A 72,089-nucleotide genomic window follows, 5' to 3' on the forward strand; every position below is an offset into this window, starting at 1 on the left:
TTGAACTAAGGAGCTGACCTCAAAGGACAGAAATGAGGTGAGCTGGACTTCTGATACAATCTGGTTCTCTTTCCCAGGCCGTGAGTTTGCGGGGGGGGGGGGGGAAATGGCCCAGAGTTTCAAAAACACCTAGTGATTTTGGATGCTCAGTCTGAGACTATAAAAGGGGCTGATTGTCAGAAAGTGCCAAGCATCTGCCCTTGAAAACCAGGCCGCCTTAAGGTGCTGCAAGCTGGGCTCCCAGAATCACTCGCCCATTCTGAAAATCTTGGGCAACGGCCCTACTTACCCTCATCTCCACCTACCTTGCTTCACTCTCAGACTATTCCTGTGTCCTACTGGCTGGGCAGGGAGAGCGTGTAGTGAGTTCACTCTACTGAAAATATACGAATGTAGGACATAAAACTGAAAGGGGCCATCAAATCCAGATCCCTATTATCTCAGGCAACCCCACCATAGAATCCCATTCATTAATTTATCAAGTTCCATCTTCAGATCAGTTTGGTTGTTTGCCCCAAATGCTTCTATTAGGATGCTGTTCCAGAACCTCACTCCTCCGATGGTTAGAAATCTTCTTCTAATTTCTGGCCTAAATTTGCTCATGGCAAGTTTATACCCATTTCGCCTTCCCTGATGTCTACCTCCTGATGGGTTTATAGAGAACAATCAGATCCCCTCTGAGCCTTCGTTGTGCTAGGCTGAACAAACCATGCTCTTTTAGGCTCCATCTACGCAACAAGTTAGGGGTGTGATTATTTTTTCTCCTCTGCTTGTGCACACATTACTACACCAGCTCTGGGGTGCAAGCTCTGGGAGGGAGTTTGGGTGCAGGAGGGGGCTCTGGGCTGGGGGAGGGGGTTGGGGTGCAGGAGGGAGTACAGGGTGCTGGCTCTGGGAGGGAGATTGGGGCTGGGGAAGGGGGTTGGGGTGTAGGAGGGGATTTGGGGTGTGGGAGGGGGCTCAGGGATGGGGCAGGGGGTTGGGGTGCAGGAGGGGGTATGGAGTGCTGGCTTTGGGAGGGGGCTCAGGGCTGGGGTGGGGTATGGGGTGTGGCTTCTGCTAGGTTGTGCTTACCTCAGGCAGCAGGACAGTGGGGCTAAGGCAGGCTCCTTGCCTGCCTTGGCCCTGCGCTGCTCCTCAAAGCTGCCAGCACATCCCTGCGCCATGGCCCCTGCGGGGTGTGGAGGGGAGGCACTTGGCTCCATGCGCTGCCTCTGCCTACAAGCACCGCTCCTGCAGCTCCCATTGGCTGCAGTTCCCCCATTCCCGGCCATGGGAGCTGCGGGGGAAGTGCTTGCAGGCAGGAGCAGCGCATGGAGACCCTGTCCACGCCCCCCAATGCAGGGATGTGCCGGCCGCTTCCGGGAGTGGTGCAGGACCAAGGCAGGCAGGGAGCCTGCCTTAGCCCTGCTGCACCGCTGGACTTTTAGTTGCAGGAGATCGCGATCGACTGGCAGAGGCTCTGCAATTGACCCATGATAAACCCGTGATAAAAGGCCAGTAGATGACACTCAGAAATATGCAGCACCGCTCTTGGGTTTTGTAGGACCAGGACAACTATTTCTTGTTGGGCGCTGCAAATGATTTCTGGCGCGCAGCTCCTAACACCGTTCACCAGTTAGACCCCAGTTTTCCATTCTGTCCTGGAAGGATGGGGGACGCGTGATGTGGTGGATGTGCAGCAGGAGAGAGAGACGATGAGGGAATGACCAAACCAAAGCTCTCCCTGTGCAAAGTGACTTTAGCAAATGTAAGCACACATGTATAATTTCCGTACTGAAGTTGATAGCAATACAGAGAAGGTGTCAGCCCATGTAGCTTTCACTAGTATCTCATATTTTCCCTGATATAACTGTCTACTTACATGGCCCCCATCAGAGTTATCTGAGCACTCCTTAAATGCCTGTTGACAGTAATAACTGTAGAATAAGAATCCCATTTTCGTAGAGTCATAGATTCCAAGATCAGAAGGGACCATTGTGATCATCTTGTCTGATCTCTTCTGTAACCCAAGCCATAGAATGTCCCAAAAATAATTCCTAGAGCGCATTTTAAAAAAACAAACCAAAAACTCGTGACACCAGATCAGTGAAGTTTGTACTGAGAATACAGTACCTTTTCACTGTGTGTGAAAAGTGCAGCATACCAAGGGTGAGCTAAAACAAAATGATCAAATCAATGACTTACATATCCAGTGTGTGGTGCATTAAGGGTGAGTTTATTGGTTAGTCACACCTAAAGTAATATGATGAACCCACAAACTATTCATACAGCCCGTGTGTGTACGAAATGCTGAAATTTTGTTCCAAAATTCTATTCTGCATTTTTGTCAAACGTATTAACAAATGTTTAACAGATCAGAAAAATGAAAACACCAGGAAATGAGATTTTTCCCCCCCCATTAGTTTAAGATTTAAATTATAATTAACAATCAATATGAAGAAAGCCAGAAGAAAAACATAAACAGTAAAGATGAAAATCCTACATATTTGAAGGTGACTTGCTGCACAGCGTCCCTGTTTAGAGAGCTCAATGATTGGTGTATAAGCATTATGTTTAAATAAGTATCTCATGTTAATTATATTGCAAGCGGTTCAGTTGGAGACACACAGGTAATCGAGCATGTGTTGGACAGATTGCTTGAAATCTACTGTTATTGCTCAAATGAGATTTTTATATTTGTGCAGTTATTGATACTTCTCTCCAGTGCTGATAAATACCCCAGAATTTGTATTTAGAAGATCATGAAATGTGCTTTGATAATCACAGCAATTGAAAAAATCATTTTAACATATTAAATATAAAATAAGTTTATTGCCAAATGTATTTTTAAACATCACAGATTTCTCAGATCTAACATTATAATGGACCAAGTTAGGGCATTAGAAGCATAAAAGCAATATTCTAAAATGAAGTGTGATTATTTGTTTGCATTATATTGCCAGTTCCTGTCCATTGCTGTTATTCTGAGTGTATTTTCCTCCGTGGCTGAATTTTACGAATGGTTGAAATCCTTGCAGATCGTCACAAAACTGACTTAAATACAAGTAACACGGTATGCCTGGCATGCATGCTGAAAATTAAACGGATCTATTTTTATAATAAACAAAGGACGGGATCCAAAGTCCAAGATCAGAACCTAATGCTGTAAAATTCTGACTCAGGAAATTGCTAGCACAGTGATTGCTTGAGAGAATTTTACAGACTCGTATTTTCTTCATGATACCATGAGTAAGCACAGAGAGAGAGATTGATCCCAAAAGTACTCTACAAACTGTTTTAATTAATACAGTACGATCAACATACAACTTTTAAACAGAAAGCCTTCATAAATTCTTTGGGGAAATATGTACCAATTTAATCTCAGCTCCACTAAGAGAGAAAAAAAAAATACACGGGATGAAATCACCTTGTTTTTATCGAGTTAAAGATTACAGACTTTGGAAGCCGATGGATGGAAAGGAAGGAAATCTATTCTGCTTTTTGACAGAGAGGATATAGAGGGATGCGCTGAACCTCTATAGGTAAAATAGACTTTGTCTTGTCAAAATAATGCTGATCTGCTCTTATACATCGAAACCTACACAAAAAGAAAAGAAAAACACCAGCGGAGACTTCCTACTGCATGATAAATGGGGAAACGGACATTCAAATGCTCTGGCATACATTTTTAATGGCCCAATTGCTCGATTAATTCCTTTCCCTTTCCCTTTTTAATGTGAAAATTGTCATAATTCCTCCCAGATTAGTATAGATACAGGCCGACAGTCTCTCCTGCTCAAGGTATTTGCAGGACATAATTCATTCATAAAGCAGTAATGCACTCATCTATCATCCAAATTTTTTTTTCCCCCTCGCCCTCTCTGTTTCTGCTCCGGGCTGTCTTGGAGTCTCTAGGCGCTGATGTATTAGCCAGCATATGCAAGCTATGAATTATCAACTGAAAGGAGTCAATTATCCACTCTAAAAATGAGTGTCTGGGCACCAATAGCCCGGGGGGCCTTTTTTGTATTTACGAAATGATTTCATGGCATGTAGAGGTGGGGGGAGGAGAACTTATTCTTGCCCCCCCACTCCTCCTGCCCCATACTGCCTTAACCAGAGCCAAGGAAAAAAATGGAACATTTTGAACTTTTAATGCAATAATCCATTTTTATATACACCTACTTTTATGACTGATTTCAGCAAGCTATAAACTAGACTTGTCTGGTGGCCATATTGCCCTGCCTGCCTCCTCCTCTATCTGGTCTCAGCTCAGCTTTCAATCAAAACCCAGAACCTAGGCTGACTTCAGTAGCTAATAGACTGGATAGGAAATGGAATATTGGATAGTTTTCTAGGTCCCCAGCTACTGGCCTCACGCCTTGTCATCTCTATAGACATTGATTTTTCTCTCGCTGCCTTTTTTTCCCCCCCTTTTCCGCTAAGAGGCTGAGGCCTACCGAGAGAGAACACCAAATCGGCAAAACTTTCATTGAGTGGCATGGGTTGCGCTTAGGGAAATGAGGTCATTAGATGGATTTACAGCAGGTTTTGATAGCTCGGTAATAGGTTTTAATGATGGAATTTAACACCGGGCCCCCACCAGGGACAAGTTTGATATACATTCGGACAGGCCACTTAATAAACCTCCGCTCAGCACTTGAGCTGAGGAATTTAGGTGGCTCTCAAAGCACAATCCTCCTTAACCAATCCAGCGTGTCACAGACATGTGGTTTGTTTGGGGTGGGAGGAGAGGGGGTGGCTCTTTATTATTGTTTTCAGAGCAGTTGATTGACCTCAAATTTGTTGTTCCTTGAAATATGGCTAGGATGCATTTTTGGAACATGGTTTCCCTCGATTGCAGACCTTTGTGTTAGACTTTAGTGGCTGCTGTTGTCTTGGAGCACAAAGAGCTCATTGTGCTGGTATGGTAAATTGTTTGGAAGGTCTAAGCGAGGAGCTGTTCTTTAATGTGTTTGTTACTGACAGGTAAATTGCAGGTTAAGTGCAAAAAGCAGCATTACCGGAGGAACCCTTGCTTCCGCAAAGCCACATTGGCCTCTAATCTGAATACAAAAGCAGGGAAGGAATTAAATTTGACCCCCGAATACACTGCTTGTTCAATCCCAGACTTATTTAGTAAGCTCCTTTCAGATGCCTTCTGTTTGTTCTGGGCTCACCTCAAGCAGGTAGAAGAATGCCCACAAAAGAGAGCTCTTGACGCGTAATTGACTGGCTCAAAGCTGGTGCCATTACTTTTTATGGCCCAACAATACTAGGGGCCGGTCTCAGGATTTCTCGGAGGATTGTTAATTTAATTTGTTTTTTTGAAAGGCTCTTATACCATGATAGCAACTATGTGCTCACATTGCTAACGTGAGAAATCATCTTCTGCTACTTAGGCGTGGAATTATGATGACTGCACTGGGGGAGGGGGAGGGAATGGTTCAAAATTGTAGGCAAGTATGGGTGAAATGGACGTTTGTACAGAGGGCCAATCCAAGGCTTATGTGCCACTTAAATAGGCCTTAATTGGCAAATAGGCCTCATAAGGGCTGCCTGCACCGGGGTGAATTTCATTCTCAGTGAATTTTATTATTTCCCCTTGAAAGTGTAGAATTTCTAAGTCTAAGTGGCAGGGGATCCACCTCTCCCCCAAGTCCCTTTCTTTGCAGAATCCAAGATCAACTAGAAAATTCTTGTTTGGCATCCCCCAGAGTTGAACACGAACAGAAGGAAATGGGGTGTTCTCAGTGAGGGGAACTTTTCAATTTTGCCCCTCTAGAAACCCTCTAATGCCCAGCTTTGGTGCCCTCTGGGATGCAGAGTCCAGTCAGGCATGCTGCGTTGTAAAGGAGTTTGGTGGTGGGTCTGAGCAACAGTGGTTAATGGCCATGTTGACAGGCCTTTGCTACTGTTCATTTTAACAGTTGTTACCTTTCCACGTGCTGCGTGAGGCGTACATAACAAACCCATATGTAAATAATAATAATAAAATATAATCATAGAAAGGTAGGGCTGGAAGAGACCATCTAAACCATCCCTGAAAGGAGTCTGTCTAACCTGCTCTTAAAAATCTCCAATGATGGAGATTCCACAACCTCCCTAGGCAGTTTATTCCAGTGCTTAGCTACCCTGAAAATTAGGAAGTTTTTCCTAATGTCCAACATAAATCGCCCTTGCTGCAATTTAAGCCCATTGCATCTTGTCCTATCCTCACCGATTAGTGAGACCAGTTTACCTCCCTCCTCTTCATAATAATTTTTATGCACTTGAAAACTGTTATCATGTCCCTTCTCAGTCTTCTCTTTTCTAGACTAAACAACCCCGTTTTTTTCAATCTTCCCTCATGTTTTCTAGACCTTTAATCATTTTTGTTGCTCTTCTCTGGACTTCCTCCAGTTTGTCCACATCTTTCCTGAAATGTGGCCCCCAGAACTGGACACAATACTCCAGCTGAGGCCTAATCAGCGTGGAGTAGAGCGGAAGAATTACTTCTTGTGTCTTGCTTACAACCCTCCTGCTAATACATCCCAGATTGATGTTTGCTTTTTTTGCAATAGTGTTACACTGTTGACTCATATTTAGTTTGTGATCCACTATGACCCCCAGATCCCTTTCCGCAGTACTCCTTCCTAGGCAGTCAGTTCCCATTTTGTACGTGTGCAACTGATTGTTCCTTCCTAAGTGGAGTACTTTGCATTTGTTCCTATTGAACGTCATCCTTTTTACTTCAGGCCATTTGTCCAGTTTGTCCAGATCATTTTGAATTTTAATCCTATCCTCCAAAGCACTTGCAATGCCTCCCCGCTTGGTATCATCTGCAAACTTGATAAGTGTACTCTCTATGCCATTATCTAAATCACTGATGAAGATATTGAACAGAACCGGACCCAGAACTGATCCCTGAAGGACTCCACTCGATATTTCAGCAGCATTCACCCAGCAGTAAAATGTAACAATAGCCACCATTGCCATTTGCACAGGCTTTGCAGGTGACCATGTTGGAGAGATAGAGCTGAACCACCAAACCTTGACTCAGATTGAGATCCAAAGTCCCCCAAAGATGTTTGGATTCAATGAGCTTGGTTTGATGAAGAAGCACAGGATTGGGGCCTGTGTTCTGTTCTGGGGCATGTCCTGGGGAGGGAGCTGCACTTCCAGCAGGAGGGATGTGCATGTGTGGAGGGTGACCAGAGGTTCTAGGACTGGTGTTCTGAGTTGGGGCCATCTCTGCTTCAATACATGTTGAGCAAAATGCTATTTCTCAAATAGAGGAGCTTTTCCATTGACAGTCAGTGGATAAGGTACTGGGGTGGGAATCATGGGATAATCTCTCCATTATCCTTGCTGTGTGACCTTTAGCAGCTTGCACCCCCCCGTGTGCCTCAGTTTCCCCAACTGGAAGATGAGGATAATTTACTGATTCTCCTTTGTAAAGCATTTAGAGATCTATGGCTGACAAGTGCTTATGATTATTATTCTGCCAGTGCAAGATCACCTCCTATACACCCAAGAGAGCATGGGGCTAAATCTGTCCTCATGAGAAACTCCCATTTCAGAAGTTGGCCTGGTATCTGTTGTACTTAAGCTGCCATTTGTTCTTTTGCAGGCAAAGCCACCCAAACACATTAGCAGCTCTTCCCTTTTTTAAACCCAAATGTCCTAAAAGACTTGCCAGCTAAAATGGAATTAGAGCTAACCATAAGCTACATGGGCTGATAAAAGCTGTCTGGTTTTAAATCCCTGATGAAGCTAGGTAACGAGCTTGCAACAAAGAAGAAACTGCTACTTTTGGCAAAAGTGGGCTGATTTACAAAGGGCATCTTTCAATTATTTAAGGAGCAGTCAGTAGCACCATAACTTTAAGTATGAATCAAGTGGCATGACTGAAAAATTTGTCACAGTGTGTTAGATCAATGGTAATTACCTTACTGACACGAGTAGTGTTATTATTTTACAGGGCTGCAAACAGGATCATGGACATGAGGAAACACAAACTGCAGTCTGATCAATACACTCTGAAATATGACTCTCCACGGTCCAAAATGGAGTTTTCGAGCCAGGCAAACCATTATAGACTGATCTCTCTCTCTCTGCCTTAGATGGATGCCCTGAAGTAAAACACAGCAGCAATTGGTCAACTTGTTTCTGGCTTTGAACAGGCCAAATAGTCACTTATTATTTTTAAGGACAACTGTGTGCAAATAAAAAGTCTGAAGCAGCCAAACTCCGGATGAGGGAGACGGGGAAAGAGGGAACTTTCTTGGGTTGTATTTATTGTGGAAAACCTGAGATTCTGAAATCTGCTGTGGATATTCAATTATGTTTCAGTAGTTGTTTGAATGAAGTTCACCCCTGTGCAGAGAACTATGTCTGTGTCTGTACTGCAATCAGGGGGGTGATTGTAGCTTGAGTAGACGTACCTTGGCTAGCTTTAACCTAGTTAGCTCAGGTCCCGGAGCAGCTCAACCATGGAAGCATGTGTGTCAATGTGGGTTAGCCTCGTGAGTAATTACTCAGGGTACACCCAGCGTGCCCATGGCTTCACTGCTCCAGTATTAAGCTAGCTTAGGTTGGTCTACTCAAGCTACAATTACACCTTGCGAGTGCAGTATAGACAAACCCTCAGTGATGCTTAACCCTATAGAGCTTAAGTGGAATCTAAGTGACGGTGGCTGTTGCCCCTTGGCTGAGTGGTGGCTGGTCTCTGTTGTTGGAGAAACTGGTGACAGGCGGTCAGTCATGGTGTAATCTATTTATTTGCACCACGTAGCTAGAGTGTTTACACTCTACACGAAGGTTCAGTGGCTGTTGAACAGAGGTGTTCATAGCTAACTCCAGAAACCTCCATTCAGTCACCACTGCGCAGCTCCTGGTCTCCAACCACCTCAGAACACACCCTCTCTCTTGGAGCCATGGGCGGCGCGTATCGTAGGCTGGGGGAGGCTGTGCCTCCCCAAACAACCCAGCATGGCCCCACCCACGATCTGCCCAGAAGGCCCCCTCCGGCTTGCCCTTCCCCCTTGGCCTCAGACCAGGTGGGCTCGCTGCTCCTCTTCAGGGAAGGAGCTGGGGCTAGGGTGGCCATGGCTGGCCTGTGGCCGGGACTTGGGTGGGGCTGGGGCTACCCAGTGCTGAGGAGCTGCACTGCCTGGCACTGGGGGAGGGGGCTGCTGGGGCTGGGGCTGTCTGCCCTATGCCCAGGGGGAAAGGGTGTGGGCGCTGGGGCTGCGGCGGGTGGGGGTGGGGTGGCACGGGCCACCCACTTGGCTGGTGTTCGGGGTTGGGGGAGGGCAGTCCAGAGGGGCTGCACATCACCCCGGGGGCTGGGGGAGCCACCCACCCCCTGCCTGAAGCACTCGGAGGGGGTGGTGGCTCTGGGCGCCAGCAGGGGAAGGGGAGTGGGTGGGGTGGGGCCAGCCAGGGGCTAGCCTCCCAGAGCTGGCGGGTCACCGCCGCCCATGCTTGGAACGCTGTTTGGGGGACACTCAGTTCCCCCTTCGTGCCCAAGCCCCCAGACGCTATACCTGCAAGACCCCCTAGGCCAAAGCCATAAGCCCACCGCTACTCTAACAAGGCCTTGCGCTGGCTGTTTGTAGGAGAGAGAAATTTCCACCCTAAATGAGTAAGTGGCAGAGGAGTGTGAAACTTGTGACACACATCTCAGGAAAGCCCTTGCCACTTTGCCCCACGACCTCTGAGGAAAAGTTAAAAAAACAGGGCACTCCAAACTGGAATTTTTCCTTCTGAAAATATTGAAATGAAACATTTTAACATTTTCAAAACTTGTTTCCCCTAAAAAGTTTCAACTCCACTATTTTTGTCAAAACCGAACCTTTCCCGTGACAATTTACAGTTTAGACACATGGGGATTTTCTGACAAAAATAAAAAAGATGTTTCCAAAAATTCCTAATCACCTCTGGTTGAAACCCTCCCCCAACTCCCTGGAGAGGCGCGAAAACATTTCCCTGTGTTTACATTGTGGTTGGTTGTATCTTGTGCTGTGTAGTAGAAATAATGACCATGACATTGGGTACCATGTATTCGTACAGCACCTAGTACAATGAGACCATGAACTGGTTGGTTTGTAGGTGCTATCAAAATATAAATGTTAAATAACATTTTTTATTTTTTTTTTTGGTGGAGATCAAATGCTTCAGCTTTGCTTTGGTGTCTAACTGTCTGCTACTTGATTTATCTAAAGACAGCACACTCTTGTAGAAAAAGATAATGATCACAACAATAACAACAGTAGTGGAGTACATCCCCATTGTGCTAGGGACAGGCCCTATTCCAAAGAGCTCGGGTTCTGATACCGACTTTCCCATGTGATATGGGGCAATTATCACTTAACCCTGCTCTATTCCTAAGATACTGTTCTCAGTCATGAACATTGGGTCTGCTTCTCTGGTGCAAGAGGAGAGTCACGTTCGTATTGCTTTAATATTCATGCCTTTTATTATCAATGTCGGACATCGCAACCATGTTCTTCAAAGAGCTTTCCTAGTGCCCGGATGGCCCCTGCCTCTAACATGGCCTGGTGGGGGCCAAAATTAGAATACTGCAGGAGGGGTACATTTGTGATATGCATAAGGTGGGCTTTTTAGGAAGAGGGGGCTGCAGCAAAAAGGAAGGATAGGTTGCTTGGAATGCTTGCCATTCAGAGGCAAGGCAGTGTTGGTTAATGAAGGAGGGCCTGAACTGTGACACAGGTCACCAGGATTCTAGTGGACGCTCTGGCAATGACCTGCGGTAAGATCTTGAACAGGTCCCTCTGGCACCTCTGTCTACACTCTGTCCCTCTGTCTACACTCTAGCATGGGTATGTCTATTTGAGCTGGAAGTTACACCTTCCAGTTCCAATGTAGACACACCCTCTGTGTCTGTTTTTCCCTCCCACCATCTGTCTTTCTCCCCTTGTTTGTGTGCATTATGATAGTCTTTAACTACATGATCCACAGGAACCCTGATTCATTCAGTACACAAAACGTATGCACAAGGGGGCCAAATGAATGTTGCATCGGCCATGGTCAATTGGTCTTTTCCCAACTTTTGAGTGCTTGACTTTGCAACCTAAATAAAGTTTTTTTAACATGGGTTTTTCAGTATGTGATTATATTCATACTCTGTGTACCAAAGGCAAAGCCACAAGGATCTTATGATAGACCTATGCTTACCAAGCATTATTTGCTATTGTACATTGCCAACAGGTATCCTGGGTGCTGCAAAGAAAACACATAGAAGACAAGTCCCTTCTCTGAAGAGCTTCCAGTGGAAATGATGGACTTGGCAGACTGATAAGTATAAACCATTCACTAGGGGCAAGGAAGGTTATAGGGCCTGGATGTATGACGATGTAGCTGCTCACTTTACACTGTCCTGGTGTTCCTAATGCATTTCTTTTTCATTTAAAGTATAGAGGTGATGGCCACCACGTTGATCAACACTATGGACTGAACCAGTGAATTCCAGAGCTCAAAGCCTGCAACTTGAGCTAAAGGGTCAAGCCTCTGTAACTCAGGGGCCATAACAGACTCATACCTTTTTCGCACTGGGCACAGAGGGAGACTGTAACGGGGTGCTCACCATGCCCCGCTGGGTTCAGCCTCTTGGTCCTGCTCCCTCAGTGAGTCAGGACCACTTCAAGATGGTGCAACACCCACGTCTTTATTCCTGTGTCCAGTCCCCACTACCAAGCTCTATGTACAGATTATTTACAAGTTTGGCCTACCACAGGCCTCAGTGGCAACAGGGTAGCAGGCTCCTGGCTCCTTCTGAGCCTACTTTCCTGTCCTGGCCTCCACCCTCATCCACAGACTCACTTCCTCCCAAGCTTTCAGCCCGTTAACAAGGCTGACAGATGTGGCCAGTTTCCAGGCCAGTCCTAGCTAGTGGCCCAGTCCCAGTGCATTTCCCCTGATTGGGGCTGGGGTGGCAGGAGCTGATTAGGGCTTCCCCTGCAGCTCCCTGCCACACACCTCCCACTGCAAGTAACCGCCAGGGTGAAGGCCTGGGTTCGGCCCCTTCTCCCCATACCTGGGTGGTGATTTCAGGGCAGCCTACTACCATCTGCTGGGAGGTCCCCTGAATCCTCCTCGCGGGGTTTGTCAGTTCCCCACCCACAAAAGCCACAGTGTGTGTGTGGGGGGGGGGGGGGGGTGGACCACACCACCCCATAGCTCTACTCCCACCCAGAGGTCTGCACACCAACCACAATCGGGCGGTTGCCCTCCTGGCTGCTCCCCCTTCTTGCCTGGCAGGGGAGCCAGGTGGGCCTGCCCCCCACACCAGCCATCCTGGGTCTCTGGTGCAGGTACCGAGCCCCAGGGGGCCTGGCCCTCGTTGCCAGGAGGATCCCCCCGCAGGCATTCCCTGGGGCCTTCCCCCTTTAAACCTTGGACCTCCTCTTCTGGGGTTTCCACAGCGGGGATCTCCTTCGGTTCCTCGCTCTCCCCTTCTTTCCTGTCTTCCCTCTGGCTTTGTCGTCTAGTTACAGTACCTGCTTCTGGGGATCTGAGTCCTCCCCCTCGCTGGCACTGAAGGGCATAGAGGTTCCCCCCCCATTTTCTGGGGGCTTCCCCCTCCTCCCACCCGAGGGTCTCCTCCAACAGCCATCAGGGCAGGAGGTATGGGAGGGCTGGCTGTGTGTGGGGGGGGGGCGGGGTGCAGGAGCCATGGAGGTCAGGGGCCTGGGGGTGTCTGAGGGGGTGCAGGAGTCAGGGCTGGGGTTGGGGGGGTGCAGGAGTGAGGGCTGGTGGGCCAGGGGGGTGGGGGCCACCTCAGCCCCCTGCCCTTAGCTGCTCCTGTTCGGGTGTGTGTCTGTAGGGGGCAGTGCGCGGGGTTGGTCGGGGGGAGCTCGGGGCTGGGACAATCCCAGTCGCGGCCGCTGAGTTACCTTACTTGGCTGGCTGGTGGGTGCGTCCCTGCCCCGCCGCTGCTCCTGTTCGCTGCCAAAGGGAGCTGTGGAAGCAGCCGCTCGTGAGAGCTGAGACCCCCTGGCCTGCGGCTCCCTTCCCCCGGCTTTTTTCCACAGGCCACCAGCAGCAGGGCACGCCAGGGACTGCATCTGCGCTGCCCAGCACCTTACAGCGCGCCCCCAGCCGGCCCCTCACCTGCCTGCCTCCCCTGGCTGCCTGCTGTGGCACGTGGGGCTGCCAGTGCCCGCCTGCAGCAGGAGCCCCGGGAGCCAGCAGGAGCCCAGCTCACCGGTTGGGAGAGCGCACCACACACCGCACCTCCAGCGTGGCTCTTAAATGGCTCCCTCCCTGCTCTCCCCCACAGCTTCTGCCCCCGCAGCGGTCCCTCCCCGCAGGGGGTGTTGGACGGTGCCCGGCCCTGGGGCCCCCTGTAGTTGTGGGGGCCCCGTGGCAGGGCATTGTGTGTTTCATTGTAAATCCGCCTCTGGGGGTGGCAGTTGTCCCATCAGAAGATAATCAGGATCTGAACCAAAGAATTAGCTGCCAGGATGGAGAGGAGGTCTTGGACTTTATAAATGTGATGTAGAAAGAAGCAATGGGTCATGGCGATAGCTTGGATGTGGGGAAAGAAGGAAACAGAGGAGTCAGAGATGACCCTGACCTAGCTGGCCAGAGGGGCATGAAGAATGGTCGTGTGGGTAGTCACATTGGAGAATTGGAGCTATTTCAAAGAGGGATTTGGAGGAAAGGTGATGCGTTCAGGTTTGGCCTTATTGAGTCTGTGATGGCAGCAGAACATCTGAGACAACATCACAGAGACAGTGAGTACAGTAGAGTTGAATGGAGGATGATAGGTCAAGCATGGAGAAGAAGACTTGCAAGTCAGCCACATAGAAATATGTTAAAAAGAGAGACACCAAAAGATGAGGTCACCTAGTGATAAGGTATAGATAGAAAGTAAGAGATGGCCAGGGAGAGAGCCCATGAGAACTCCCACAGACTGTGATTACATCATATCTAATGTAGGGTTTTAAACCATACTCATCAACTTCATGGTTTTCATTTATCAACTTAATGTTGATAAATACAAAGTCATGCACATTGGAAAACATAATCCTAACTATACCTTTACAATGATGGGGTCTAAATTAGCTGTTACCACTCAACAAAGAGCTCTTGGAGTCATTGTGGGTAGTTCTCTGAAATCATCCATTCAATGTGCAGCGGCAGTCAAAAAAACAAACAGAATGTTGGGAATCATTAAGAAAGGGATAGATAATAAGACAGAAAAGATCATATTGCCTCCATATAAATCCAGGGTACATCCACACCTTGAATACCATGTGCAGATCTGGTCGCTTCATCTCAAAAACTTATATTGGAATTGGAAAAGGTTCAGAAAAGGGCAACAAAAACGATTAGGGGTATAGAATGGCTTCCATATGAGGAGAGATTAATAAGACTGGGACTTTTCAGCTTGGAAAAGAGGCAACTAAGGGGGGGGGGGTATGATAGAGGTCTATAAAATCACGAGTGCTATAGAGAAAGTAAATAAGGAAGTGTTATTTACTCTTTCTCATCATACAAGAACAAGGGGCCACCAAATGAAATTAATAGGTAGCAGGTTTAAAACAAACACAAGAAAGTACTTTTTCACGCAACGCACTGTCAACCTCTGAAACTCCTTGCCAGAGGGTGTTGTGAAGGCCAAGACTATAACGGGGTTCAAAAGGGAGCTAGATAGATTCATGGAAGACAGGGCCACCAATGGCTATTAGCCAGGGTGGGCAGGGATGATGTCCCTAGCCTCTGTTTGCCACAAGCTGGGATTGGGTGACAGGGTATGGATCACTTGATGATAACCTATCTGTTCATTTCTTTGGAGCACCTGCCATTGGCCACTGTCAGAGGACAGGATACTGGGCTTGATGGACCTCTGGTCTGACCCAGTATGGCTGTTCTTATGTTCTTATGGTCATCAGCATAGTATCTAAGCACCATGATAACTCATGAATAAAGGGGATGGACCGTGCTCCTGACACTGGTGGGGGGAAATATTTGAATAAAGCTGCAGGCTACGTTTATGATAAGCATAAGGGAGAAGTGTTCTTCCGGTGCACATTGTTGGATGGGTCACTTATATTACAGGGAGAAGAAATCCCTAGAATTATTGTCATTCCTATTCCTTTTTTAAGTGCCATTATCAACACAGGATTCTGGGCCACAGTGGGAATCTGAGGTCTGGGTTTTTTGTTTGTTTTTTAAGGACCACTGAATTGTCTGACTCTGTTTGGGTCGCTGTTGGTGTTGTCTAGCTAAGTTGTTTTGGCCAGGTGGAACACCCACGTTACGAGAAGAGTGAATTTGGTCCACTTAATTTTGGGCTCTCTGGTTTTGTTACGGTGGAGAAGGGGAGATGGAATGGCTGGATAAAACACGGCACTGGTCAATGATCTGAGTTGCAAAAAGTAATGTGCAGAGGTAGGAAACCAGAATGCGGCCTAGCACTCCTGAGGTGAATAGTTCAGAAGTGGCCATGTATTATTTTGGAAGGGGTCACAAAGTAGGGTATAAATTCATGTACACCTTACGTTGTGACCTCATAAAAGTGACAAATGGCTAACGGTGCAGATAACAGAATTCATAAGGGAAATTTATTGGCCACTCTTGTGGTATAAATATATTTATACCATACTAGTGGGAAATAAAAATACATCAATAAATCATATTATATCTACAACTATACTAATAGCATGAGTAGCTATAGGTATAACCAACATTTTTATACCGGTAGACACCGCCTCTGGCAGAGTGCAAATAATAGCAGCATAATGCACTTTATTTTCATCAGTTAGAGATGGTCATGCATATCCCGTTTGTGAGTTATATAGATAGAGGCTTATGAGTTATGGTCCCTACCCCTGCACATATAGTAGAAATGTACAATCCACTGCACGTTTAAGACAAAAGAGTAGCACAGCATCAAATTCACTTCCCACTGAGGTTACGTCTACACTGCACACGCTGGCCCTGACGCAGGGTTGAGCCCAATCCCCACTTCCATCCACACACAGATCAGTCTGACTCAGATCAGCAAGCACTCAGGACCCAGGCCCTAAGACCCAGCTGGGGTTTGGGGAGGGGTGGGGTGGATCAGAGCCCAAATCCAGCTGGGACTTAGGTCCAAGCCCTGCCATTTTGCACTATGGATGCAGCTCATGCGGCAGCTCCAAGTCAGAAGGGCTGCGTAGTGCAGTATGGATGTGTTAGCAGAGCTGTGAGACCCGGATCCAGTGATTGTAAGCCCAGGTTTACAATGCCGTGTGGATGCTCAAGCGTGGGCTTGGAAACACTAAGTCCACAAGCCCAGGTTGACAATGCAGTATAGACAAACCCTTAGAACCAGTGCCAGCCCTCGGTTGGAGTAGCACCAGTGTAAGTCAGAGGAGAACTGGGCCAACAGTAGTTATTTCACTAGTAACTTATAAAAGGAGGAATTGCTTTCAACAGACTTCATTAAAAAAAATAGCAGTTTTCGAAAACAAAGCTCCAGCTAGGGCCCTGATCTTGCAACCTATTCTATGTGAGCAGCCCCCTGTGCCTGTGTAGAGGCCCCATGCACTCCAGTGGGGCTCCGTGAATTCAAGGGTTCACCAGTAGGGGGGAGGTTGCTGCCTAGGGGACTAGGTTAGGAAAGATACTAAAATTTCCCTATCTCCCAAGGGTAGGGTGACCAGATAGTAAATGTGAAAAATCGGGACAAGGAGTGGCAGGTAATAGGCTCCTATATAAGACTTAACCCCCTAATATAGGGACTATCCCTCAAAAATCAGGACATCTGGTCATCTTACCCAAGGGGGTTGTGAGGCTTTATCGATTAAGGCTTGTGAAGAGGGTTTTTTTAATCCCCCACCCATGGCGGCCACCATAGAAATGCAAAGTCTTGTAACAAGCTTGTGGCCACGTGTGAACTTCACAGCAGTCTCTGTACTGAACACCACAGCGTCTAAGGACCTGGCCTGATGCCCCTTTAAATCAATAGAAAGTCTCTCATTGACTTCAGTGGGCTATGGATCAGACTCCAAACCCACTTTAAGGGGTTTATGATGCACAGTTGAGAAAATCTGAACAGAAAATCCAGCAGAAAGGGCATTGGCCCACAAACACATGAGACAATTATATTTTCATAGATTTCAAGGCCAGAAAGGACCATTATGACCATCTTGTCTGACCGCCTGCATGACACAGGCCAGAAAGTTTCAACAATGAGTCCTGCAGCTAGCCTAATAACTTATGGTTGAACTAGAGTGTTCCCTCTGGAACGAGACCCAGTCTTTGTAAAGAATCCACTGAGTGAGACTCTATCGCCCCCCTCAGGAAGTGGTTCTAATGGTTGATGAACCTCACTTACAAATCTGCATCTTGTTTGCAGTCTCAGCTTTGCTGACTTCAACTTCTGCCCACCGGAAATTATTATGCCATAGCAGAGTGCACTAAACAGATTTCTGATACCTTGCCACTGTGTAGGTAACTATAGACCATGAACAAGTGGCTTCTCAGCCTTCTCTTCACTACGCTAAATAGATTGAGCTCCTTTACTTTCTCATTGACAGGCGTGTCTTCCAGACCACGAATCCTTCCGGTAGCTCAGCCCTGAATTCTCTCCACTTCTTCGACATTCTTTATACAGTGTGGACAATAGCACTGGGCACTCCAGTCCAGAAAGGCCTCACCAATGCAATATACAATATGCAATCTCCTCCCTACTGCCACTCGATATTCCCCTATATATACATCCAAGGATCATGTTAACCTTTTTGTCACTGGGTCACACTGGAAGCTACTTTTCATTTGGCTGCCAACAATCACACCTAAATCCTTTTTGGAGTGACTGGTTTTCGGGATGACTGCTCCTGGAAGAGCTGGGAGTACCATCAAAAGTTAAGGCGGTTGTGACCTCTCCCAGCAGCACCCTGATCACTGACATCGCTGCAGCATAGAAAAGGTCACAGGCTCATCTGAAAGAAGCCCTTAACCACTTTCTACTGGGGGATTACAAGCAGCTGGGTGGTAATTACTAGGTTATTGATACAACTGGGAGGATGTAAGTGGGAGGAGCCGGAAGCAGGGGGAGGAGCTCAAAGGGTGAGTTGTATGAAGCCACTCCAGCTGCAATATGCCTGTTGTCCTGTTCTGTCTGCAGAAAAACTGTGGACTAAAAGGTGCACGAGGTGAAAGGGAAATGGCTTGTGCGTGTTTATGACTGTGAGGTGACAGTTGTCCATCGCTTTCCATTTTAGGACCCTGCTTTCACTTGCTTATAACTTGGCCCAAATGTCACTGTTTGGGCCCGAAAGTTTCCACAGCTGTGTTGGCCTCAGGCTGAATTGCTTTGGCAAGTTTCAGCAACAATGGCTCAGCTGTTTCCAAGAATGAGACTGAAAAATTCTTATATCCCATTTTGTTGAGAAGCTCCAGCACCGTCATTCTTTGGGGCGGGGGCTTGAAATTTGGGAGGGGGAATTACCTGCATGTCAGGGACACTTAAATTGTTTAATTCAGCCATTCCTTGACTTCTGAGTGCTTGACTTTGCAACTTTAGCATTCTTTTCCCAGACCTTTTATTTTTGCTGCAGTTTGTATAACAAGTAACAGGTGCCATTCCCAAAGGAGATAGAATCTGATCCAAAATTCGTTGAAGACCATGAAAAGACTACCATTGAAATCAATGGGCTTTGGATCAGACCCATATGGAGGCTTTAGGTTTTCCAGACGTGCATCATTACAATATCGTTCATCAGCACTAAATTCACTTTGAATCAAATCAAATGAATCGCTTCTTGTCTTTATCTCAGGTTTCAGTGACTACAGATTTTCACCAGGGCTGTTATTTATGTGGTACGTAAGGGTATGCTGCATTTTGGGGGAAGGGGGGGGGGAATAAAAAGGAAACAGTCTAAATTGTTAGTTTCACACAATATTTTGGTGTCATTATTGAAGCACCAGCTTGCTTGACTTTACAGAGTGAAAAAAGGAAGAAGGAAAAAAAAGATTCCTTCCTCCTACCGCAATGAAATAAGTTGTTATAGTGTTTTTCACTTTCAGCTAAGCTCACCCTTTTTAAACAAAGGAGTTATGAATTTGTTTTCCAAATGCATTTTTTATCATGAATTTTATCAACTTTATTCCAATAATAATAAAAAACAAGCAATAACGTGTTATTCTGTCAGAAGGGGAAGAGGGGCTGGAATGCACTGGGGAGCCTTTGTTAAAATGTTTAAGTATTAATTTATTTCATGATGAATTTTCAACTGTCATTTTCTTAATAGCGTGCACATGAAATAATCATGTCTTAAAATGCACGGTAATTGAAGGACATTTTCATTTCATGATCACCAAGGGAATCCTAGTTTGAACCTTCATGATTTAAGGATGTGTGCACGGGGTGGGTTGTTTTTCTTCAATTTCTTCTCCGTTCCCATCTGTTTTAATAATTCCTTTCCAGTTTATCGCGACACACACTTACAATTCTTTAATTTTTGGATCTAAAAGACTCCAGATCCCACTCCTTCTGCCCGGTGTATCACAGAAGCAGGACAATAATTGGATCAGCAACTGGGGGAGATATTCTGGAGGGAAAGGATAGCATAGATAGTTAATGCACTTCTGTATCATCAAGTCTTGGTCTTCAGATTAGTTCAGTCACAATAGGTCAGGCCACTCAAATCCAGGCACTTACTGGTTTTAAAATCTCTCTATTGCTATTATTTGTATAACAAAAGTGCATAGAAGCCCCCACCCACAATCAGAGCCCCAGGGTGCTCATTGCTGCAGAAACACATACTAACACCCAGTCCCTGCACTGGGAGATCTTATAATCAAAATATGCAAGTCAAAAGGTCTCCAGGTGGCTGGAGGGGTCTGTTCATGTCCAACTTGTTCCATGAATGGGCCTCAATGGAGAGGATAGGTGAAGCAATATAGGGAATGGACTGAGAAGAAAATTCAGCAAATGGGCACTGATATTTGGCATGGGGCAGATCGTAAAATGTCCTAGCTTCATGATCTGTCCCCACAGTGCCTTGTTAGTACTAATATCTGGCTTATATAGCTTGTTAACCACCATAATCTATTTTAATACACTGTCCTAGAGGGAAGAGTCATGGTGTATAGTTGGTGTGGAAGAGGCCTTGTTTTAAGGGCTGCTTAATGAGTTGCTACTCTGAGGTTCTAGCTACATTAGAGAAACCTTCTAAGCTGAGGCTAAAGATGGTTGTGTGGGTAAGACTCTGGCTGGAGACCCAGAAGATGTGGTTCAGTTCCTGGCTGTACCGCAGACTCCTGCAGTGACCTTGGGTCAGTCACCTCATTGCTCCGTGCCTCAGTTTCCCCTTCTGTAACATGAGGGGTAGCAATAAATCTATTCTTTCAGCACAACAGGAACACAATTTGGATGAAGCGACAAAGTATGGGTCCCTGGTCAGGAGCGAGAAAAATTCAAGCTGGAAATATACCCGAACAGCCCTCGTGTTTTGAAAAAATGCTCAGATACATCCCTTTCACAAGGTGTGTGGGAAGAGGGTAATGTTCTGAATACTGGAGATCGGGTGATATCTACTCCCGGCTCATAAATAGGAGGCGTTTTGAGCTGGATCCAAACTTTCGGATCTTACTTCTCTAAGGGGGGAGGGTTGAACCAGAACCCAGGTCTAAACACCCCCTGAGCCAGAGCTCGAGCTGAACATCATGGCTCAAGCCCATTTGTATTGCTCATGCGGGCTGCACCTTCCCTATAGAAAGCTTCAGTCTCCAGTGTGACAAACTCCGCATTTGTCTCCGGCCCAAATATTTTCCTGTCAAGAGGAAACAAACCAAAGGCAATTGTTTGGTGAGTGAATGAGCCCTTTGCCTTCGGAGGGCTGAACAACTGAAAAAGGCACTGAGATATACTTTAGGTGTGAGGCTAATCAATGAAAGCATTCTCTATAGCAGTGTTTCTCAACCTGGGGGTCTGGGGTCGCGGGACTGGTTGAGAGCGGTCACAACAGGGCCAGCATTAAAGGGTAGGAAGCAGAGCAATTGCCCAGGGGCCTGCGAAACTAATTTACATGTTTCAGCCCCGGCCAGCAGGCCCCAGGCCCTGGTCCCAGGCAGTGGGTCTCAGACCCACCGCCCGAGGCTGAAGCCCAAGTGTGAGCTTAAGATGGGGGGGGGTGGGGGGTTTCCATCATTTTTTTTCAGTCCAAAGGGGGTCACCAGCACGAAAAAGGTTGAAAACACTGTCTGACAGCATCCGTTGCACGCTCTAATTCCTGATTATCGCTAAATCTCAGTTCCCCCTGATGCCTAGTGTACGGTGCCTTTCCTGCTCATCAGTGGGACAGTTCAGATGTAATGGGATGGTAACATTTTCAAAAACGCCTATGTGAGTTAGGCACTTAGGCTCCAAAATCACTTGGGTGCCTTTGCAATTTTACCCATAAATCTCCTATTTCCCTCAAGTGACTATCAGTAAGCGCCTCGTTTTCTTTCTTTGCAGGCACAACTTCTGCTTCTGGCAGCAGTACAGTCTAGGTGATAGCACACAGGCTTGGGAAGCAGACTTGGTTTCTAGTCTGTCATTTGATATTAACTTGCACAAGGCACTGAACCTCTCAGTTTTCCCATCTGAAAAATGGGGATAATGATACCCATGTCTGTAAAGCCCTCCTGGAAAAACAGTTTGATTCAGGCCTATTGAACTAAGTGGCAAAGTTCCATTTGATTGCCACAAGAGAAACATTGGCTAGGTAAGTGATCGGGGCTGTATGTAAGAAAGATCTTTTATTCGCCTTTCTGCTTCATGAGTTCAGCACAGCAGCTGTCCAAAGCCTGGCCTTTTTAAATCTTCTCCATGGGCTGCACCACCTGGATAGGACTTCAAAGCCTTGCCTTGTCTAAGATACACAGATGGCAATAAAATATAATTATTAAAATTCCAGCACACACTTCTCTCCGTGGGGCGAGGAAGCCAGAACATAGATCTGACAGCTAGTCACTCTGCTTAATGCATAACTGGAAGGTGTCCAGATTTTTCGGTGTATTCTGTGTAGAATAGAACAGATCCTCTAGCCCTCACTGAAAATCCCACTCCCAAGTTTTACCATGGGTAATAACCCACGGATAAAGTTCCTTAGCCCCTCCACCCAGGAAACAACAATAGCTTCGCATCAGCATTAAGGCCCTGAACTAAAGCCCAGTGAAGTCAATGGAAAGATGCCTGTTGATTTCAATGGCCTTTGGATCAAGTTCAGAGAGATTTGGGCATGAACCAGGCAGAAGACCAGCACAAGACTGATGAACCCCCGATGCCTATAAATGTCACCCATGACACCTAATGCTGTTGCTGCATAGCGGAAAATGAGCGTAATTACTCTGCTAACACTATAGCTGAGAGAGCAGCAAATCACAGTGTCCTTGCCCCAATTAGATACTTAAAAAAAAAAAAAAGAAAGATGTTTATCATGATCAAATTCACCTGTGTTCCACCGCGGATTGAATTTAGGCACAGTACCCAATCTGCACCCTGCCTGATAATTTAATTTGTATAAGCGAAGGTTCATAAGGACATTATCTTGTGGGTGTCCCCCCCCCTTTAAAAGCAATCGGTATTTTTAATTTGCTGCAGGCTTTGGGAAAGAAGGTGTAACTTCAGCTAGTGACTAATTAAAACTTACTCCTGCATTGAGCAGCCGGCTAATCAGCTCAGCTCCAAAGTGGGTGGTCTAAAAAGTGAGTTTAACAGACCAGACAAGGGTTTTTCCCAGTCGGGGTTTCAATTTGAATTGAGTGAGGCATGACAATACCACGTCTTTGTTGAGCAACTGCCCGGCTTAGTACTGGCACCTTCTTACAGTGTGATTTTGTTTTTATGAGCTGCTACCCTCGTTTGGTAAGAGGGTAAGGCATGAATTTGAGCCAAGGGATTCAGATCTGGATTTTGATCCGACCGGTTGGATTTTTAAATGTTCACAGCGCTGGGCTAACAACTCCCATCAGCACAGATGGTAAGATGGCCAGTGCAGGGTGCTTTTGAGAACGCTGCCCTACAAGGTTTGGGTCAGTCTGTTATGAAGACAGATGCCATGTGCAAATTTCTGAGCGGGTCCTGTACTGTGAACATCCCACATTCTGCCGTTGCTTGGGCCTGGGGCTTATGGGTCAGCTCCAGATGAACAAAGGAGAGTCTAGGGGGTTGCCATTCTGCTCTGACTTGGCAACTCCCCAGCCGTCTTGCCTGCACTCCCCCCTGAGTGGGAACGAAACTCACCCTCAGCCTGTAGCCTCCATCAGCAGCTCCCCATTGACAACTGCTTTAAAGGGGAAGGGGCTTTCAGCAGGTTAAATTCCTCCCATACCCAGAGAATAATAAGGCCAACCCTGGCAGGTGATAAGGTTGCCAGGCATCTGGTTGTCGACCGAAACAAAAGGGACCCTGGTGGCTCCGGTCAGCACCACTGACCTGGCCGTTAAAAGTCCGGTCGGCGACACAGCAAGGGCCCAGGGTAAGGCAGGCTCCCTGCTTGCCCTAGCCCCGCACAGCTCCAGAAGTGGCTGCCAGGTCCCTGCACCCCTAGATGCAAGGGTGGCCAGGGAGGCGCCGCACGCTGCCCCCACCCCGAGGGCTGGCTCCGCAGCTCCCATTGGCCAGGAACCGCGACCAATGGGAGCTGCGGGGGCTGTGCCCTCAGTTGTGAGGGCAGCACGTGGTGCCTCCCTGGCCACCAATGTCCCTAGGGGCTGCACTGCAGGGACCTGGGAGCTGCGGTAAGCACCACCGGACCCCGCACCCGCACACCCCAACTCCCTGCCCCAGCCTGGAGTCCCCTCCCACACCCAAACTTCCTCCCAGAGCCCACCCCAACTCCCTGCCCCAGCCTGAAGTCCCCCCCCCACACCCGAACTCCCTCCTGAAGCCCACCCCCCCAGCACCCCAACCCCCTGCCCCAGCCCCCTCCTGTACCCCAAACCTCTCATCCCCGGCCCCACCCCAGAGCCCACATCAGCAGCCAGAGCCTGCACTCCCTCCCACACTCCAAACCCATCGGCCCGAGCCTGGAGCCCTCTCCTGCACCCCAGCCCCTCATCCCTGGCCCCACACCAGAGCCCACACACCCCCAGCTGGATCCCTCACCCCTCTGAGTCCCAACCCCCTGCCCCAGCCCAGATCCCCCTCCTTCACATCAAACCGCTCATCCCCAACCCCACCCCAGAGCCCACACCCCCAGCCAGAGCCCTCCCCCCCCCCCGCACCCCAACCCCCTGCTGCAGCCTGGTGAAAGTGAGTGAGGGTGGGGGGATGGAGCGAGCGGAGGTGGGGCCTCGGAGAAGGGGCAGGTCAGGGGCAGGGCCTCTGGGAAGGGGCGGGGCAAGGGGGTGGGGCAGGGGTGTTCGGTTTTGTGCGATTAGAAAGTTGGCAACCCTAGCAGGTGGTTGCACCCTAATGTAAGGCCCGGTGCTTAAGGCAATAGTCTACTACTTAGGAGACCTGTGTTCAAATCCCCACTCTACTATAGGCTTCCTTTGTACACGTTATTTAGGCCCAGTTCCTCACAAGGAGGTAGGCACCTAAATCTCTTTGAGGATCTAGGCCTGAGTCTCGCTGTGCCTCAGTTTCTCATCTGACTAATGGAGATAATAGCACTTCCCTCCCGGCCAAGGAGGTTGTGAAGAAAAATATATGAGAGTGTGAGGTGTTTTGATGCTACAGTGAAGGGGGACAGATAAACACCTTCGGTGGATGCTGTCCTCTGCTCACTTTGAACCCAAAGTTACATCTGCGGCACTCTGGTGCCAGGAACAAATGGGGCCTCGCTTATCCCGTGTGTCTCCTTTCCAGGCGCTACGTGCCACTTCACCCCCATACCTGGCTGAGAGCAGAGGGAAGGAGCTGATTGAAAAGCTTCTAGCTGCAGCTGGCTATGTGATGCATGGAAGGGAAGGTGCCTTCCGTCTGAGCCAGCTCCAGAGGGCGAGAACGTGGCTTGCTGGGCAGAAGCCTGCGTATGCAGGAGCGGGCGGCTCGTAGGTAGTGACACGCAGGCTTGCGCGCACCACTCTGTTCCTTGAAGAAAGGAGGGGTGTGAGCATCTGCTGGGGTCTGCTGCCAAAATCTTAGCCAGGCCCCCAAACTGGCAGATCACACCCAAGTGAGTAGGGAAGGCGGGACCTTACCTGTGGACGGGTGGGCTTGTGGATTGCACACTCGATGGGGCTGTGGGCTAGCAGGGTGCTGACACAGTTTGCTTAGGGGGGGGGACTTTAGCAAGACACTGTATGCCCCAGGCCCCCCAGCTCTTCACATGGGAGAAATACACTCTCAGGGGTGGTAAAAGGCTAGCAGACTAGCTCAGATGCTGTGTCAATAAGCACCACAGAATAATCATCCCTAGCTTCTACCTAGCACATGTCATCCCCAGCCCTCAAAGCACTCTAAAGAGGAGGAAGGAGCACTACCCCCATTTCACAGATGGGGAAACTGAGGCCCTGAGCAGTGAAGTGACTTGCCCAGGCTCACCCAGAGCCAGGATTAAAACCCATGGCTCCCCAGCCCCAACCCAGTGCTCTGCCCGCTAAGCTACACTCCAACGTAGGGCCAACTTTCTCCATTTGGGGCTGTTGGTACTTTGCTACCCCTCTTCCAGCCAAGCTCTTGTGGGGATGAAGCTGTGGAGAGCGGCTCCTTGCCCCCACTTAGCCCCCATTTTCACACTGCAGGGCGGGGTTAAGCCTCAATCCTCCTCTGGTTCACGCAACCTCCTTCCCCAGCTCCTGCCTCCCCCAAATCCTCCTCCGGCCCCGCCATCTCTATTCCCCTCCGCTGCCGCCACCATTAACGCGGGCGAGGCGGAAGAAAGGAGAGGGAATGACTGATCGCCACGAAGGAAAGGAAGATTTATTAGTGTTTATCCAGAAATACCGGCTAGCCTGCTGCTGAGCCAACTGCGCACAGCGGGCTGCAGATTGGGGATTTGCACCGACTCCGTCCCCGGCAAGGCCATTTATCACGCGCCCAGGAGAGAGGGTGAGGGAGGGGAGAGCGGCCTGTGTGGGCCCAGCGACGAGGCAGGGCGCGGAGGGGGGGCTCGTGCAGCGGCAGCTGGGGGGGCCCAGCCCAGCGCCCGGCGTGTGTCCCCTCGTGCACACTCCGGCTCCTTCTCCAGGAACCCCTGGCTCTGCGGCTCTTGCTGTCTCTCGCTCTGACTTCAGCCCGGGCCGGGCGATCATTTTTCTCCCTCGGACTCGCTGAAGCAAGCAAGGCATGTCAGTGCCTGATGAAACCCCATTTTCACTGATTAGCTCCGTTAAAAATATTTCATTTATCAGTGCCAAGATTTAAGTACTTCCCACTTGCGGGCAGCCGAGTGTGTCCTGTTGACTATGTAGCACGGCAATTTACATTGGCAGTGACAATGTTACAGCAAGCGCTAATGTCCTCTCTTGCCTCCTAGCCTCCCCCGCCCCACGACTCGAGACCAGCAAAACAGAGGCCTATTTCATTTCGGCACGGCCTTCTTCTCATCGGCTGAAAGAAAAGAAAGACGGGCGGGGGGGGGGGAGGAGGGAAGGGGGGTTGGGGAGGGAGGATGAAGAGAAGCCCTGATGTGGCTCTCTTTCTATGTTAGTCATTCGCAAAGTCATAAATTTCAATTTCCTCCCACTCGGTTCCATCATTACCTGGGCCTCCAACAACTTTTGCACTCATTTATTCCCAGATAGAAATGCAATTTCCTCTGATATTTTGCAAATGATACCTGGATGGAACTCCATTTATATTTTGCCAAAAGAGTTATTTCTGCTCCTTTGGGTTTGGGTTTTGGGTTTTTTTTAAACATCTTTATTTGCATCTCATGTGTTTGGTGTCCCCCCCCCCCCCCGTCCCCGTCCCCCCCCCCCCCCACACACACCCCTTCAGCATATTAACAAACTCAGGCAAAGGAGACATTCACTTCGTTTTATTTCCCAATGTCCTGCTAAAGCTTTTTAACACACTGGGTTGGTTTTTTTTTCTTTAAATACCAAAAGGGTGGAGGTGGGTGGAAGGGGGCAGGGAGTACAGGGCTGTCGGCTTTGTGAATGTACAAAGACAGAACGGCAACATTAAGGCCACGGAGTATCGCGTCGGCTGAAATGAATCGGCTGAATTTACAGGGTGCTGGAAAACCGGTGGATGAAAGAAATGGAATCAAGTCCGGCTCCATTTTTCAAGCTTGCTGACAAAGTGCATTAAATAAAAAGGATGTTTTTGGAGCCCTGTATCTGTCAGAAGCCAGCATTCGGCTGAGGCATTGGCTTAATGGCTCATACCTGGCCCCCGCTCCTGCCTGAAATTTGATAGCAAAGCTGGGGGAGGCGAAGCAAAGGAAATGAGAAACCCAAGATCAAACTTTTAGGGAAATGTAGCCAGAATAAAAGGTGTGGTGAGGATATGTAAGAACACGTCTTACTCCAGCTCCCAGGGGCCAGCTCTTCAACTAGCATAGATTTATATGAGTTTTGGATCTGGACACTTTGTTTAAATGCTGCTCCATGATACAGAGCTCAATACAAAAATCCTGATCCTACCACAAATGTGAAAATTAATATGGCTACATCATGACGATTAGGATATTTAGAGATGGCAGTTAAAAATCTTGCATGAGACTCAACCCCCTGATATGGGTACCTTTGCCTACTTCAAATCACAAATTGTTGGTTTCCCATTAAAAATCCCAAATCAGCGTATAAATAAAAACTGAGATGAACAAATATCTCTGAAAACTCATTGTTGAAACACTCTGAAGGGGGCCAGATGACTCAGGAAACTGAAATGGGTCATCTAGCACCTTTCTACCCTAGGAAGCTAGTCCAGTTGCAGTCCAGGTCAACAGTGAATGAAAGACTTTGATATCTGATAACTTGCTGGTGGCCATTATGAAATGAGTTGTTAACTTCATGAATCATCAGTGCCTAGAAGACAAGGGTCCCCATCCAAAGAAGGGGCCTGGTGGGAAGTCTTAGCAGGCAAGCCCAGGACTGAATTACTCCCTAGCTCCTAGAGTATGGTCCTTCTAGCACAAGGTTGAGATCCACTGGCAAGGAAAGGGGAGAAACATCCAGTGTCTTCTGCAGTCCTGGAATTCCCAATCACTCAACATACACACAAGGGTGGCACAAGCCAATCTGCTGTGAAAGTGGCTTCTCCAACTTCCAGTGCCCATAGACTCCAGGGGGAGAAACAATTGTGGGTGTAGGAATCACGCTGGGTGTAACTGGGTTCAGTAGGACGTAACTACCTACCTATGAACTGTAGGGACTGGAGATGGGCCTAAATTGCTAAGATCTGATCTGAGTGTTTGTCCATATTCAGGGGCATCTGAGCCCTTCGCTAAGGGCTATCATGCCCAAGGGTCTGTGCCCAGAAGTGGGTGCTGTAGAAGAGGTGCCTCCATGGCACCAACCCCACCTCCCCATGACCCCTCTTCATGGTTGGGGATCCATGTGTATGGGGAAGGAGTGGAGGCAAGCTCTGGGCATCATTTCCCACGGCAACCAGAGGGGAATCTGTGCAAAGGTTAATATGCTGCCAACAGAGCCCCCCCTCTGTGTCTTAGACCCTCCCTTCAGTAGAGGCTTGGAGGGGCTGTCCCAGACTTGGGAGCCTCCTGACAATGTGTCTGCAAAGGACCCACATTCCTAGGAACCTCAGCCTTCTGCACTACTTAATCCCCACGTGGCTCAGCATCCTCTGTATGCCACATATGGCTCTGCAGAGCTCTGAACAGGACAGCACTGACCAGCTGGAGGTGGGCTGAGTCCATGGGATATGCTGCTGCATAGATCCAGTGGCCCCCAAGCCTCATCACTGCAGCCGGTCAGGGGGAAGCATCCCTCCCTTCAGATACTGGCTCTGTGCACAACACAGGCTGAATTTCACCCGGCTGCAGTTCGTTTCCACTAGCCCAGATTCTGCTGGGGCAACCTTGTAAATCTGGAGTCGCTCCACTGAAGTCACACTGGATTCACACCAGTGTAAATGAGATTAGAATCTGTCTTCATTAAAATTTCTCTCGGTTAGTGCTGAGAGCCTGGTTTGATTTTTAGTACTGTCAAAGCAAAAACCCTAGCACTGGCTCAGCTTTGACCTCAGCCTAATCTGGATCCTGCTCTTGTATCCCACCCAACTCTGTTTTCTGCTACACATAGCTTTTGCCAGAGCAAGATCATGTCTTTTGTAACCTGCATGAGCTCTTTATCAGACATTATTTTGGCTCCATAGGTTTCCAGATGATCCAAGTCATTCTTGTTACTGCTGCTGAAGCCAATGCAAGGATCTCCGGGCTGGCGTTCCTTCCCAAGAGCCTTTAAATGACTTTACATTAACTAAATCCTGGCGCCATAATCTATAGAGAGGCCAAATTAATTATCTTTAGGAAATTATTTTAGCAAATTCAACCTCCCCAGATCTCCCTCCCCAAAGTTAACGATACTGGGAAATACTAAAGGCTGCACGTCCAGGAGATTCCCTTGCTTTGCTCATTGACACAGGGATATTTCCACCTAGTATACAGCATCCTTTCCTAGAAGAGAACTGAATGTGCCCAAGGAGGCACAGCGGGGGACTAACAGCCAATATAGTCTTATGGCTTTTGACACGTTGCAAGGGAGATAGCGTCAGCCTGTTCCCTAATACAGGACAATATTGCTCAGTCTAGCCAAATGTATAGCAAAGGATGTGAGTAACACAGCACCTGGCTCATACTGGCTCAACGGTGGCTGTACACGGGGGACCAGATCCTCAGATGGTGTAAATGGGCATTGCGTTATCGACTTCAGTGGACCTGCGCCTGCTTATAACTGCTGAAGGTCTGATTCTCAGGCTTTTAGAGCAGCATCTGCCTTTTGTACGCTCGTTAGTTTTAGTGTCATTCATTATGATTTTCTGCATGTAAGTGGTACATTAGCAGTTAACTGCTGCCTCTTAGAGCCTGCCTCAATCTGCAGACCTACAGACTAATAAGGTGAGACATCACTGTGGAATAAAGATGCACTGACTTTATCTCTGCACAGTATAGCTGACAAACTGCCCGAGAGCCCTGCTCCTGGGCCTTTCATAAGCAACATTTGCCCCAGGGGAAAAAAATGAATAATTGTCCAGTACAGGTTTCAGAGTAGCAACCATGTTAGTCTGTATTCGCAAAAAGAAAAGGAGGACTTGTGGCACTGTAGCTAATGAAAGCTTATGCTCAAATAAATTTGTTAGTCTCTAAGGTGCCACAAGTACTCCTTTTCTTCTTTGTCCAGTACAGGATTTCTTGCTCAGTCCTTTGAACATCTGGTATTGGCTGCCGTGCTCTATGGAATCATAGTCTGTCTGAAACATGAGGCATTTATTAAAGGAAATTGCTACAATTACCGACACAAACTGGCTTCCACACAACTTTAGTTCCAACTTTGCCTGCCTTGTTTACCAGCAACCACACTCTAAACACCACACAGAGCCATCTAGTGGCTGAATAATATACTGAAAGTAAATATATTATACTGGTGGCTGTCCGAAACAGGATACTAAACTGAGATGGCCTAGTGGTCTGACCCAGAATGGCAACACTCATGTTTCCATTATGTGGCTGTTTTCTGCTAAGAACAACAACAACAACAAAAGGATTGTCCTCAGACCCATCAAACTCATTTTCGCTTGTGGCCTGATGTAGAATTTGAACTTGGAGCTGCAGCACTTAAAAGTCTAGCCTCGTATACTTTCCTGTGCCTGAGAATGTATTAACATTCAGTCAAGGAGAAATAGCCGTATATATACTGTAGAATCATAGAATATCAGGGTTGGAAGGGACCCCAGAAGGTCATCTAGTCCAACCCCCTGCTCGAAGCAGGACCAATTCCCAGTTAAATCATCCCAGCCAGGGCTTTGTCAAGCCTGACCTTAAAAACCTCTAAGGAAGGAGATTCTACCACCTCCCTAGGTAACGCATTCCAGTGTTTCACCACCCTCATAGTGAAAAAGTTTTTCCTAATATCCAATCTAAACCTCCCCCACTGCAACTTGAGACCATTACTCCTCGTTCTGTCATCTGCTACCATTGAGAACAGTCTAGAACCATCCTCTTTGGAACCCCCTTTCAGGTAGTTGAAAGCAGCTATCAAATCCCCCCTCATTCTTCTCTTCTGCAGGCTAAACAATCCCAGCTCCCTCAGCCTCTCCTCATAAGTCATGTGTTCTAGACCTCTAATCATTTTTGTTGCCCTTCGCTGGACTCTCTCCGATTTTTCCACATCCTTCTTGTAGTGTGGGGCCCAAAACTGGACACAGTACTCCAGATGAGGCCTCACCAATGTCGAATAGAGGGGAACGATCACGTCCCTCGATCTGCTCGCTATGCCCCTACTTATACATCCCAAAATGCCATTGGCCTTCTTGGCAACAAGGGCACACTGCTGACTCATATCCAGCTTCTCATCCACTGTCACCCCTAGGTCCTTTTCCGCAGAACTGCTGCCTAGCCATTCGGCCCCTAGTCTGTAGCGGTGCATTGGATTCTTCCGTCCTAAGTGCAGGACCCTGCACTTATCCTTATTGAACCTCATCAGATTTCTTTTGGCCCAATCCTCCAATTTGTCTAGGTCCTTCTGTATCCTATCCCTCCCCTCCAGCGTATCTACCACTCCTCCCAGTTTAGTATCATCCGCAAATTTGCTGAGAGTGCAATCCACACCATCCTCCAGATCATTTATGAAGATATTGAACAAAACCGGCCCCAGGACCGACCCCTGGGGCACTCCACTTGACACCGGCTGCCAACTAGACATGGAGCCATTGATCACTACCCGTTGAGCCCGACAATCTAGCCAGCTTTCTACCCACCTTATAGTGCATTCATCCAGCCCATACTTCCTTAACTTGCTGACAAGAATAGTGTACATATGCACAATCCGAAGGTAAGGGTGTGCTTTGCTTTAATATATTTTTGCACATAGCCTACAGTATCTGCTTGTTTTCTGACTCCCTCAGAAGCCATGGCGCAATAGAAATGTACTGAGATAGTAACCACAGAAAGGAGCTATGTTGCACCATGGAGAACAATGGCAATAATTGACAGAACAGTCCCGTTTGTGAAACAGAGGGGACCCAAATGGATGTTTGTTAGCGATTACACTTGATCACAGGTGCCTGTTTTATTTTCTTAGCTAGCTGTGCATGGGAATTTCCATTCACCCACATTTGCACTGTTAAAAAAAAAAATCTAGGCGTCCCTTTTTTCATCCATAGATCTAAAAGAGATTTACACAGGCAAGTAGGTATTATTGACCTCATGATACCAACGGGGAAATCGAGGAACGGAGAAACATGTGACTCACTCAAAGAAGTCACGGCCTGGAATAGAAACCAGGTCGCTCTCAACTCCCAGCCCAATGTCCAGTCCTGTTACAGCCGTGGCCAGACACATACTGTTGGTCTTAGAAGAAAAAAACAGTCACACAGGGGAACAAAGCCCACCCTTTTCGTTCTGATTGACTTTGCTGTAACTCCCCTTTACATCTGAGCAGGCTGTTAAGAAATATCAGTGTCTTCTATGCTTGTACTGATACAGGAATAGTACAATGCCCAGATACCGTGGCGATGGGCCCCTTACACATCCATGTAAACTCTGCAGTGGTGAGTGCCTTTTATCAGCTGTCGTCATCGCATCTTTATCTGAAGTCGTTCATGCTCTGTTATGCTGTTGCTGAGCCTGCCATGCTGACCAACAGTCTCATTGTTTCTTTGTACTTCTCTGTCTGTCTGTGTCTTACTGTGTCCAGCAACCTGGTACAATGGGACCTGTTGGTGCCACTGAAATCCGAATAACAAAACCAAACAACAGTCTGCTGCAGTTTCAGCAGCAAACCAGGTGAGGGTGGCAGTTTTGCTCTGAGATTTTGAGCCCATTCCACAGGAAAGTCACACCATTTTGGGGTGCAAAACGGAGTAAGAAGAAGGAGAACATTTGCACGAGCCCCCGGAAATGAGAGCGGTCAAGGTTTTCTGAGCTCTGCTACGGACCTTCGGTTTTGGAGTTTTTTCCCCTCCCGTGTTTTTTAAGCTTAAAAACAATGCTTCATTTCTCTCCCTTCCTCATTCTCCTGAAATCCATAAAACTATAATTAAAATGTCATCGTGAGACTGCTCAATATTTGTCAAAAGTAGGATTGTGGCAGGTAGAGTTTGGGATCCAGATTCCAAGTGAACGTAAGTCTCCCTCACTCCATGGACTTCAATGGAGTTATGTTGATTGACACCCGCAAAGGATCCGGCCCTGGGATTTTTAGTTTTCTTGCCCATCTCTGAATATCTAAGGGGCCAGTTGAGAGGCACATTTTCAGCAAGCTGCTTGTGGATATCATTTTGGACTATGGCAGTCAAAAAACCCCAAACCTTGATTTTTAACAAAGGCTGCGTACCCTCGTTTTCTTTTTCGTTAAAGAAATGTCCATTTCAATTGATAGAATCTTCCCTTTAAATGGAGTAATAATACTTCATGTCTTCTATTTATCTCATTGCAGCTTTTAACTGGTTGCGACTCCGTATTTATTGTTCACCCAACCATTCCACTTAGGGAAAATGCCATTTAATATGCTCCATAAAGAAACTTTACCCATTTGGCTCATGGTGCAGTTAATTTGCATCTCATTACCATCTCATTAGATTTATGGCTCCGATGGAAGCTTTCCACCCTCCCTGTTACCCTGTGCTTGAAATCTACAGGCTTTCCTTAATACAGAGCGTCTCTGGAATGCTTTTCCTGTAGAGTTTGCAAGGTAAAATGTATTCAGAGTTGGCAAGATTGCGTACACCCAAAAATGGGTCTAGAGTGAGGAAATACAGAGGCTTAAATACATTGCTGATTATTAGACACAGTCCCGTTTATTTAACTAAGATTTGTGGATTTACAAACCAAACTCCTTCCCAATTTCCAGTCCATCATTTTCCTTAATCAGTACATTGGGCCCAATCCTGCTCCCACAGACATCAGTGGGCTCAGGCCCAATAAACCAATGCTATTGTTTCGACTCAGCCACCCTTTGAAAGTAGCAATATGACATCTGACAGGGCAAGTGCTTGCATTCTGTGATCAGACGAATTCAATCTAGGCAGCCACCGCACCACTGAGCACGGGCAGGATCTTAAAATATTTTGATTCATTTAATTTCTTGTGTCTCTGGTGATCATCTGCTGGTGATTGTAGCTGCACACCTCTGCCCCTGAAGAAGCAGCTGTGAAACTGGTGAGCATCATAATTCAAATGGATCTATTATCTTTGCACTTTCTCCCCTATGTAGCAAGTGTAATTATAATCCAATTAATTAGGTGCTCTGTTGATTTTGGTTTTGTTTCTCCACTATCAGTCTATTCCACACAAAAATAACAGCTACAAGCCCTTCGGGGTCTTTCCCACTCATACTGACTCTTCAGAAAAGGATAATAAAGTTAGACAGATATTTTGTTCTCAGAACGATATGTCCCCAGTGATGTTTAGTCACAGAATGCTACAAAATTGCAACCAAGTTTAGCATCCTCTTTTGACTCGGTACGATTTGATTTCACCTCCTGTTCTGCAGTGTGGATGCAAATATAGTAGGTAAAAAAAAGGACGCTCTCCTACAATTCATGGGTCACTTAATAAAAGAAAGATTACCCCCACTGAACATGTCTTAAAGAAAGAGGCAAAAACAAATATGATGGATTTTAAGAGGAATATGTTTCACATGATGTATAAAATTTAATAATAGACCCAGATTAGCCCCAAATACTCAGAAGGTTGCACTAGGAGTCCTATTTGCTTTCCTTGTTCACTCAGAAATCCTGCTGCGAGCTTTGGAGGGCCAAGGAATCCAGGATCGGCACTTAATCGTGTAACACTTTGTGTTGGCATAAGAAGAGGCATAGCATTCTACAGCACATGATTATCGCTACATCCAGGAGGTGAGAGCACTGGCTCACCCAGGGAAGTGACCCAGTTAAGGGAGGGAGGGCAGTAGACAAAGCAAAATAAAATTGCAAAACAACGGCATTCACAAATGGTCAGATTCTTTTTCTCTCTCTTTCCATTTGTGCTTTAGAAGTTTCCTATCCAAGTCCCTAGGCCCCTTAGCAAATCCTAAAAGAAACCCAGACAAAAACTGTAGGATCAAATCCCCCAGCTTGACCATCTCTGCACAAACCACTCTCATTTCTCCAAATAGACCACTTTGTGTAATGAACTCATCATAAGCAAACAGCTACCCTTCTCCGCTTAACTCCCCATATTCAAGAACATAGGTGAGGTTTGCCAAGCACCCTGGCCAACAAATCCAGGCTCTGGGGTGTTTAGAATCAAGAATAGAAGTGTGGCTAGGCAGAACACCAGTCTCTCAATAGAGGGAACTGGTATGTATCTTAGGTGATGACCTGCAAACACATGCATGTTTGTAGTTTACTCAGGTGAGTGTCTGCATGAGGGAGGGGCTTTGACTGTAAGCATTTTGGGGCAGGGACTGTGTCTTGCCTAGGTCTTGATGCAGTGTCCAGCAGTAGGTTGACCCAATGGGCAGAGTGCTCAGGAAACCTGGGTTCTATTCCCAGCTCTGGTACTAAACAGCTGTGTGACCTTGAGCAAAGCCCTTCATCTCTGTGCCCATATCTCCTCCCACCTGTGGCCTGTCTTGCCTGTGAAGACTGTAAGCTCTTCATGGCAGGGGCAGCCTCACACTGTTTGTCTGTACAGCACCTAGCACAGAGAGGCCCTGCGCTTGACTGGGGGCCTCAAGGCACTACCACAAGATATAGTCATCGGAAAGGTGCTCTGCTCTCGCACAAGGCCTCTGGATCTGCATATCAAATAATAATAACGGAACCTGCGCTCTGCAGCGTCTAGCCATGACATGCCTGCCAGTTCAAGATCTTCAGAATGAACTGCTTTTCCTGGCTTAAGGAAGCTCGGTAACGCGTCTGCCGCATTGCTTTGTGTGAGTGCGAACAGACGTTCGTTTGAGGAGCTGGTGGGATCTTCGTTGGTAGCCACGACCCGCACAAGAAAGAACAACCTTTCTTTCCTAAACCAAGTGCTGTGAAAAAGGCCTTTCAAAAGTGGGTGGAGGAGGGACGGCCAAAGATAGCTCTAAGGTATGTTTCAATCTGCATGGTTCAGAAAGGAAGGAATTTTCAATCTCCGCTCTATCATTTTCGATATCATTAATCCTGAGCACTCCATTTTCCATGCTTGCCCGCCCAGGCCCTGAGAGTGAGCGACACATAAAGTGACACATATTCATCACTTGGCATTCGGCAGCGTGAAGGCTGTAATATAATATTAGTGTTGTGTTATCACCGTGTCTTTCTCTCCAGCCTCAGCGGCGGGGACGGTAGATGACATGAATCGATCACCTGTGACATTTTTGATTTGGTGTCACTTTCCCCATTTCTGCCATTTGTTTTGGCAGTTAAGAGGTAATTGTGGGACATTAGCATGGAAAAGGCTGACTTTCCCCGCAGTTTTCCCAAGCCGTAATAGAGGGATGTGTCTCTTTTGTCTTATTTTATGGGCTAAGAGATGCCGACGAGAGTGGGAGACACATTGCGCCTCACTGGGAATCTCCTTCAAAGGCTGCTTGGTCTCTGTTTTGCAAAGCCAACGGGAGCATGGATGTATATTTGTGGTACAGGTCTCTGCAGCTGGGGCTGCACATTTGCCAGGTCACTTAAAATGAGGACTACTGGCAAGACAGGAAGGATGATCTACTGGTTTGGGTGCTAGCCTGGGCACTCAGAAGACCTGGCCACAGACTTCCTGTGGGATCTTGGGCAAGTCACTTATCCTCATTTTATAGAGGGTGAATTGAGGCACTGATAGGCTCTGCCATTGGTGTTAGGCACCTAGAATCATAGAATCATAGAATATCAGGGTTGGAAGGGACCTCAGGAGGTCATCTAGTCCAACCCCCTGCTCAAAGCAGGACCAATCCCCAATTAAATCATCCCAGCCAGGGCTTTGTCAAGCCTGACCTTAAAAACTTCTAAGGAAGGAAATTCTACCACCTCCCTAGGTAACTCATTCCAGTGTTTCACCACCCTCCTAGTGAAAAAGTTTTTCCTAATATCCAACCTAAACCTCCCCCACTGCAACTTGAGACCATTACTCCTTGTCCTGTCCTCTTCTACCACTGAGAATAGTCTAGAACCATCCTCTCTGGAACCACCTCTCAGGTAGTTGAAAGCAGCTATCAAATCCCCCCTCATTCTTCTCTTCTGCAGGCTAAACAATCCCAGTTCCCTCAGCCTCTCCTCATAACTCATGTGTTCCAGACCCCTAATCATTTTTGTTGCCCTTCGCTGGACTCTCTCCAATTTATCCACATCCTTCTTGTAGTGTGGGGCCCAAAACTGGACACAGTACTCCAGATGAGGCCTCACCAATGTCGAATAGAGGAGAACGATCACTTCCCTCGATCTGCTCGCTATGCCCCTACTTATACATCCCAAAATGCCATTGGCCTTCTTGGCAACAAGGGCACACTGCTGACTCATATCCAGCTTCTCATCCACTGTCACCCCTAGGTCCTTTTCCGCAGAACTGCTGCCTAGCCATTCGGTCCCCAGTCTGTAGCTGTGCATTGGGTTCTTCCATCCTAAGTGCAGGACCCTGCACTTATCCTTTTTGAACCTCATCAGATTTCTTTTGGCCCAATCCTCCAATTTGTCTAGGTCCCTCTGTATCCTATCCCTGCCCTCCAGCGTATCTACCACTCCTCCCAGTTTAGTATCATCCTCAAATTTGCTGAGAGTGCAATCCACACCATCCTCCAGATCATTTATGAAGATATTGAACAAAACCGGCCCCAGGACCGACCCCTGGGGCACTCCACTTGACACCGGCTGCCAACTAGACATGGAGCCATTGATCACTACCCATTGAGACCGACAATCTAGCCAACTTTCTACCCACCTTATAGTGCATTCATCCAGCCCATACTTCTTTAAGTTGCTGACAAGAATACTGTGGGAGACCGTGTCAAAAGCTTTGCTAAAGTCAAGAAACAATACATCCACTGATTTTCCTTCATCCATAGAACCAGTAATCTCATCATAGAAGGAGATTAGATTAGTCAGGCATGACCTTCCTTTGGTGAATCCATGCTGACTGTTCCTGATCACTTTCCTCTCATGTAAGTGGTTCAGGATTGATTCTTTGAGGACCTGCTCCATGACTTTTCCGGGGACTGAGGTGAGGCTGACTGTCCTGTAGTTCCCAGGATCCTCCTTCTTCTCTTTTTTAAAGATTGGCACTACATTAGCCTTTTTCCAGTCATCTGGGACTTTCCCCGTTCGCCACGAGTTTTCAAAGATAATGGCCAATGGCTCTGCAATCACAGCCGCCAACTCCTTTAGCACTCTCGGATGCAACTCGTCTGGCCCCATGGACTTGTGCACATCCAGCTTTTCTAAATAGTCCCTAACCACCTCTTTCTCCACAGAGGGCTGGCCATCTACTCCCCATGTTGTGATGCCCAGCGCAGCAGTCTGGGAGCTGACCTTGTTTGTGAAGACAGAGGCAAAAAAAGCATTGAGTACATTAGCTTTTTCCACATCCTCTGTCACTAGGTTGCCTCCCTCATTCATTAAGGGGCCCACACTTTCCTTGGCTTTCTTCTTGTTGCCAACATACCTGAAGAAACCCTTCTTGTTACTCTTGACATCTCTGGCTAGCTGCAGCTCCAGGTGCGATTTGGCCCTCCTGATTTCATTCCTACATGCCCGAGCAATATTTTTATACTCTTCCCTGGTCATATGTCCAACCTTCCACTTCTTGTAAGCTTCTTTTTTATGTTTAAGATCCGCTAGGATTTCACCGTTAAGCCAAGCTGGTCGCCTGCCATATTTACTATTCTTTCGACTCATCGGGATGGTTTGTCCCTGTAACCTCAACAGGGATTCCTTGAAATACAGCCAGCTCTCCTGGACTCCTTTCCCCTTCATGTTAGTCCCCCAGGGGATCCTACCCATCCGTTCCCTGAGGGAGTCGAAGTCTGCTTTCCTGAAGTCCAGGGTCCGTATCCTGCTGCTTACCTTTCTTCCCTGTGTCAGGATCCTGAACTCAACCAACTCATGGTCACTGCCTCCCAGATTCCCATCCACTTTTGCTTCCCCCACTAATTCTTCCCGGTTTGTGAGCAGCAGGTCAAGAAAAGCTCCCCCCAGTTGGCTCCTCTAGCACTTGCACCAGGAAATTGTCCCCTACGCTTTCCAAAAACTTCCTGGGTTGTCTATGCACCGCTGTATTGCTCTCCCAGCAGATATCAGGATGATTAAAGTCACCCATGAGAACCAGGGTGTGCGATCTAGTAGCTTCTGCGAGTTGCTGGAAGAAAGCCTCATCCACCTCGTCCCCCTGGTCCAGTGGTCTATAGCAGACTCCTACCACTGCATCACTCTTGTTGCTCACACTTCTAAACTTAATCCAGAGACACTCAGGTTTTTCTGCAGTTTTGTACCGGAGCTCTGAGCAGTCATACTGCTCCCTTACATACAGTGCAACTCCCCCACCTTTTCTGCCTTGCCTGTCCTTCCTGAACAGTTTATAACCATCCATGACAGTACTCCAGTCATGTGAGTTATCCCACCAAGTCTCTGTTATTCCAATCACGTCATAATTCCTTGACATCACCAGGGCCTCCAGTTCTCCCTGCTTGTTTCCAAGGCTTGCGTTCGTATATAAGCACTTGAGATAACCTGCTGATCGCCCCTCATTCTCAGTATGAGGCAGGAGCCCTCCCCTCACAGACGTTCCTGCCTGTGCTTCCTCCCGGTATCCCGCTTTCCCACTTACCTCAGGGCTTTGGTCTCCTTCCCCCGGTGAACCTAGTTTAAAGCCCTCCTCACTAGGTTAGCCAGCCTGCTCGCAAAGATGCTCTTCCCTCTCTTCGTAAGATGGAGCCCGTCTCTGCCCAGCACTCCTCCTTCATGGAACACCATCCCATGGTCAAAGAATCCAAAGCCTTCTCTCCGACACCACCTGCGTAGCCATTCGTTGATTTCCACGATTTGACGGTCCCTACCCCGGCCTTTTCCTTCCACGGGGAGGATGGACGAGAACACCACTTGCGCCTCAAACTCCTTTATCCTTCTTCCCAGAGCCACGTAGTCCGCAGTGATCTGCTCAAGGTCATTCTTGGCAGACCTGTGTGCTTTCAAAGCACCACCAAGGGCCTAGATACAATTAGGTACCTAAACACCTTTAAAAAAACGGATCCTTAGGCCCAAATTATCAAAGGTATTTAGGTGCCTCACTAAGGGAGTTAAGTTCCTAATTAGCTGTGAAGATCTGACTCTAAATGACTTGCTCCAGCGATCTTGCAGCAGAGCAGAGAACTGAACGCAGATCTCCCGAGTCCCAGCCTCAACCCCAGGAGAGCATCCTTCAAAAGAAATGACTAAGAGCTCCCAAACCCAGAGTATCATAAAGCGGAAGCATTGAGCGCAGGAGAGATGTTATGGGGCAAAACGGCAGCTGGGGTAAGTTGTCATTGCTCCACTGACATCAAAGGGGCTCTGACGATTTCCACCACCTCAGGATCTGCCCAATATAAGTGCTAAGTCTGATTAATCATTGAGAAGCTGTTTCTGATCTCACATGAATCTGGAATAACTCCACTCCGCTCTCACTAACACTATTTTGGGCTCTGATTCTTTTCTCACTAGTTTTTACACAAATATAGCTTCATTCACTTGAATATTTACACATCCATTCTGGCTCATATGGAGACCAGAATCTGGCTCTGTGTTATTAATCACAGCATCTTAGTTAGGAGCATCAGGATCCTGACTAGGGTAGTAAGGCCCAAGGGTCAAACCTGAGGCTCAGAGTAGCATAGTCAAATTCCAGGCCAGGGTCAATGCTAAGGATCAGAGTCTGGGTCAGGTTTCAAGTCGAAGCCAGGAGTTTAAGAACAAGTGAGCAGAAAAGGTCATACCAGCTACAGGAGAACTACAGTGCGGCCAGAACGCTTCCTGGAATGCCCCTTGGGTTTATTTAGGGCAGGGAGGCTGCTGCATGTCAGACCCCATGAGTGAGGACTATGTCCTCAGCGGGTCATGGGTGGTGAGCACAAGTTGGCTATAAGTTGCTGTTGGGTAGCACCATGGAGCTGTCCAGTATCTGGAAGTTTTGCAAGCCCAGATTCAAGACCTGCTACGCCTTACATGAGGGCATCATTACATCCATATTGAGTGAATGATTGTTACAAATAAGTGTGTGTGGAGGGGGAAATCCATTAAGGAAAACTGGGGGGAAAAATCATTTAAAATGAATATAAATTAACCTTTAAAATACTTGAATCCAGAAAGTGAGCATCGCTCTCCAGAAGTTTTCTACCAGGGTCCCAAACCCACCCCCCCATAAAGTCCATCAGTGAGGTAAACAAAAGTGTTTAATAAAGGCATTTTCAATAAGCAGCAGAGCAGAGAGCTATTCATTTGAACAAACTGATTATCGGAGCAATCTTGACCATGCTATAATATGTATTCAGTGAAGGACTGCTGCTCTCAGGCTGCGATATTTGGATTTACTGCCATAGCTAAACCTTAAACACAAATAAAGTAAATCTAGAGGGCAAAGAAACCAAGATTTGTGTTGCAAATTCAGTACGCTGCAATTCCTGAAAAGGGATTCAAGAAAGTCCCTTGGCTGTGTTTTTCCTACTTCTCACTTTCCAGTCATCAGGAAATACTTGGTATCATCATTGTAGGAGATGGGACCTGATTCAAAGCTCCGTGAAGTCAATGGGAGGCTATCCTTTGACTGCGATGGGCTTTGGATTAAGCTTTTAATTTGTAGGCGGTGGGAAATAACTATAACCAGCTCCAAATCGATAACATTCGCATTTAAGGAAATTATTTTTTTCCACCAAGTTTGTTGCTCTAGCTATATCCAGGAATGTATGTATGGGCTCCACCTTAAAACAACAATAACCAATAAAACAACGCCAAGCCTAATTTAATACATCTGGTTACATTAGATAAGGTGAATTTATAATATAAACCTTCATACATCAGGGCATGAACCAACCGCTTGTTTATCGGGGTCAGGAAGAAAGTTCCCCCATGAGCATAATTATCCATGACTGGGTTTCTTGCACCTTCTTCTGAAGCAGCTGCTCCTGGCTAATGTCACAGACACAAACGTGGGATAGATGGACAAGTGGTCTGATCCTATATGACAAGTCCTATGTTGGTATATTCCTAATAATCTCTGCCCCAATATCTTACAGTCTAAATAGGTAAGGCAGAGAAAGGGGGAAAAGATGATCCTCATTTTGCAGATTGGGAATTGAGACATAGATCCACAAAGGTATTTAGGCTCCTAACTGGGCCAGTGAGATGTAGGTGAAGTGCAGGTAGCCACATGGAGATGTAGGTTGACGTTCACTCCCTTAGGCCTCTTTCAAGATCCCAGAAGTAGAGACCGAACCAGCCTATAGCAGAGGGCCAAACTAGACAACCCAGTCTACCCGGTCTCCATGCCCTTGGTGTTGCTCTTTGATGAAGTTACTGTAGATGTAACTCATTTTTACTTCAGATGCTTCAAACAAAGCTGCACACATTAACCTAGTCAAGAGACAAATTGCTCCCCATGTCAGTTTCCCATTTAAAAGGCAAACTAGATTTGACAGAGTAAACTGAATAAAGATTTGGATTGGATAATCCAGTAAAAGCTAATTACTAAAACAAAATGAGACACTGAGACACAACCTCCCAGCCCGCCCCCCTCCTCCTGCCCCCACCTTCTAACAAGACTCATTTGATGAGTTCTCTGCTTCCAGTATTAGCACTTTCTCTCAAGAAACACAAGCTATTAACTTCTTTTAACAATTTATGATGTTCAATAAACTGATTAGGAGCCCATGGTACATAATTTAAAACCATTTGGATGTCCTGTGGCCATTAAAGAGAAAGCAATGAGTTTGAGCAAACCCTGCTAATTATAGGCCTTGATGACTCCTGATTAGAAATCCTAATTAGGTGTCCTAAGTAAATCTTTTCTTGTTTTTAAATTTATTGTCTTCAGCTCTTCACCTTCCTTATTAGATGAGGTCAGGAAAGTAAAATAAACCCTCGCCAAGTTGGTAATTGCTTAGCTTCATGAAGTGAGCCCATGACCACATTAATGGCTATCACTCCTTTAAAGCAATGTACAGGATGCTACCATAGTGGTTTTCAACCTGTGTTCCGCAGACCCTTGGGGGTCCGCAGACTATGTCTAAGATTTCCAAAGGGGTCCGTGCCTCCATTTGAAATGATTTAGGGGTCTGCAAATGAAAAACAGTTGAAACCCCCTGCGCTATAGGTTTGCAAATAGTGACTGCTTCTCTTTTAATGCATGACATTTGAAGCGGAATCATATGGTTTCCTTTGGTTTTGCTCCCTTTCTGTGCTATTTATGAGAGCCTGTCAAAAAATAAAAAAACGGAGGCGGTGGTAGAGGTGGGGGGAAGGGAGACACAAACATTTTCCCCTGGTTTTCGTTGAATTTTGAAACTTAATTGAAATGTTAAAATTTTTAAAAATGGCCCTGTTTCTTATTAGTAGAAAAACTATTTTACAATAAGCTTTGTGAAAATGTTATTGATTTTTTCCCCCATCCAACTCAATAATTTGATGAGATTTTTATCGGAGTTTCAATATGTGAAAAAGTTTGACAAGGGTTATCATTTCTCTCTGATGAATGAAGAGGCAATTGAACTTAGGAAACTAAAAGTGCTATTAATTTTGTACGTAAACATTGCAGCAAAGGGCAGAGTTATAAGACTCTAGGTAGAGAAGCAGAATTCAGGATCCGCTTTGGGTTTTGGTTTTGGTTTTTGAGGCCTGGATCAACAGTCCTCATTTTTAAAAAATCTTTCCCCCCATAATATTCTTCTCATTAAAGACAAAATTCCACTCTGTGACGCCCATGTAACTCCAGAGAAATCCCATTGACTTCTTAAGTGTAAGTAACAGCAGATGTTGGCCCAGAATGAGCTGACAATAAATATGGAGTGTAAATAGCTCAGCTGTCTGGGTGCATAAGATGACCTATTAGCCAGGCCGTTTCATGTTTATGTAATTTTTCAAGGTTGCTGCCCCCTATAGGTGGGAATTATCATAACAAATATGTAAATATGACTTTAAGGGACATGGTGAGTGTGAATTTAAGATGCTCAGCCTGATTTTGAGCTCACTTACAAATGCAAATGAGGAGTAGCTTCACTGAAACTGATGCAGTTATGCCGATGCAAAACGGGGATATAAGACAGAGGCGATCATGTGATTCAAGCTATTTCCCTTTGCATGAGCAGTCGCACTAAGTGCAAGTCACCCTATGCATGGGATTGACACAAATTTATGCTGAACCTCTGCACAGGGTGTAAATTTCATCCTCTATCATCAACAGTGCAAATCTAGGGCCAGATTCTGGTTGGCCCCAGCACATATATGTTCCCATTTCCACATGGATCTGTGCCAATAATGCACAATCATAGATTCAGACATTTTAAGGTTAGAAGGGACCATTATGATCATCTAGGCTGACTTCCTGCATAGCACAGGGTTTACAATCCAAGCATAAGACAAGAGACAACAGACGGGAGTACAAGGAAACAATATTGGCCAGGATAATCAGCAATGGCCGCAGTGCACCAGCAACCGTCAGTTTTTTGTCGCTATCATGGAAAATAAGGGTCTTAAGGAAGGTTTGGAAGGAGGATAATGAGTCAGTTTTGCAGATGCTTCCGGCTCGCTCCTCCCAAGCATGAGGGGCAGCATGGGAGAAAGAACAAAGGTGGTTGAAAATGAGGCTGGCATCATGAGCCTATCAGAAGCCAGAGCTGACATCTCAATAGTAATTCAGAGAGGATAGATAGGGTGGAGATAGGCAGAGAAGGGCCCTGAAAGTGGAGACAAGCAGCTTACGTTGGATACAGCAGAGAAGAGGGAACTGATGGAATAATGCAAAGGGCAGGGCGGGATGTGACATGGTCAAAGTGACAGGCGAGCGTTCTGAACGGACATTTGTGGAGCAAATCTGCATTTGTCAATGCCAGAAAAAAAGAGGTTGCAATAATTGAGACGCAAGATGATGAGTGTCTGGATGAGAGTTTTGGCTGGATGGATGGATAAGAAAGAGTAATTATCAGTGATCAACTAGCCATTTCAAAGAGTAATTATCAATGGCTTGCTGTCGAATTGTCAGGATGTATCTAGTAGAGTCTTGCAGGGGTCCGTCCTGGGTCTAATAATGACTTAAATAATGACTTCATTAATGACTTAAATAATGGAGTGGAGAATATGTGTATAAAGTCTGCAAGTGACTCCAAGCTGGGAGGGGTTTCAAGCACTTTGGAGGACAGGATTAGGATTTGTCAAAACAATCTTGACAAATTAGAGAATTGGTCTGAAATCAACCAGATGAAATTCAGTGATAAGTGTCAAGTACTTCACTCAGGAAGGAAAAATCAAATGCACAACTACAAAATGGGGAACAACTGGCTAGGCGGTAGTACAGTCGAAAAGGATCTGGGGGTTATAGTGGATCACAAGTTGAATGAGTCAACAATGTGATGCAGTTGCAAAAAAGCTAATATTCTGGGTGTATTAACAGGAGTGTTGTATGTAAGACATAGGAGGTAATTTGTCCCATTCTGCTAGGTACTGGTGAGGCCTCAGCTGGAGTATTGTGTCCAGTTTTGGGCACCATAATTTAAGAAAGATGTGAACAGATTGAAAGAGTCCAAAGGAGAGCAACAAAAATGATCAAAGGTTTAGAAAAACCTGATTTATAAGGAAAGGTTAAAAAACACTGGGCATGTTTAGTCTTGGGAAAAGAAAACTGAGAAGTGAGGGACCTGGTAACAGTCTTCCAATATGTTAAATCTGTTATAAAGAGGACAGAGATCAATTGTTCTCCATGTCCACTGAAGGCAGGACAAGAAGCAATGGGTTTAATCTTCAGCAAGGGAGATTTAGGTTAGATATTTGGAAAAAACGTTCTAACTATAAGGGTAGTTAAGTTCTGGAGTAGGTTACCAAGGGAGGTTGTGGGATCCCTGTCACTGGAGATTTTTAAGAACAGGTTGGATAAACACCTGTCAGGGATGGGCTAGATGACCTCTTGAGGTCCCTTCCAGCCCTACATTTCTATGATTCCATGAACAGCCGTATCTTAGAGATGTTATGCAGAAAGAATTTGCAAGATGTAGACATAGCCTGGATGTGAGGACCTAGGGAAAGGTCCAAGTGGAAGATGGCACCCAGGTGACAGGCCTGAGAGAGAGGCAGGATGGTGGTGATGTCCACAGCGACTGAGACAAGAGTGATGGAGAATCCATCACATCCGTTGGACATGGAAAAAGCATGTAGAACAAAAAAAATTCAACCATCTCTAACAAATACATGCATATTAGCAGAGATGAGCAAGGGATGCAGCGTTTGAATCCATTATCTTCCCAGCTTTCCTCCTAATGGGTTACATTATGCCTTTAGCCACTGGCCTCAGCAAAGTGTGATGTAAAAACTACAACACCACAACAGCAACCCTCAGAAGCATTGGCCTCCCTCTGCTTCACTATTCCTCCTACGCTCCCCAGGAGTATTAATTCACTGTTGGCCTTTTCCAGTGGGAAATTAGTAACACCTCCCTCAGCCCCCCGCCTCCCTTAACTGGCTCTGCCATTCTGGCCAGTGAGGAAGGGGGCAGAACCAGAGGGCACCACCCGTGCCCTGCCCATCTGCTCTAGGAGGAATTTATGTGAATGCACAGCCCTGCATACCTCTATGCACCCAAGATCTGGGTAGCCTGGGTAATGATGCAAGAATGGGGTTCTTGCTCCCTCAGACAGTCAAATAGTCCAGGTCACAAGCTAGCTCATTGATTGTTACACTCACTTGTTGCATCTGGCTTCAAATGAGGGTGCCGGTTGATTGGGACAAGGCCTGTAATTCTGGACGGAGCCTAGGCTTCTTGGGTTTTACCACGCTACAAATAACAATACCACATATGCCAGATCTGACCCGTGCTGCCAATATTGGGGAGGCAGAATGTGGGCAACTATCTTCATCAGTGTTACTGAGCATGCTCAGTCTGTGTGAGCATGCTCAGACCAAGCCAAGCAGCAAATCGGGGTGGTGGGTTGTCATGTGATCCCGCATGCCGCCCCACATTGTCTATGACATACACTGAAGGTTAGTCCCAGTGATGAATGGGGCATAAATACCTACACTGAGAGAGTCCTCAACAATCCACTGAGTTTGCCATGGAATTTAATCCCTGACCAATACAGCTTCCCCAGAAGCATCGGCTTATGCCTACACCAAGCGTGAAGCTAGTTTTAGCCAAAGTCATGTTGGTTTTGCTAATTTGATGTGTTAGCCAATAGGAACTGCCTCCCAGGGTTATAAATATTACACTGGTATCTACAGGAAAGCGAATTTCAGATCTTTTAAAACACTGTGCTCCATCCTGACCAAAGCTCCTCGAGATGAGCTGTAATCTAAAGCTTTGTCCTTTCGTTGCATTTGTGATGAACTGCACTTTCACTAATACTTACTTAGCATGTGAAAACACAGGTGTTATCTGCCTGATCTCTTTTTTGGTGATCCTCAGGGGCATACTGACCTTTGCCCCTCTTTAATACCCAGAGGAAAGAGGCCGCCTTTCTCTGAAATAGCGGAGCTCTTCATTTGTTATCTCAATCTGGGATTTAGCGGGAATTAGGCTAGAAAGCATAAGGGAAGATAAAAGACATTTTATGTAATGGGTTTACATGTGCCTTTGGGTTAACAGAGTCATCCCACTCCTCCCGTCGAAGAGATAATATTTTTCATGATTGTTATTTTAAAGATCTGCCTCTGTTGCTGGGTTTTTTTTTGGAGGTGTTCACCTTGTGGGAGGATTGTCTCCTATTAACATGTAGGTATCTCTGTATCTGAATTGGCAGGGACAATAGCATTTCACTTGCTCTGTAGACTAGAGCAAAAGACTATCAATGCGAACAAAGGGCAGCTCTCAGCCCACTATGGGGTTTCTCCTGGATGGTATTTTTTGCCTATTGCAGTGCCGCTGCGATTAGTATGTTGTGTGCACTTGTTGCCCCATTTTATGGGTAGGGCCCTACCAAATTCACAGTCCATTTTGGTCATAGGGTTTTAAAAATCGTAAATTTAAGGATTTCAGCTATTTAAATCTGAAATGGCGCGGCGTTGTCATTGTAGGGGTCCTGACCCACAGAGGAGTTGCGAGGGGGTCACGAGGTTATTGTAGGGCGGGGGTTGCGGTTCTGCGACCCTTACTTCTGCGCTGCTGCTGGCGGCAGCTCTGCCTTCAGAGCTGGGCGGCCGGAGAGCGGCGGCTGCTGGCCGGGAGCCCGGCTCTGAAGGTGGAGCCGCCGCCAGCAGCAGCGCAGAAGTCAGGATGCCAAGGTAGGGTCTTGCCACCCTGACTTCTGCGCTGCTGCCTGCAGAGCTGGGCTCTCCATCAGCAGCCCCCGCTCTCCGGCCGCCCAGCTCTGAAGGCAGCGCAGAAGTGAGGGTGGCAATCCCACGACCCCCCTAAAATAACCTTGTGACACCCCCCCACCCTCCCCCCCCGCAACTCCCTTTTGGGTCAGAACTCCCGATTTGAGAAACGCTGGTCTCCCCTGTGAAATCTGTATAGTAACTAAAAGCACACAAAAGACCAAATGTCACGGTCCGTGAAGCGTTTTTCATGGCTGTGAATTTGGTCGGGCCCTACTCAAAGGCTATTTCTACACTACGAGCTAGGAGTGAGATTCCCAAGCTCATGTATGGGGCTTTATGGGGGGAGGGATAGCTCAGTGGTTTGAGCATTGGCCTGCTAAACCCAGGGTTGTGAGTTCAATCCTTGAGGGGGCCATTTAGGGATCTGGGGCAAAAATTGGGGATTGGTCCTGCTTTGACCAGGGGGTTGGACTAGATGACCTCCTGAGGTCCCTTCCAACTCTGATATTCTATGATTCTATGATTCTATGTACACTCATTCTCTCCTGGGGCTACTGCGAATATAACGAGCATATATTATAACGAGAATATAAGTTGCCAGGGGGTAGCACAGGTAGCAGCCGAAGAGGCATGGCTCAGCTGTGCAGAGACCCGCCGATTTCAGGCAGGTTTGTACTTGGCAGGCTCAGACACTCCTTGGCTGCCACCACCCCTGCTACTGCGGCTACACAGCCATTTATACTTGTGCTAGCTTTCACCAAGCTCACGCGAGTGTGCGTACGTGAGCAGGGGAATCACATGCCTAGATATAGCCATATTTAAGCCTTACTCCTGCTTTGTCAGCCACCCAGATACATGCCTGGGCTCACGAGGGAGACTAACGCAGGATCAGGGCCTTAGGTTTTGAGCAGTGTGAAGCTGGGATTTCCATTTCATGGCAAATTCCTCCATATTTGTTGCCATTCCAAATTTCCCACAAAACAAAACTTGGGAGAAACCGTCACTTTGGATCAATTCTCAGTGTTTAGATTTCGACTTTTTAGCCCCTCCCTCACCCCCAAATGATAAAATAAATGTCTGAAAAAGTCATTCTGAAACTAAAAGTGAAAGCGGTCCATGTAGAACATGTGGAAATGGGTTTCATCAAAATCAACACGCTCATGGAAAGTTTAGAATTCAAGAAAATGGCATTTTCTAGTGGAAAAACGTGCTGTCCACAATTTTTCAAGCCCCTCTACTTAGGATGTAATCTTCTTGAGGCCAGGGCTGTCTTTTTGTTTTGTGTGTATAGCATACCTGAACTCAGACTAGGACATCTAGGCACAACCGTAATATAAATAATATAATCTTAATAGCTGATTTAAATGGGCAAAGACAATATTACATAAAAACAAAGGTTAGACCTCACCTTGCTGTGATCTATCTCTTGAATATTAACCCTTCAATCTCTCGCTGTCTCCTCCTCAAGATTTAATAAAATAGCCTTGAGGAATCATAGCCAAAAATATCAGCACATTCTTGCAACCCAGATTATGTTACAAACTGGGCAGTTTATGAGGGAAGCGTGCAGGGTGTCTGAAACTGATGGATGGGAGCATATGTTGATGGTTGTGTGAGGTCTGGATGTGCCATGGTATTTCGTCATGCAGGGACTAATACATCCCCAGGCAGATCAGATCTTGCTTTAGTTCAGTGGCAATGCCCCGAGGCATGAATATAGCTCCTGAAAACAGACAAACAACAGCAGTCGAAATATTTCCCTGGCATCACGTCATTTTACACACGTGGCACGGAGACACCCAGAACACTCCCTGCAAGAAGCACACTGAAAATCTGCTACCCCCCCCCCCCACACACACACACACTACTCATTGTATAAGCAGATCTGTCTGATGGAAGCTTATCAAATCGAACGTGTTGGCACTGAAGAGTTTGCTGCAGATGGGGAGGGGAGGGAGGGTGTGCTTTGGAGTGGTATGTTAACCGCAGCATCCGTTGGGAATTTGAGGGTAGCTCGTTCCATTCTGCAATCCAAAAAATATTTCCTCCCATCGTTTAAATTGGAGAAGACAATGTTTGCTGAAGCAGAGTGGCTATGGAATCCTCCCGCTACAGCTTCCCTCCCTAAACATCACTGGGTGGTGTTGCTGGTGCAGCATAGCTGCTATGTTCCACCCCAGAAGCAGCTGCCTCACATCTGTCGCGGGGCGTGATCCCCCTACAGCCTGTCAAGGGCACGTGTGATCCTTCTGGAGGCATGATGCTCCTATCACCTTAGGGTCAGATCATTTTCCTCCTGCTGTATCTTTAGCAGCTTCTTGTTTCACAAGCAGTCCATTGACTTCAATTAGACTGCTCCTGGTGTACAAGGTAACAGGTGAGTAAGGGTATCAGAATATGGGCCTAAGGTAGACCCCGTTACTGCAGTCCTTTTGCATGCAAAATGCCCACTGTTTTCAACTGAGCATGCAGGACTGAGCCCTGTGTAGTCACATCCATGATGCTATAATAGAGACAATAATACAGTACCTACTAGATAAAGCAAAATGCAATTGGATGCCATTTCTCCAGGGTGCTGCATTCAACTCAGCACTTCTCCCTGTTCTATTTTTCATTTCAAGCTAGTTCCGATTTTGACGGACCTAAGATGAATATTCAAGGATTTTAGCCCAATTTACATATCTGTAATCCGGCCGCGAGAAGAAAAAGTTGTCAGGCAAAATGAATTTGTGTCTCAAGGTCAGCCCTGTTTGAAACCGATAATAGTGTTTCCCAGCCCCTGCCAGGCCGCAGCAATGATCAGCATTGCTCTAATTGACAAATTAGCCGTCCAGATGGGCTCAGAGGCAATAATACACCCATAAATCCCAATAAATACAAACATAATCTGATCTAAATTGGCTCAGCCACATAAGTTAAAGCTAGATTTAACACCTTAAATGATTGCATTGAAGAAAATCACTGCTGGACAAGATTTCATAGAGTCGTATGCGCGGCGGATGGCCATAGGGTCGAAGCAAAGGCTTGGCGGGCATGTCTGCACCGTTGTTTGTCACTCATTTTGACCCTTAAACAACAGTGTTTATTTGGGGTGAGACTAGGGTTCCCTTGGTGTACCTGTGCGGGGAAAGAAGGGGATGTCATCTGTCCCCTGAGTGCACCACTTGCCTGGTTTATGGGGCAGGGAAGGTTTGCATATGCACGGCTGCTACCCCATCTCTGGTATAAGCGGGCTAGCAGTGGGTGGGCAGAGATGGGGCTGGGTGGAGCCTCGACTGCACCTCCCCCATGTGCCAGGTAGCACCAGCAGAGCTGGCTCCAGTGGGAGAAACCAGGCAAACAGCTGGTACAGATTACTTCCCCCCACCTTGGTGAATGCATGAAGTCAACGGTCACAGCAAGGCACTCAGCACCTCAGAAGACTGGACCCATAGGGCCAGATCCTGCCCCCACCCCTCAATTCTCATGGAGTAGCAGCTCACTCCCAGAGCTGCCCCATGAAAGCATTTCAGAGTAAGATGCTACTCATCGGGAATACGAGGGGCAAAATCAGACTCTGAATTTTTAGTCTACAAAGAGGAAAAACATCATTGCGTACAAAAATCCCTGCAACATCTGCATCATTGCTAGTCTCTCTTACTTATACGGCACCACCTGGTGCGCACCTGGATTTACAGAGCAGGTCCGTCTCCAGCTTTCAAGAGACAGGGGCTGATGGCAGGGAATCTTCTTTAAGAGCCCCGGAGTTTGGAACTGATTCCTCCTGTTTAGTCCCAGTTACTGTGAAGAGCAACAGATTCAGATTATGCAGCAAAGCTCATCTTTTTAAGGGTTTATCAGCTAGGACACGGGAGACCCAGGTTCAAGCTCTGCTCTGCCCGGTTCAGCACAGGGCCTTGAACCTAGCTCTGCCACATCCCCAGTGAGTGCCCAAACCACTGGGCTAATTGTCTCTCGCAGTTTTACAAAACCCGTTGAAAGGTCTCCGGTTCGTTCCAATGTGGGTCAAAACCAAATTCGGAAATCTCAGCATTTTTCACACAACGGGGGTCTTATTTTCCAGCCAGATTTACTGTTCAGTCTTTTTGCTGTGTGGGTCAGCTGGTAATTGTCAGTCAGGGGTTGGAGTTTGCTGGTGAATTTGTCTTTTATGTTTTTTAAGTTATGCCAAAAATGCCCAGAGCTTTGGGAAGTTTGTCACGGGGAGTCATGCTTTACCAGGCTTTCTTCTGCACATGCATCAAGGGATGGTGCGCTCTGCAGAGCCCAGAGCAGAGCAAGTCATCATCAAAGGGCTTAATTTGTCATTTTCAATGAGGCCAAGTTTGTACAGTCTATACAAGGTGACAGGCAATATGAAGAATGAGGGAATTATCTTGTACGATTCTATCACAAAGTGTATTAGATGAGAAATAAATTCAGCCAGCACTGCCTTCTGCAGGCTGCTTTTAGCACATGTAGATTTAAGCCTCACTGAAACTGACTCTGAACCAAAACTCCAGATCCTAATCCCCTCAGATTTGGACTCTGATCTGAAGGTTCAGCTGGTTTCTGTTCCGAATGCTGTATTGAAGCTGTGATGCCCTTCTTTCTGTGCACGGCACCTTGAAATGTCTAAGAATCTTGCCTGTGTGCAGAGGCAGCAGACATTTTGTTCTCACAGTTGCTGCCGACTGTTACAGAAATAACATGCACACACACTGTGCTCTCTCTTGTGCAGGCACTCTACGTTTGTTCTTTCTTGTTTTCCTTAATCTAAAATAAGTTACTACACCTACAATGACTTGAACCAAAATCAGATCCAAACACACCCAAACTGTGGAGAAAGGCTTGACTCCTGATCTGAACTTTGCAGACCTCCGGTACATCAGAGGCCACCAACACCACCCAATCATCCCCCCCTCCCCCCACACACACACCAAGTATCACAACCCTCTGGACACTATACTATTGTGTGGCACTGGCAGAGAACAGGAGGGACTGAGGAGCATCAATGCCTGAGGAACCTGCAATGGCAGGAAACAGAGGGGAAAAGCCGAGTGAATGCTCTGGCCTTGCCGGGGCATGCTACAGCAGCTGTGTGGTCTCAGTACTCCCTAGCGCAATTCATGCTGGAACCCCCCACCTCTGTCATGCCCCCAAAGCAGGGGCTCTGCCCTCAAGGCAAAATACTGCTAAAAAGCAGGATCATCCGGAGAGAAAAAAATCCTTCTGGCCCATGAGTAAGGGGCCTGATCCTTGGAGGTGCTGAGTGCCCATGACTCCTAGTTAAGGTAAATGAGCCAAGTCCTAAAGGCCCAGATCCTCAAAAATATTGAGGTGCCTAATTCCCATTGATTTCAAGGGAAGTTAGGCACCTACATAGCTTTCAGAATCTGGGCCAAAGTCCTTACCCAGATGTCCCGTCATCCGGAGTGGCTCACACCTGTGAGTGCCTACCTCACGGCAGACACCCCAAACGGGTGGTGTGTTCTATAATTAAATTTCAGCAAGCCAGTGACAAAAGTGAACTCCTGGATCATGACCCCAGTCTCACCATGGAGTCACAGACAGTCCCCTAAGACACTCCAGTCTATCCTGCCACCCAGACAAACTGGACTTTGGGATAAAATGGTCACTTGCACCAAAAATCGCATCACACTGAGGTGGCTTCCAGTCCCGAGAGACCTGTCACTTACCCCAGATCAATTGGTAGCCTAGATCTTATGCCAAAGACAACGTTAGCAGCCAATTCTATAATGAACTAACTAAAGGTTTATTAGCTAAGAAAAGGAAATAAGAGGTATTGAGAGGTGAAAGCAGGAGGAATATATGTACAGCTGAGTCACAGTCTGTAATTCCAAATGGTGGCAAAGATGCTGCCACCTTCCCAAAAGGCTCTCAGGGATACTCAGAATAACTCTGGGGATCTCCACTTTGCATCTGGTCCACTTCCCTGTAAGAGTCCAAACAGCCCAGAGATCCAGAATCTTTCCTCAAATCCATATTTATAACTTCTTCTCACAGAAAACAAGCTGACAGGGTCACTACCCACGTGGGCTTTTCCTTTGATGACAGAGAGTGAGGAGTGCTTTGTGAGTCTTTGACCGCCGATCATCACATACAATGACCACTCGCTTTGAAATTAGCGAGTTCTTCATTTAAAGTTCTTCATCTGCACTCCACAAGGCTTCTTTCTTGTTGAATGAGTTATTTAGTTGCAGGGGTAACACAATGTAAATGTTTGCTACTACATTATAACGGACTACAGATAAGTGAAAACAATGCAAGTAACACCCCACTCGTTTTCATGAAGTTTAAACACCAAATGCACTCTTATATTGAACAGTCACTTTGAGCTATACCAGTGGTTCTCAATCTATTTACCATTGTGGGCCGCATCCACACAATATATATATACACACTATCTGTATGGCCCTGAGGATGTCACATGGGCCGCAGCTCTGTGCTGATTGGGCCGTGAGCTGCCTGCAGGTTGAGAACCACTCATCTATACTAATACACAAGTGAATTGGCCTGGGGCTCTGGCATGAGCTGGCACCTGGTCTGACAGCATCACACCAGATTTTTACTTAGTCTTTACTCCGGCAAAACTCCCACTGACTTCAGTAAAACTTATTGAGGGCCTCAGTTGGAGTTAAATGAACTCAGCACCTTGCTTGAAGGGCCCTTTCTGGCCAGCAAAGCCGTCAATTGAACAGACTGACTGCAAACAATAAACACAGCTTCTTTCTTTGTCCTGCTGGTCACATGTAAAAAAACCTGTCTCAGAACCTGGGTCTATTGACTTGGGCTTACAGGATTTGGGCTGTGGGGCCAAAAATTGCAGTGTAGACGTCAGGGTTCAGGCTGGAGCCTGGGCTCTGAGTCACACATTGGGGGAAACTCTTAAAGCCCCAGCTTCAACCTGAGCCCAAATGTCTACACTGCAATTGTATAGGCCCACAACCCAAGCCCAAGTCAGCTGACCTGGGCCAGCCCTGGCCTTGCCGCCTGTCTTTTATTGCAGCGTGGATGCACCTTCAGACCCATCAGCCTTGTCTAGGAGCCTTATTCAAAGAGAGCTGACATCATTGGAAGGCTTTTCCATTGTCTCCAGTGGGCATGGGATCAGGCCCCGTATGAGCAAGGGACGTGTTTGGTCATCACCAGGGATTCTATACAATGGCAGACATGCCTTTCTTTGTTCCTCTCTCTCGCTTTCATTTTTTAAGCCCGTTTCCCCGCTTTAGCTAAACATCACTGATAACCCTGCATTAAAATAATCTATTTTGTAATCAGGATTATGCTATTTGGAGCGCAGGCATTAAAGGAGGGAGAAAGGATTAATTCTAGCCACACAGGACGATATGGCCCACATTAACTTGTCTGACCTTGCTGTAACTGGGCAAAAGATTAAAAAATCATTAGTGAAGTTGGCCTTCGGCGTCTTAAACCTCAGCAGGTGACCTCTTGTTTGAGCCCAGTAATCCAGGCATTTCCTCGAGGAAGGGCAGGATTGGATAATTCACATGAGATTGGAGCGAGTGCTCGTTAGTCTGTGTCCCTCACAGGCCGAGGAAGGCAGAATTTAGGAGAGGGCATAGAAAATGATGAGCCCTTTGATCAAATAAAAAATTGAACTGCAATGAATAGGAGGCTCACACCTCTAAATGTCCACTTCATCAATCCCGCTTATATGGCCTATTGATGTCAATGGGTGTCTTTCCATTGGCTTCCATGGGTTTTGGATCGACATCTAAATTGAATGGTAAATTGCACTTCTTGTCCCAAGGATTCCCAATCTAAGTCACACTCCATGTGGCTGCTGTGGCAGATACGGCAATTTCCTGCAATACCCTGGACAAATCTTGTTGAGTTAAGTGAAACCTTATTGAATTAAGTTTCTATATCCTTGTGGGTCCAAGACTGTATGTAATTCCATGGAGGACGGAGACCACAACCCTCCAAGAACTAAGAACAGGGAAAATATGCCTTACCAATCTATTAGAATTCTTTGAGGGACTCAACAAGCATGTGAATAAGAGTGATCCAGTGGATATAGTATAGTTGGACTTTCAGAAAGCCTTTGACAAAGTCTCTCACCAAAGGCTCTTAAGCAAATTAAGCAGCCATGGGATAAGAGGGAAGGTACTCTAATGGATCAGTAACTGGTTAAAAGACAGAAAACAAAAGGTTGTTTCCCCATCTGTAAAATTAGGATAATGATACTGAGCAGTCCGGTGGCCCCTTAAAGACTAGCAGATTTATTTGTGGGTAAAAAAACACTTCTTCTTCAAGTGGGGTTTTCTACCCATGAAAGCTTATGCCCAAATAAATCTGTTAGTCTTTAAGGTGCCACCGGACTCCTCGTTGTTTCTGTGGATACAGACTAACACGGCTACCCCTCTGATAGTGATACTGACCTCCTTTGTAAAGTGCGTTGAGATTTATTGATGAAACGTGCTAGATAAGAGCTAAGGATTATTTATAAAGTGCCTGGACAATTTTGCACACAGAATGCAGCAAATTTGGTTGGCTATTTGGTTTTCAAGACTTCTTTTCATGCCTAGGGTCAAAGCTCACCCACCAAGTATTTTAGAGTGGTACAGAAGTAATCATGTAAGATTGGTGCACCCTTGCACACACAAATTCCTTGTGCACAAAAATTCTTGTGAAGTGGCCTTAAATTGCACTGGTCCCTAAATGTAAATTGTTAGTCCAACTGCCTTCAGAACGTTTGGCTTCCAGTGGTAGGTTATATTTACCAATGTGAACCAGGCCATATGTCTAAAGCATATTGAGAAGTTACTCTATTTCCTTCTTGCACATCTGGGCTAATTAAGAAAGAAGATTAAAAACACAGATGGGTTCGGTAATAACAGTAATCAAAATAACATAATGGGATTATGGGCTGGACTCACTCAGGAAAGATTTTTTTTTTTTTTTTTTTTAGGGCAGGACAAAACCATGGGTGGTTTCTGCTTGGCCAAATCAAAACCAGGAGAGTTTGGATCCCATTTTATCTAAACCCACAACGTTCAGTGGTGAGTTCATACAAACAGATCTCATCTGGGCCCATCTGGTGATAGTTGGCATTTGATACATAGAGGGTGTCCACACTGCTAATGAAAATCCCCTTATTTAATTTAATTGACAAGATAGTTTCAAAAGTGCCCACTGCACACACTGTACATAAAATCATAAACTAGGTCCACTGATCCATCTTCACAAACACAGCATGAACCCACAGACACCTTCTCCAAATATAGATTAAAACAGGGGACATTGTAGAGATACATTTGTAAATGGTTATAATTAAGAGACGCTGCCTCATAAGGGACAGTATTATGAACACAGGAATATGGAGACGTGCCCTGGAGGTGGGATTCTCCAGTTTATTTATTAAAGTTTTATTCCTTTCTCCTTCACTGGTTTGTTATTTAATGAAGCCCAAGATCGTTACAGACATTAAATGGTCACGAGTAATGGACCTTTAGAGGAAGGATTTCCAAATGCTGAAGACAGCTAGAAGGACTCAGGCGGACTCCTTTGGGAAAGCATTTTCATAGACAAGGACAGGGAAGGAACAATGATGTGGCGCTTAGAGCGAGATTGCCTGAAATGCCATGAGACCTGGGTTCAGTTCCCTGCTCTGCTACAGATGTCCTGTCAGTGTCATGCTGTCTATGGATGCAAAACATTCATTGCATGCCCCAGAATCCAGCTGTGCCCATCGGACGGCTCCCCTCCAGCCCCTGAACATGCACGGAAGATGCCATTTTGTACTACAGCTACATGGCAGGCACCCAGTAGAATTGCATGCCTTACTAAAACTGGTACAGCACCCCCCTCCATCCTGCGTGACCTTGGGCAAGTCATTTTGTTTCTATGTATGTTGGGTCCCATCTGTGAAATTAGGATAATAGCATTTCCCTACTTCACTGCAGTGTTGCCATTAAAATGATGGCAAGACACTCGGATACTATGGTAACAAGGGCCATATAAATATCTAAAATGTTGGGTCCTTGTCCATCTATTACCTAAGTACCAACATTAGAGGGACAAAGACCTGATCCCTAGACTGGCCCTGAGTTAAGCTTGGGGCAGCAAGCAAGGTCAGCCCAGTTGATCTCAACAAGTTTCTAGGACAAAGACTGAAAGATGCACCGTCAAGTAGACTGGACTTCAATTATAACAACCAACATGAAATAAACCAGATTTCTGCATTTCCTAGGAGATCCCCTAATTAACACAGAATGATCTTAATAGCTGCACTGACATTGCTGGTTTTTTTTCTTCTCCTTATTGGCTATTTTCCGGCTTGGGACTCTTCCACAAACGTGACACTCGTTTGTTACATTTCAAAAACTGCACCTAAATGTGCAAATTGGAGAAGCATGAACACAGCATTGTTAAAACAGCGCCAGTCTTCCCCTGCCCAGGTGAAGCAAAGTTATATGAAAGCACTCGGAAGATAGACAAAGTATTTTTCAGAGGCTCCTTTGTTCAAAGAAAACTGGCAGGGGCCAAAAGGAAAAGAGGGCGTGATACAAAGTGAAGTCAAGGGAAGGATTCCCAGTGGGCACTGGATCAGGACCATAGATATTATGGGTCAAGGTATTGCATGCCAGTGGCTACCACTCACATTGGGAGATCCATTGGGCCAGTTTGTCCCCTCATTGCTGGGAGTAGAGGGGATCCATCTGTAATGTAGGGGGCACCCTTAGGAAGTGTCTCCACAGCATAGAATGATAGAATATCAGGATTGGAAGGGACCTCAGGAGGTCATCTAGTCCAACCCCCTGCTCAAAGCCGGACCAATCCCCAATTTTTGCCCCCGATCCCTAAATGGCCCCCTCAAGGATTGAACTCACAATCCTGCGTTTAGCAGGCCAATGTTCAAACCACTGAGCTATCCCTCCCCCTGTTTCCCACCTTCATGAGGAGAGTGTCTAGCATGCTATGTATTTCATTTTAATGTAGTGTCAGACACATAATAATATAGAAACTTCTCCTTGGGCACTCTGCAGGGACCAGGATCCCGGGGCCCTCCACAGCGTTGTGCTCAAGGATACATACAAGTCAGCTAATCACCCGTCTTTTATATGCCCTGGGACTCTCCCTTAGGGGGCCTTGGGGCCTGCAGCCAAGTCCATGGGAAGACGGCTCTTGCTGTGCATGGAAAAACAGCAACAAGACTTTCAAAAGTGACTAGTGATTTTGGGCGTTCCCAACCTGAGACAGCTTAGAAGAGTCCTGATTTTCAAAAGTCCCAAGCACTTCCCCTCTGAAAATCAGGCCCCCTTAAGATGTCTCAAACTGGGCAACCAAAATCATTAGTCACCTTAGCCATGGCTTCTATGAAGTCTGTACTGGCGGCCTTCTCTCTGCTACATGCCCAAAGATGAGCAGGCAGCTGGCTGTTGGGTAACCCAGCCACTTTATTCTATTCTTTGTTTATAGATTTCTCCCAAGAGTGGGAGGTTAGTGTGGTGGCTTTCCACACACGAGTAGATTAAGGGCTCATTGCGAGGCAATTCCATAAATAAATTGACTGTAGAACTGCTAACAACTGGTTGATAAGCCCCGGTTCTATGTTTTAATTCCTCAAATTCCATTAAAACAGATTATTGTGGTTTATGGATTAAAACATTTGTTTTTCCAACTGTAATGTGGATTATGTTAAACCATGCTGGTGCAGTAAATATGCTCGTGGGTGTGTTTCTAGGCTGGGTGCATTATCAGAGAGGTCCTACAGTGGAGATCTTCCACTTTAAAAGACAATGCAGAAACAAAGATGCCCTGAGAGACCCAACGGAAGGAATTATCCTGGAGGTCTCTGTGTGTTTGTATTACCCTTCCTCCTAATCAAATCTATGTCCTCTTTATCCCATGTGCGGGACAAATGGAAAAAGAGGACCTTGAGGGGAGGAGTTTGAGGTTCTCATCTATGATTCCCATTGACTTCAATGGGCTCTAGATCAGACCCTAAGTGAGAAGAGGCTGGAAGCATGGAGGTCTGGGATTGGCAGGATGGATGAAGGTGGGAAGATGGAAGTAGAATAAAGAAACAAAGAGGCTTCAGTTCCACATGGAGATCGGACAAAGCCACAAAGTTCTGAACTGAATCCCAACTTCCTGATAGTCCGGGGGCATTCGAATCTACCAAGGCTACAACCCTTTAAATATATAAAGCGTCTCACAGACACTAGTCTCCTCGCAACAGGAGGTTGGCAGTTTGGCTTTTGGTCAGGGATCTCCAACTGGGAGTTTACTGGGTGTGAAGGGTCAGCTGTGAAGTTTAATGTCTTGTTTTGTGTGGGTCTTTTCCGGTTTGTGTTTCAATTAGCCCTGATCCCTGGATCTGGATGAACCATGCTCAATGCAGGATGCAGCATTCTCCATCCCTCAAGGGAATCTCCCACTGGCCTGCTATGGCAGCTCTTCATTCCTTTTGCACCACCAAAGCAGGGGCACCAGGCTCTGGCCCCATAATAATGGATAATCCCCACCCCCAAAGAGTTTACAGTCCATCTTCAGACTCCTGCCTGCTCACAAGCATGATGCAGTCAAGCCAAACAGGGTGTGGGGTTGATCCAGGCCTATAAACCAGAGCGATGCTTTTAGATCTGCTTTGAGACCTCCTGCCCAAGTCTCACTGTGCTGCCCTCAGCCTCAAATGCATGTTTACCTGCAGCTTGGTAATTCCTTTTGCCTGCCTTCGACCAAGACTATTGACAGGAAGGCTGCCAAGGAGCGGTCTCTAAGATCTGAGACCGCTGCCGCGCCACGACTCCATCAGAGAAGTAACATAGGTACACATGTGTTACATAGGTACAATGTGTAACATAGGTACACATGCCCTCTGCAGCAGAAGGAAGTCTCACCTCTCTGACGAACAGGGCAGCCACTCCATTTTTCAAAGGCTGATGTATTTTTGGAGGACACACGGTATATTGTATGAGCTGACTGTTATAAATGTAGGCGTGCCTAAATAGGTCTCAAATTGAATCCTGTCTTTGCCATTCAATGCTCCTGCTGATTAAATGCAGGATCGTAACAGATTGCTGTGGTTTTCTGTGTTGGTCATTGCATTACATTTTAATGAGTTTATGTTCCAGATAAGGAACTCTAACCTGCTGACTTTGACGCTGCTTCCACCAAGAGCCCTAAATTTAGTGGGCCAGATCCTTGGATGGTGTACATCAGCGTAGTTCCCTGATCTCCACTGACTCCCGTTAAATTCAGTGGAGCTATGTCCATTTATACCAGCTGAGTATCCGGTCCAACAAGTTCACTGCTGGTGAAATGTTCTGAACTGACTGCCTGGGAGGCTGAAGTCCCTACTTTTGTCCACAGAACAAGGGGCACTACAATCTTCACCCAGCACTTCCCACTCCCAACGCTCTGCAAACACACCTACACTGGTGAGAAGACAGTGCAGTCTCCATTCATTCATTCATTCATTCATTCATTCAGGCCCACTCATTCATGGCTTTCTCAGCTCAGACTTCCAACTCAAACGCCAATTCATGAAAATGAAGTTAGTGCTTTTTTGTGAGGTGGACATAAGTCCACTGGGAGGCTGGCTTGAAACCCACCACATTTATTTCACGTAGGCTGCCCTGAATGGCCATCAGATGGCAAGAGCTTTCATTTTAATACTGAGGTGGTCTGGATTGGAACAGGTGAGTTACAGGTGAAAGACTGGTTTCAGAGTAGCAGCCGTCTTAGTCTTGTATTCGCAAAAAGAAAAGGAGAACTAGTGGCACCTTAGAGACTAACCAATTTATTTGAGCATAAGCTTTCGTGAGCTACAGCTCACTTCATCGGATACATTCAGTGGTGAAAGACTGTCCCCTTCCTAATTTCTTGGAGACATCCAATGCCCAGCTTTCCTGATTCCTGAATGTTCAGGTATTTTCCCACTTGCAAGGGACAGATTAGAGGTGAAATTTGTGTCTCTCGTGCATAGTTCAAACCACATCATGAAAAATTCAAGGGGCACAACACTAGGGAGCTAAGGCCTTCCACGGATTCTGGATTTTTAACCAGGCCTGATCCTTACGTATTCCTTTCTTCAGACCATAACCTTTGCATCATTCCTGCACCATCCTTGTACTTTTCCACATCTGGCAAGTCAACGGGATTTTTGTGAAGGACCAACAATGGAGCTGGCAAAATGAAGGAATCCTCCTCCCTCCAGATAGACAGGGCATGAACCACCCCTGTTATTACATCTCCTAGGCTGCATGAGAAGCAGTGGCTTGTTGCACCCTCCTCTCATGGTTCTAAGCCAGTGGATTCATGCAGTTAATGGCCCCAGTGGCTACACCACAGACACTCTGTCAGCCTGTCCTCAACCCTCTTCTGTGGTCCCATTGGAAGAAAGCTCTGGAGGTTGTGGGATGAATAGGGTTGCCCTTATCAACCTTTCCTTCCCCGCTGGATCTTTTGTCAGCACTTGCTGTTTCCTCATGTCGTTTACCATGGACACTGCGCTCCGAAGTTATCAAATAAGGCAATGATATTGATAAAAAAAGATATATTTTTTTCTTTTTTTGGTGGAGGGAAAATACTTAAAGACCACAGGAGCTCTGAGCAATAAAAGGCGCTGTGGGATTTGCCATTATATTGTATTTATTATTAAATTGCACAGTTTCCAGAGAGAGGGGCATAAACCAAACCATGGGTCCAAATATCCCTGACCTCTGGAAATGTCTCTAATTTTTGATGAATTATTGTTATGGAATTTTTAAAATCTCATACTAGGATAGTTTCAGAGTAGCAGCCGTGTTAGTCTGTATTCGCAAAAAGAAAAGGAGGACTTGTGGCACCTTAGAGACTAACCAATTTATTTGAGCATAAGCTTTCATGAGCTACAGCTCACTTCATTGGTTGCTTTTTAAAAATCCTTATGTTGAATTGATAGAGCTGAATAAAATGATTTTGTTTTCTGGAAAAAATATTTTTCAAAATGTTTTCCATCATTTTCCGTGTTTTCATTAAAAAAAGCAGCAGCTCCTCCCCCCAAAATATGTTCAATTTTCAGGGATTTTTTTTTTTTTACAAAACTCTGGAAAATTCCAATAAAAAATGGAAATGCTCTCAAGAGACATCTATTAAATAAAAAAAAATATTTCCAATTAAAACGTATTTTGATGGAAAATTTTATTCAAGTTCTACAAATTAACATTAAACTAAAAAATGATAGATGACAATGCTCCCTGAGCAGTGAGGCTAGACAGATTAAAGTGACTTTGTCAGGTTCACATTTAATTTTCGTGATGCAAAAACATAAGAACATAAGAATGGCCACACTGGGTCAGACCAAAGGTCTATCTAGCCCAGTATCCTGTCTTCCAGTGCCAGGTGCCCCAGAGGGAATGAACAGAACAAGTAATCATCAAGGGATCCATCCCCTGTTGCTCATTCCCTGCTTCTGGCAAACAGAGGCTAGGGACACCATCCCTACTCATCCTAATAGCCATTGATGGACCCAGCCTCCATGAATTTATCTGGTTCTTTTTTGAGCCCTGTTATAGTCTTGGCCTTCACAACATCCTTTGGCAAGGAGTTCCACAGGTTGACTGTGCGTTGTGTGAAAATATATTTATTTTTTTTTAAACCTGCTGCCTATTAACTTCCTTTTTTTTTCTGTTTTAAAGAAGACTTTGCCCAAATTAATATTAATTAGAAATAGGCCAAAATCAGAATCTTTTATGTGAAACCACTTCTATACCTTGGTGGGCCATCCGAAAAACAAGGTGGGTGAGGTAATATCTTTTACTTAATCAATTTCAGCTGGTGAGAGAGACAAGAATGAGATGAGACCTGGAGAAGAGTCGGTGGAGCTTAAAGCTTGTCTCTCTCACCAACAGATGTTGGTCCAATAAAAGATACTACCCCACCCACCGTGTCTCTCTACAAATAAAAGTGAAATTTACTAGCAAACAAAACTAAAAGTGACTAGTCTAACTTTGCTGGCCCAAGGTGAGTGAAATGCAAAATGCAAACATAAAAGGCAAAAACTAAACTGGATTCTTACAGTGTATCACTTTAATAACCTAAAATATTATTAGTAATGTGCGGAGAGGGGTTACCTTTTATCTGGCCAATGTTCTTTTAAAGAGACAGTGACATTGTATTGCAATTGGCTGGCATAAAATTTTCCCAGTTTGCTGGAGAAATGATTGGTCCAATCCCAATTCCAACTGTGTAAATCAGGAGCGAGTCAATGGAGTAAAGGAAAGGATAGTCGGGCCCAGTGTCCTTGTGCTAGAAGCAAACAAATGAAGTTTCCATTCTTTACCCAAAGTTTTAAATAAAGGCTTGATTTCCATGCCACCGCTTCTAAAAGAAAAGCTTCTGAAAGATTTTATTTTTCTACAGGAAAGCACAAGGAATGTGCTTATTTAGCTGAGATAAAACGATAATTCCTAAGAAATCAGTGTGGATTAGGAAGGGAAGCGATTAGAAAGAGCCAGTATATTTATGAATGTGTGCATAGCCCTGCTGGTTTACGGGGTACTAATCCCTCTTAGTCTGCAAAAGGACCTTCAGACTGCTCAAGCAAGCGGAGCTTAGGAACTGCAAGCCTCCTAGAAAGTCCTAAATCTTCACATTAGCTCCCTGCGTTTCCTTCATCTTAAAGTCTAAGCCGTTTTTCTAAAGGATACTTCCATAAACAAGCCCCCTCAGAATCTGCAAGGATTTGGAAATCTGGATTGGTGAAAAAATTTTAAATCCAGGGTCCAACTGGACAGAAGCAGATTAGGCTGCACTCTAAGAGACCACCCTTAAAGATACAGTGCTGTCCTAGATCAGTATACCCTGTTTAGGCTAAATTTAATTTAAAAAAGGGGGGGGAGGGCGTGAAGAAAGAAAGAAAGATTGTGTCTGAGATTCCCACTCACCTGACATGCTGTATATTCTCAGATCTTTTTAGAGAAAGAACGTGTCTATATGTCTACCATAAATAACAACACACTTTTAGCAGTATATTTAGGTTACTCACATCCTTCCTTCCTAGACACTACCTGCAGTGTCAGCTGGATGCAGTGTTCTCTTCATTTCCTGTCCTAGTTAGGGCATATTGTTGCTGGGTGCTATTAAGGAGCTGCTCTGTTTCACCCCAGAGGTGGCTGCACTTTCTCTGCTGGTTGACGTGAACCCTTGTGGTTGTGAACAGTTTATGTATCAGTTTACATTTACAAAGTGCTTTGAGGTCCTTCAGGAAGAAAGGGAATTTATTAAAGAAAGATTTGGGGAGATTTTCGCTGAGACTTGTGCTGTCTTCTGATCATTTCCCCCTTACTTGTTAGTATTCTAAAAGCATTTGCAGCCACGAGCACACATGTAGAGAAGTTGGCATTGCTGGTAGGGACACTGAATCTGTAGGGAAGCCAACTTGGGCAGAACACAAAGGGTCCCCATTCGTTCATCCCACCTACTTGGATTGATTTTCCAGCAGATAGCAAGTTACTAATTCATAGTTTTCTTGGGACACAAAGGAGATCAACAGCCCACGGATTTGTGAATTCTCTTAACAGCTCCAACAGATTTAACTTCAGGTGCCAGTTATTCCACCAGATCATCTGAACAATAAAGGCCTATTTTGCTGTTAAGCAACAAACAGAGCAGCTGGATGTTTCAGAAGATGATTATATGGCTACAGGTAGGCTGCCCCAGTCTAAGAAGGCAGTAAGAAAGCCTTCTATGCCCTAGAGTACACTAATATCTCGATAGATTACGGAGGCATCTACAGCGCTTTCCCATAGGAACGTTAACCTACAATTTCACTTCAAACTGGACTCATTCTGGAGGAAGTCCTGTAGATAACAATCTTGCACAGGCTTTTGATGGACCTGGATGTCCTACCAGTCTTTCCGACCTCTAATTGCTATGGTTCTATGCAGCTGGGTGAACTGTAGGCAATCAGCTCACACCAGGCCAATCCTGCCCAGTAGTCTGGGTTTTGGGGGAGGGGTCCCCTTTCAGTGGAACCACTTTGGTGCTGCCATTCGAGATTGCAAGGGAGCAGGATTTATGACCTTCTTCGACTGCGACAGAACCAGTGACAGCCAGGGCATGTGGCTGTTATAGCCGATTTCAGTGGCTTAGAACCATCAACTAAATTATGGAAATGTCTGATTTTATTTCCATCACTTCCTCCTCCTTTGCCCCTTCCCATGATTTGCCACTGTAGCAAATATTTTTTGCTCTTGTCTTTTTGCGTCTTGTCTTAAATTAGGCTGGAAGTGCTTCGGGGCAAGGATGGGATTTGATCTGTGTGTTTATACAGTACCCAGCACAACAGGGCTGCGATCCTGAGCTGTAAAACCAGGCTCATGATATTTCTTTTCTGATGCCTTTTGCCTGTCTGGTCTATTGATATTGTAACCTCTTTGGGGCAGGGATGGTCTCTCACTAAAGGATAGAGCTGCACTTCAGGCTGGAGCTGTACATTCCAGTTCTAGGCGATGTACTCACATTAGCACTGATCCAGCTAGCATGGCAGCGCATGGGCAGTGGGAGGAGCTAGCCACCCCGCGTACCTAACTTCTTGGATGGGGATATACTTGGGGCAGCTAGTCCCTCCCACTGTTCGCACTGCTGTGGCTACACTCCGTTTTTAGTTCTTGATCAGAGCTAGCACCGGTATGTCTCCTTGAACTGGAATTCACACCTCCAGCTTGAAGTGTAGACATATCTTCAGTGTGTGTACAGCGCCTAGCGCAACGGGGCTCTGATATCTCTTGGGACCTCTATAATAATCAAAATACCTAGCGGTTATATGGCACTTTTCATCAGTAGATCTCAAAACACGTTACAAAGGAGATCAGTATCATTATGCCCCTGGAACAGATGGGTAAACTGGGGCACAAAGCTGGGAAGTGACTCGCCCAATAGGCCAGTGACAGAACCAGGAATAGAACCCGCATGTCCTGAGTCCCAGTCCAGTATCCACTATGCCAGGCACTATTGAAATACAAACAATAAAACATATAGTAATAATCACCACTGAGTCTTTGCACAAGAACCAAAGTTGAGTTGCAAACATGCCCGCTTCGTTTCAGTCACCAGCTATGAGCTCGTCCTGAAAACTGCCACTCATGCGAGTAGCCCCACTGACTGCAAAACGACTACTTGGGTGAGTTGGGTTTTGGGTCTCCCTCCCCCAGAAAAATTTGCCAACCCTGGAGTCTAAAGAGTTCCTTAGAAGTTTTTAAGGTCAGGCTTGACAAAGCCCTGGCTGGGATGATTTAATTGGGGATTGGTCCTGCTTTGAGCAGGGGGTTGGACTAGATGACCTCCTGGGGTCCCTTCCAACCCGGATATTCTATGAACCGGTCTACTATCGCTAATGCTAATGAGATGATATGCAATTGACCAGAATCAAATAAATAATTCAAAATCCACTGCAAGTGTGAGAAGTATTTAAATGTTATTGATAAACTAATCTACAAAGCTCCATTAGCAATTCAGTCACATGGCACCTGTATTGATTGGAGAATTTAAACAAACACACACACACAGACATAGAGCAAGCAAAGGCTATGCACACACACACAGCAAGCAAAGGCTAGCTTATCTAGCCATGCTTTCTATAGCAGCAGCATTAACATTTGTGGGTTTGGTGGTAATTTTGTCTTGTGAATTTTTATGCCTCACTAGCCTGTTATGTAGACGGTACAGACAGCCCGGGTGGCATGTTTGCATACTATTTTACGCACCGTTTATCTGTTCATACACTGGATTAAAAGAGTTTGTTTCAGTATGCATCTGATGAAGTGAGCTGTAGCTCACGAAAGCTCATGCTCAAATAAATTGGTTAGTCTCTAAGGTGCCACAAGTCCTCCTTTTCTTTTTGCGAATACAGACTAACAAAGCTGTTACTCTGAAACCTGTTTCAGTATTATTTTTAGTACACACACAAGTCGATTGCCAAGTTACCTAATGCTCCTGCCATGCAATCCCCAAATTCTACTTATAGGCACTGTGGTTTCTCGACTGTCAATCAGCGGGATTTGCCTCCTTGCTGCGTTGGCTGGTAATGTAACAGTGTTGAACCTGCTTCCCCACGATTCCCAAACACCCTGGCGTTGTTCAGGTGTCTTTTGCTTCTCATCTCATTGACACTAGTGTGACTCCACGGCATTACTGCTCATTTGCAAGCCAAAGGAGAAGTGAACCCGTTATTTCCTGTGCAGTCCCTGAAAGACGCTTTAAGACTGGATTGTGATTGGCGGCACAGCCCTGAGCAAAGGGGGAGCGAGGCAACACACCGCCCCTGGATTGGCCGCTGGATGTTACAATTCTTCTTTGACATTCTCCTTGCTCTGGGGGCGTGGGGAGGTGGGGTTAGTAATTTGCTGCTGGCCTATGCCACACACACATCCCTCCATCCTCCTGTCTTAGCTGTGCTGGCCAACAAGGGGAGTGTCTAGAACTAAGACTCTTCCCAGTTCCCAACCTCTCCCCATCCACCTGTTCAGAGTGTCTGCTTACTCTTATGTACCCACACTGAAGGTCTAGGAAGCCCATCCAGGAGGATAAAGATGGTTCTTACCCCCTTGCATAGGCACATAGCCTGAATCGGAATCCACCCCAGAGGAATCAATACCTCGCTGATCCGTAATGCACTGATGGATATAATATTATATTATTATATTAGAATAATATACTGGGGGAGGAAATGTTTCCTAGTGGATAGGGCACTGGACTGGGACTCGGGAGACCTCAGTTCTGTTCCTAGCTCTGCTTTGCTTGGTGACTGTGGGCCAGTCATGTCCCCTGTGCCTCAGTTTCCCCATCTGTAAAAACAGAGCTAATGATGCTGACCTTCTTTGGAAAGTGCTTTGAGATCTATGAATGAAAAGCTATATAAGAACTAGTGATGAGGATGATTTTAGTGATCTGATCAGTCACAAATGATCAAGAGGTGCTAGGTTTTTTGGTTTTCACTGTGGGGGCAGGTAAGGAATAATGTAAAATCCAATATGAATATTGGCTTTGTATTGTTATGGAAATGCAGCAGGAAGACTCCTGTTGTCCTAACAAGGACAAAGAACAGCCTTTGCTTAAAACGTGGATCTCTTTAAATGAAAGGACTTTTTGCAGCCTCAACCTGATACCTGAAGACATCACTGAAGGCTGGAACAACATCCCAGCTCAGCGGCAGGCCTGACAGATGATATTGGCAACTAGGCCCGTGTCTCTGCAATCCACCCTTAGGCTCATCCAGGCCTGCCAAAGCTTCCTGCTTTGCTCTTTCCTGCTGTCACCAGGCAGCCTGCGTGAGGGCAATTACCAAAACAAATCAATCTTCTCTTGACAGTTCATTTACACTGAATTAATTTGGAATTAGAAACCATTATTGCAATTGGCAGCTCCTGATATTCCCAATGCAACACAGTATCTATGGGGAAAACAACTCTAGACCCCGGTGTTTGAATTAAAAAGGACAGTTCTTCCTGATTGAGATACAAAGCCAAAGAGGATTTTGTCTTCAGTTCTCATTGTTTCTGGGCAGGAGCAAATCTGTACCGCCAGAATGTGCTAAGTAAAATCCTCCATGTGCTAGTAAATTATGCTCTGATTAAGGCCCTTAGCCTTACACTGGCACCAGTTGCATACCAGTGTAAGTGCACCGACTCCTGCTTTACACCATTACTGTAATATTTGCATGACAGTAGTTCCAAGAGACACCAGCAGAGATCAGGGTTCCACCGTGCTCGTGTATGGACACACATAAGAGACAAACCTTGCCCTAAAGGGCTTACAGCCTAAAGAAGCGGACAAAGGGTGAAAGAAAGAGCTATTATTCCCATTATACAGATGGAGACTGAACCAGAGAGGGATTAAGTGACTTGCTCAAGGTCACGCAGGCAGTCTATGGCACAACTGGGAACTGGGCCCAGCTATCAGCCGATCTGTCTATCTCATGTGTAATGCACCTATCACCATAGGGATCTTGATACCAACGTATTTCCCCATTTGGGAAACACATTTCATTTAGGGATCTCAAAGCTCTTTATGAGCCTTCATTGCCTAGAGCCTCCCACACTCTGTGTAGCCTACAGCAGCATTATACTACTAATTTTACGAATCTATTACTAACTTAGTCAAGATGTCATTCCCAAGCCTTATCCAAATGGATACTACAAAGACTGCTTAAATAAAGTGCTTGACTGTGAAATTTTCATTGCACTGCATTGCCTCTTGAGTAGGTCAGCATTTTTATATTCAAACGTTTTGTTGACCCAAAATGACTTTCTAACAAATAATGAAAACATTTGTGGAAAATTTCCTATTGGTGAAAATGTCCCAGTTATTTCAATGAAAAAATGGAAACTGAATCTCTTTCGGTAAAAATTATGGGATGTAAATACCTTTGGTTTCGAAAAACTGAAAGTGTTTCCTGAAAAGGGAATGTCTTGGCTGAAAATGGTTTTCAACCCTCTCAGGTTTTGCTTTTGAACATTCATTTTGTTTTGGTTGAAAACCACAATTAAAAATTGCAGAAATGTTCTGAAAAATGAAAATGTTTCAAAATTTTCCATGAAAAACGATTGGCATTTTAGGATCAGCTCGAATTGGTTCTACATAACACATGGCAATGCAGGCAGCCCACCGAAGGAATTTATCAGCACCATGACACCATCACCCACTTTTTAAAGTGTCTATCCTAGGTCTTAGGTGGGCCCAGGTGGTGTAGAACTCGCTTGCTCTTGGCATCCTTATTTCAGTTCTGCCTTCCCTGCTTTTAAACAACCAAAATCATTTTTCCAGTGGTGTTTTTATTACAATAACTGTTACATTCCAAACCGCTGCCCTTCCCCATTTTCCGTATGGCAGATCCCTAGGCCGATTGTCTTTTTGAGCATAGTTTTATGAGAATGGGTTTTGGTCATTTGTTTCTAATGGGTTCATATACTTTTCTGATCATGGAATTACTGCTCAGTTTAGGGTTGCCAGCCCTTCAGGATTATCCTGGAGTCTCCAAGAGTTAGAGATGAATCTTTGATTAAAGATTATGTCATGTAATGAAACCTCCAGGAATGTGTCCAATCAAACCTGGCAAGCCTAGCACACTGCATTTGTAAAGAGCAGGAGCAATTTATGAATACAATAATTGCTGTTGTAAACTATGGTGCAAAGAGGATAAGGACCCAGTCCATCTCCCACTGCATTCCAGCAATCAAAAACAGACTCCAACGAGAGACTGCTGAATTGGAATTAATTTGCAAACTGGATACAATTAACTTAGGCTTGACTAGATACTGGGAGTGGATGGGTCATTACACAAAGTAAAACTATTTCCCCATGTTTATTCCTCCCCCCCAACTGTTCCTCAGACATTCTTTTGAACTGCTGGAAATGGCCCACCTTGATTATCACTACAAAAGGTTCCCCTCCCCACCCCAGCTCTCCTGCTGGTAATAGCTCACCTTAAGTGATCACTCTCCTTACAGTGTGTATGGTAACACCCATTGGTTCATGTTCTCAGTGTGTATAAATCTCCCCACTGTATTTTCCACTGCATGCATTCGATGAAGTGAGCTGTAGCTCACGAAAGCTTATGCTCAAATAAATTGGTTAGTCTCTAAGGTGCCACAAGTCCTCCTGTTCTTTTTGCGAATACAGACTAACACGGCTGCTA

The sequence above is a fragment of the Caretta caretta genome, chromosome 8 (assembly GCF_965140235.1).
Source record: "Caretta caretta isolate rCarCar2 chromosome 8, rCarCar1.hap1, whole genome shotgun sequence".
Classification (NCBI taxonomy): domain Eukaryota; kingdom Metazoa; phylum Chordata; order Testudines; family Cheloniidae; genus Caretta; species Caretta caretta.